Below are 72,089 nucleotides of genomic sequence, written 5' to 3'. Positions count from 1 at the left end.
TATGAATGAAAGTATATGACATGTAGGGCTGAGTGTCCATTCATGGAGCTGGTGGAATGTGTGAATAAGGGCTTTGAATGAGGTATGAATCACAGCCACCTGATTAGTCATTAAGCAGTCTTTTGACATTACCATTGTTTTTTTAAATGGAACCTATAAAGTGTGAATATTCTTTTTTGGGCATTTCCGCCTTTATTGGATAGGAAAGCTGAGCTATGAAAGGGGAGAGAGAGGGGGGAAGACATGCAGGAAAACCGTCACAGATTGAACTCAAAACCTGGACCTTCTACATCGAGGAATAAACCTCTGCATATGTGCGCCCGCTCTACCAACTGAGCTAGCCAGCCACGCCATTACCATTGTTTAAATGTGCATGGTGGAAGTGAGAGTACTGTCATCTATAAACACCCGTTCAGTCAAGTGAGGCTGATTAGAAAAGATGGATATGCAGTGTAAACTGAGAGATGCAGGAATCTTCTCAGAAAATATTATCCAGCATTTTTCCTGGTGAAACTTTGGTATCAGCAGACCAATTAAAAACATTTTGTGAAGATTATTTTGTATAAATCTTTGCAATGTTGGATGTTAGTCCCACATGGCTTTACCGTGGCTTAAATTGATTTGGACAAGAGAATCTCATATCGTTACACATCACACTGAGCCACAAGTTCAGAGTGTGTGAACAGTCACTACAGCTTTGGTGGCAGAGGCTTGCCCAGAAAGGTTAAATGTGTTTGGTTCATGTCCTGGTCTGCAGATTAATGACATTAACAAAGTTTCCATTAGTCGTGCAACTGGGAGAGACATGGGCGTCCATGCGGAAAGCCACATGACCGAGGCAGAGATAAGAGAAAATGAAATACGTCTTCGTGGAGACAGGAGGGGCCAGGAAGTGCCACTCCAAATTAGCCGCAGGCCTAGTTTGTTGTTACTTCATTAACCCAACAGCCCCGGGAAAAATAAAAAGAGGGGTCACAACCTTAAGCAATGGGGAGGCCCAGAAATTTGCAAAGAGAGGCTCCTTCAGACTTCGGCTGGATGCAACTATTGACAAAATACAGGCAAGTGTTTATTAGAGAAAGTTGTCATTTAAAGGAAATCTCACCATTGTTATATTTTAGTGTTTTACCTCAAAAAAGTATTTTTGCATTAGTACTTAAGTTTTGATTAATTCAGTTGTATTTGATACAGTACAATGCCATATACACCCTAAAAAATGCTGGGTTATTTCATCCACCCAACCGCTGGGTTATGAAATGTTTTACCCATTATGGGTTATTTATAACGAAGTTGGGTTATTTTGTGCAACTCATGCGTTGCGTCAACCCAACATACATCGGTTGACCCAGCACTTGAGTTGTTTGTGCTTCGAACGTCATCAGATCATCACCAGAGTCCACACACCAAGCGCTTGTCACAGCAGAGAACCAGTCTGGTCATCCAACGAGGCAAATAAATAATAAAAGGTTTGTGTACACTAGCTACATGTCTAATTCACATTGTCTGTGTTGCGTTACCTATTAAAGTACTATCTTTATATTGTGAGGCTAGTTGGTTAGTTTGGCTAACAACGTAGCTAGCTAACGTTAGCCATTTAGCTGTTATCATGGAAGCATGGATAGCCTACAGCTTATCCGTTTGGTCTGAATTATATTAATGAATTAATGAAACAAGTTCATAATGCCCATGGGCATATGGTCATGTTTATTGAGTTCACTAGGCTAATTTGCCAGCTAGTTTCAAGCTAGCCAGGTGATTCGCCAGTTAACAAACTATCTAGCTAGCTAGCTAGATAGTTGTTTTTGTTTTTCCTGAAGCTTTTAATGTGAAATGTGAAGGCATAACAGTGTATGACTGATTAAAGTATGTAAAAACAGTGAGATAACCTGATATGTCTGACTAAATGCATTTATGTGCATTTATTTAAGTAATGTGGTGACCCACAATAGATGAGAACAAATGCTTATTTAAAATGGCGGCCTGGCAAACGACAAGGGCCACTTGAGTTAAGGGTTAAGAAATATATAATAAAAAGTTTGGGAACCACTGCTGTACTGTTGTACTGACACTCGTGCCTTGAAGGCTATGCTTTGAGCAGCCACAAATATTCTTGTAAAAAGGTAAAAACAATTCACATGCATGCAATTTGTCATATGAATTGTATAGGTAGAGAGGGAGGATTGTGATGCTAAATAAAATGGCTGTTATCTTCACATTGGATTACATTTTGCTGTTAGTCTGCATTGCTTTTATATGGTGATATCTGAATAGTTAATACAATAGCAATTGTATCTTTGCTTAAGCTCTTTTTGTGTTTGTTTCAGATCAATGGATAGATTTGTCATTAACACTTTGACAGAGTGCCAGACCTTGTCGAAAGATTTAAAAGGTAAGAAATATGTTTTCCCATCCACAGCATATCAAGTCTGCATTGCTACTAAAGCCCTTTTCAGACATGAATTCTTATGAAATATAATTTCCTCTTTTTTTCAATAGCTTCCACGTAATATGTCAGAGTGACTCCAATAGATGAATAGAGCCGGCCACTGGATTCCTGGAGGAAAGGCTGCGGAACGTCAGGAAGCGGCTGAGATCAACCAGCAGGTCGCAGAGCACGGCACAGACACCACCACAAACGCCAGATGATGGCGCTCTTGCAAGGGCTCTCATACCAGGTAATTATTAAACTGAAAAATTATTTGATGAAGCAAAACATCCATATTTCAGTGAATGACAACTTTCTTGTTCTTTTTTACAGAATGTACCATATCAGACGAACGTGGGTCACAGCTTAAAGAATGGTTGAGAAATAATTCTCAGCCCCTCAGCCAGATAGAGAACTACATGCCAAACACAGCAGTCTAAAGGGCCAAGTGGATTAGGGACAACAATTGGACCATCGATCAGATCCTCGAAGAGTTCCCTCACCTAATGACCAAAGGCATGGTAGGTATAGGGAAATATGATCTTACATATAAGGATGCATTGTTTATAATGTTTTATTAGTGTGCCACATTGAATTGGTTTTAAAAATGTGTTTTCCATTTTATAGATTGCACAGGCTTGTCCTGCATGGGGATGCTGCATCAAAGTTGTTTGAAATTTGGTCACGTGAAATGCCAGGAGGGGAGTCTAAAATGGTAGTTTATTCAAAGTAGAATACTTGCTTGCAAGTAGAGCTAATGGCTCTTAATAGCAGCTTTTTAATAGGAATTTGAATTTGTTCACTATAGACCTGTTGAATGTTCAGCCAGTTCATTCGTAATTGTTGTTTTGCTCTGAATGTTTTCCTATCTGAGTGATATGAACTGCACCAGTTCCACTATATTGTTGATATAATAATTTTTTTTCAAAGATTCCATTATGTTGTTTTGTTTTTGTATTGTTTAAGTGTTTATTAAATAATATATGCATACATATAGCATGTATTCTGTTCTAGGTTTGTAGTTTAACAGTTTTATTGCAATTTATTTTCTTAAATTGTACTATAATGTGTTAGAATTAATCTGGCATATGGGTTAATTTTGCCCAGCATTCGGGTACACTATATAACAAATATGTAGTTGAATCAACCCAGAATTATAATTAATTTGACCCAGCATTTGGGTACACTATATAACAAATATGTAGTTGAATCAACCCAGAATTATAGATGTAGGGTAGAATATTTAACTCATCTGTTGGGTTAAAAATGACCAACCCATCTTGCTGGGTCAAATTAACTACTGTTGGTCCGGTGCAATAGTGATCCAGCGGTTGGGTTATAAAACAACCCAAGTTGGGTTATTTTTAACCCATCATTTTACCAGATTTATTTACTGCAGGTTTAATGATACACATATATTTCAATATTCAACTTTTTTGTAAGTTTTTAATTAAATTCAACATTAAATGCTACTCAATTATAGTGACCGATTTCTTTCCAATGCCCTGACAGGTTGTTGCAAAAGAGATTAACCAACCATTTAGTCAGTCTCTTATCTCAGTCTGATATTTTACTTCTTTCAAAAATGTTAAATGTTAAAAAATGTAAATGTCAATAACCCAAAAGCATTGTAGTGTACCAAATGACACTATCCAATCTGTCTGTGAGTAAAGGTTAATAGAATGATTCAGATCTGACAGCATATGGAGGTAAAGGTTCACACAGTTACTGTCATTCTTAGTCAATGAACCTGCTTTTAGTGCATGAATCACACCAAAACACTGTCTGCTAGTGCTAAGAAACATGAAAGTACCCAACACTAGACAGTAGCATCAATAATATAAATTAATTGTTAGCTGTTATACAAATAAGAATAATATAGGGTATTACTGGATCATCAATATTAGATAATGTGCATTGTGCTGTGTTTGTTGCTCTCGAACATTTGGTAGTGTACTTCAAACAAGAGCTGAGTTGTATCATGCTGTCGTTGTAATGTGAGCTGTGCAGTGGCTCTTTATTTGCAGGCAGTGACTTTTTCAGAGTCTTTGGTTACAGACTCTTGGAAGGAGGGCTATGTTATTCTCACCCCTTCTCTGGCAAACATACCTCTGCTGTTCTCTTCCTTTGTACACTCCCCATAACAAACAGGCCTGATGGATTCTGGGGAGTGTGAGTAGAAATCTGAAGTTATTGGTATTACTTTGAGTTATTATTTTATTCATTAAAAAGGAGGTGTATTAAATCTCACAAATGTGTTGCCTTAGATTTGTATTCCATGTTTATTTCTTAAAAAGTCAACTAAATTAATTATTTTGTATCTAGTTTTGTTTCTCCCTCTCTCTCTCTCTCTCTCTCTCTCTCTCTCTCTCTCTCTTTCTCCATCTCTCTCACACACACACACACACACACACACACACACACACACACACACACACACACACACACACACACACACACACACACACATACCTACTCAGCAACATGGATCAGCAGCAGCTGACTTGGCAAGAACCTCTGTGGGACAGGTAGACAGAAGCAGGGTCCAGCGAGTGTCTACTGAGGCTGCAGACACATCTGCCTGCTTGATTTCACCTGGTAACTGAGCATGTAGTATTTACTTCTCGGCTAAAATGCAATCAGGAGCTGGTAGCTGGCAAGGAAGCAATGAGCCTGCGATTAGGTGCAGTTTTTTCCCCTTTCTCAAGAAGTAAGGAAGAGTTAGAGTTGAAGAAGTGGCATGGAAAAAATGTATTCTTCTAGTTTGGCAACTCAAGCAAAACAGGGGGACATTTTTTTATTCATAAACTTATGATACATATAACATAAAACCCCTTGATATGTAACCAATAAAAATTGTAAAATCAAATAATGAACTTCACTCTCAAGCCTTAAGTATTTTCAAGTCATATCCAATTTGTCCGTGTTTTCCTAGAATTACTTTCTAAAGTTCAAAATTTTCTTTGCATATTTTCCATGACTTTAAACCAATTTCCTACAACATTTAATACTAAAGCAGTGGTTATTATAACATTCAAGCTTAAGGTGTAGCTTAAATGTAAACTTAAACTTGTAGAATGAAATGCATTATTATGAGCTTCTTCATTGCTAACGGCCAGAGCTTTGCAAATATCTGATGATAAACGTAACAGTGACACTGCTAAGGTTCCTACGGTAGAGTGCTCACCATGTGCACGTATAAACATTTACATCCTCGAGAAAAGAGACACCTCTCTAATCTGGCTGAAGAAGCGTGTGGAGAGGCCTTTTATCTCGCCCTGCTTTAACCGGTTGCACACAGAAGAGCCATTTACCTCCACTAATGGGGAGTGAGTCTTTCACTGGGGCCTGTTTGCCTCTCAGCCCTCTAAAAGAAACTTCGCCAGAGAGGCGACATTAAGAAAACCAGTTAATCTGAAGCATTCTGTCTGTGTCTACCCAGGGAGTGGACCGAGCTCCTAGGTGCCTTCTCAAGAGGCTTCTCCTCATAGCAACTATAGGAGTGTTAGATCAGCACTTTTCTTAGTCTCCCTGATGAAGACACAGTGGTTAAACAAATAAGTGGTTAGCCTTTTTAGTGATTGTTTATTGAGTTTAAAGGCTTTAAACCATATTCTGTGTTTTGCCATAGTACCTTTCACATTTTAGAAGCGTCGAGTACTGAAGTAACATGACAAATCAGATATTTTTTAACAAGACTAAGAGTCTGCACTCTGCAGCCATGCTACTGGCTCTGTGAGGCTGTACTTAGGCACAGTGCTTTGAGTTAAATGCTAATGTCTGTGAGTATGCTAAAACCTCACAATGAATAAGATGCAGATGTTTTGCAGATCTAATGTTTACCATGTTCACTATCTTAGTTTAGTTTTGGTACATTTGGAACATTTGCTAATTAACACTAAACACAAGGTACAGCTAATGCTGATGGGAATGTCATGAAATAAGTTTTGCAGTATAGTCATAAACCTGATGATGGCGCTGCATGAAAAGTTGAGGGAGTTATTACAACTTGTCCTGAACATGAATGTACTGTACCAAATGTACCAAATGTGTGGAAAAAGTCAGAGGATCACCAACTATTTTGATAATCGATTAATCGGTTTTAGAATTAAAATTCTCTCTTGCAGCTTGTTAAATGTGAATATTTTCTAGCTTCTTCACTCCTCTGTGACAGTAAACTGAATATCTTTGAGTTGTGGACAAAACAAGACATTTGGCGACGTCATCTTGGGCTTTGGGAAACACTGATCCACATTTTTTTTTAATCATTTTCTGACATTTTCCAAACCAAATGACTAATCCATTAATCGAGAAAATAATTGACAGATTAATCAACAATAAAAATGATCGTTAGTTGTAGCCGTACTGGGGACCATAAATGTTTGTACAAAAGTTCATGGCAATCCATCCAATTGTTGTTGAGAAATTTCAGTTTGGACCAAAGGGGTCCATGGCACTAAAGTTCATTTGAGACACCAAAAGTTTGACAAGAATACACACAACACCACCATACTACACAAAACAAGCAATGAACACAACAAAATATGTCTCTTTTACCTCTATAGTGTTCAATTCTCACTCTAGCCCATTTAGGGCAAGCAAATTATTAATTTTAGAGCCCTGAGTAACTTTCTGAAGCAGGCAATGAAGACTCACAATCCCCTGAAAGGAACTTGAGGAAACAGTCCTACCAGAAGGAACAGAAGCCCTACTACAATCACAACCAAGTCACTGTTAACTTACCCTTTGTTTGTGACAGTGGAGGCTTTTAACCCCGAGACAATCAGTCTTTACTCACCGTTTATGGAGCAATCCTACTGTGACAGGAGTGCTAGAACAAGGTCATCTGTGGCTGAAACCAGAATGACCTGTCGTTAAAGATGGGACAAATAAACACAGGAGGAAATCTGGAGAATGGGGCTAATCAGGTAGGTAGCCACAATAGTAGGTGGCTGGCAGGTTAGGAAGAGCAGACAAAAAGTGTTTAGGGTGGGTGTTGGAGTTTGGATGAGGGTATAGGAAAAGCATTTGAATGAAATTCAGCATCTCTACAAGATGATTCAGCAGGCATAATCAGAAATGCACTAAAACAAAATGCATACCGTTACACACACACACACACACACACACACACACACACACACACACACACACACACACACACACACAGACAGACAGACAGACAGACAGACACACACACACACACACACACACACACACACACACACACACACAGACAGATAGACAGACAGACAGACAGACAGACAGACAAACGCTTGTGTTTCAGTGGGTACGACAGATGCCGTATGGACTGTATTCTCAGCAGTAAAGGAGGGCCCTGAGGGTCTCTGCTGTCTGACAGTACACCAGGGATCAGCTGTGACACAGTGACACCGATCCACTCATGTCACACACAATGCTGTCCTAACACCAATGTGTGTGTGTGTGTGTGTGTGTGTGTGTGTGAGTGAGTATGTATGTGTGTTGTGGGATTTCATCATGTCAAATGCACTACAGCAGATTTATTCATGTCAGTAGTATGACATTGCCTTGTCTGCTTTTATGTAGCTTCCCAGTGTATATCACACTAATATCCCTTTTTTTCCATTGCTTCAGTTTTGATAAATAAAATGCATCAAAAGTATTATAGTTTTTATAATTTGCAAGCTTTCATACTGCCTGGACAGTGTATGTACAAACAGAAGGAAAGCTGGGATGTGCTGTGGGGTGTACTGCTCATGTTTGGCCAGTTGAGGCCATGCTTTCCTCAGGGTAAGCAGAGTCTGACTCCAGCCTCAACATATACCATTACACTTCTTTCCTCGTATATATGGGTCATGCAGTTACAAGCATTTACACAATCATCTTGCATTCTATACCTGTTTGGCAGCAGTGGAAAGTAAGAAAAAGTGTGTATATATATATATATATATATATATATATATATATATATATATATATATATATATATATATATATATATATATATATATAAATATATATATATGTATATATATATATACATATATATATATAAATATATATATATATATATATATATATATATATATATATATATATATATATATGTAAAGTTTGAATATATTGAATGAACCTTATATATTGAATGAAAGTCTGAATATATTTAATGAAAGTCCGAATATATTGAATGAAAATGAAAGTCTGAATATATGGAATGAAAGTCTGAATATATTGAATGAAAGTAAACACTGGTAACGGTAACCGTATCCGGTACCCTTCTCCCAATGAAGAAGTTTATTAACTTTTTCATCGTGGAAGACTGAATGAAAGGAACCTCTTTGGTCAGGCAGGTCCCTTTCACCAGGCTAATGTCAACACACCTTTCATTCAATATATTCAGACTTTCATTCAATATATTCAATGTTCTTTCAATATATTCAAGGTTCATTCAATATATTCAAGGTTCATTTAAAATATTCAGACTTTCATTCAATATATTCAAACTTTACATGTATATATAATAATTTCCTAAACAGCATGCCATAATGCACATACTGTACTTGAAAATTTCATACAGAATTTGAGCAAATACTTATTTTTGTATCTAAGTTTATTGGTACTGCTTTGTAGAATGTTTTTTATCTGCAAAACATATTCTAGGGTGGGCTCAGAAAATAAGATGCTTTACACCCTCAAATGCTTTTTGCAGGTCAACGTGTTGATAATTTAAAGATCATATGAGACCATTCTTCATTCTTAAATGTGTACGTTTACTTACATTTTACTGCAAATATGTTTACACTTTTCCTTAAGTTAAATGTTGGAGTGTTCCTTTTATTGTTTGTTAATTTGACTTGGGTTCAGGATTCATGCATGGTTATCACCGCTGTCCTTTCATAAGTGAAGAAGTCATTACAACAAACAATAAGTTGTGAGCAAATTACCTTTAAAAGATGCTTACAAATCTGAACAATCTCCACATTTAAACCCAAACTGCACAGTTTTTGTTCATTTTTTTCTTCTTCTTAGAATTCAGTCTTTAGCACTGATTTTAAGATCATGGCCATTTATAGTTAGTATGCTAACATATCACATATATAACAAAGCATGTTGGGTTAGAAAGTATTAACCAAATAAATAGGTTAACACCACAAACATGACATATTTGCACATGACATGCATAAGACTACCTATGAGACTGATACTGAGTCTGCTTTCTGCCTCTCCCCCAACATGTGCTGTGCTGGTCAGCCTCTTTCCAGGTGCAGACCTTCTACACTGAAAACCACCATGAGCCTGTCAAATAAGTAAAGGCAGGGAGATGTGTGGCCTGTGAAAGGGATATGCTCACCCTGCTAGTGGGCGCAGAGACGTTCCTTTGTTTCCTGGCATGTCTCACATACTTTCAGAGCCCAGATAAGCCCCAGCACCATGAAACACTGCTTTATGTTTGGCCTCAGTAACGTACCAGAGAGGGCAGCGTGGACTCAGAGGAGAGACCAGTCAGTGAGCAGGTAATATGTCCTCAGTGTCGCACCTTATTAAAAGGCCAGATACATATAAGAGCCCTGGTTATGTAGTCCTGAAGCATTTAAGTATCTGCTGAAAAATAATAACCAAACTTCCTGTTTAAATATTCCTCCCTCCAACTCCTTCACTGTCACTCATTTTTCAGTTATTTCCTTCCCTCTCTGAGGAGAAGGGGTAAGCTGGAATGGTGAAAGGCAAGGGGGGGTTGGAGGGTAGGGAGGTGGGGGCTTGGCTGTTTCCTGAAATCGGATTAACAGCTACTCTACACTTTGATTGCAGGGACTGGGGCTTTAGTTTAGCCCAGCTCAAGACCACCCAACAGGTAAACAGGTACATTACTGTGGAGCAAAGAGGAAAGTGAATGGTGAGGGGATAGAGGATAAAAATACTCATGAGAGATAGATACACAGTGAATGAAACAAATACGAGACTAGCTGGCAGACTGGTGAAAGTGGATTCCTTAGTGCAGTTAATCTGAATATAATTCCAAAAAACAGCTTGAAGTGGTGGAAATTTTACAAATTGCAATGAAACAAACATGCCAAACCTAACTTTTGAAATTTATTCTGAACTACCAATTTGTGAACTTCTTCTTTTTTTGAACCAACTCTCTGGACCTTCACAAAAGACCTTCATATCTCACTCCCAGCCCTCCCCGCTCACCAAGATATCTAAACCTCACACTGTCATGCTGCTTCCACTGCATCCCACAGAACCTCCTGAAAATTAGTTTTTGGCAACCGGCTCGCAAACACACTCTCCTGTCTGCTGCAAGCCACCAAGGCTTTGTTAGGCAGGCCTGCTCTGAGCCCAGAACCTTCAAGACCCCATTATGCAGCAGGACTCAGCGGGGCAGAAAGAGCAGGAGTGTTTTCGCCAGTCATGTGGGCACACAGGCATTATACACTCTTCAGTGGCACTGTAGATATTTTGTGAGTCTTACAAACAGAGGGGAGGCCTGCAAAGGCTGCAAGAAGTTTTGATAATTGGGAGTTATATAAGTTCTCAAATCCTCACAGGAGGATTTTAAGTTTTCCCCCTTCCTTTTCCCCTATTGTATGTTTTGAAAAGCTGTGTGTGAAGGTCCCACTACGAAGGCGACAAATCCTTTGACATAAATCATTGTGTAAAGGTTAAAGGAGTACAGTCAAGTGCGCAAGAAGAAGAGCCTCTAATTGCCTGCTTTGCTCTAGCTTTGCCGAGCAGTGTTTTACAAATTAAACAACAGCTCCTGCGCAGTGCAGAGCATTTGTCTGTGTGTGCACGCACCACACGCACGTGTGTTTGTGCGTCTTTGTTTACATGTGCCTTTGTGTGTGTCCACTTATGTCTTATTGTTAAAATTAGCTTGTTCAGAGCTTGTGTCAAAATCCGCAGATGCACATATCAGCTGCAGCTGGGCAAGAAGAGCTGGATATTTACTAATCAGTGATGGACAAACCCAGGGATCCCTGCATCTCAAACATCACTGCTTCTGTCAGGGGCCCCGAGTGCAGAGCAGGCGGGCTGAGCAGCTCTGATCAGCAGTGTTGTGTTATTTTTTTTCTCCCACTGAATCACACTGGGGAACGTGTGTGTGTTTGAGATGCAGGGATGCATGGTGCTAACCCTCCCCTGAGTAGTAATGCATGAACTGTTAGCAAAACATTGTTGCTGCTGCTGTTGCCTTCTATGGTAATAAGACGTGGATTGGGGTGCGGGTATGGGGGGTACACAGATGTAATTCAAGGTTGACATCACAGGATTCGTAATGCACCTATAGTGAGGGATATTATTATATACTTAGGCAAAGTTTCAAAGTCAAAACAGAAGACACCTCTGCAGTCACTCACATTAGGCAGATCGGATAAATGACAAAATTATTTAAATTAGATATTTAAATTTTATTCTCAAACATGGTATATTGGAAATCAGTCTTTTGATAAAATACATATATTCAATAATATTTTGAAACAGAAAGCCCCTGCAGCTCATTACAAACCCCCTGTATTTATATCGCTGTGCCTTTTATGCAGCATTCCAAGCTGTCAAGCCGCTCGCTTCCGTGACCCCTTATGTGTTGTAGAGAGAAGAGTTCAGGATGTGTAAATGTATTTATGAATGCATGATTTTGTGAAAGTGTGTATTTGGCTCTCTCCTCTTGCTGTCTAATAACTGGTAACCCCAGCTGTGAGTGTGTGTGTATTTGTCTGCCTGTGTAAAGCTGAGGCTCGCCGGGGCACTGAGGCGAAACTTGGCCCCAGTCAGGCCAGTGCGCACAGGGCAGAGACCAAAAAGCCTCCAGCCGAGCTCTCTCTTTCTCTCTCTCTCTCTTTCTCTCTCTCTCTCTCTCTCTCTCTCTCTCTCCCTCCCTTTCCCTTTCCCTCTTCCACTGGGATTTAGAAATAGGTAGCTTGGAAGATGTAACATGTATTTATTTTGTACACAACACTCAGGGATTTTTTTGCCCTTTTGTAAATGAACACACAGTACATTTTAGTGACTGTGCAGCTTTGTGGATGATTTGATAAAATTTGTCAATTTTACAATACTGAAGCAGACTTCAAATCAAACGGCAAAATGCATTGTTTGTAGCTGCACTTACAATGACACTGAAGCTTTTTCTGATTTTTAGATACATACCTGCAGGATGATGTCATTTGTCTGTGCCTTCCAAAATAGCTGCAAATCCCTGCAGCAAAAAGACAACTGTTATTTGGTTATAGGACCATATACTATGGTTGAGGTTTGGTCAGGTTTATGTAGCCTCCAAAAACAACTTGGTTAGCATTATGATAGTCATGGTTTGGTTTATAATTACCACTTTGGTTACAACAATAACCACTTGTTTAAAGCCAGGGAACAATTGTAGTCATAGTTAATAGAAAGCAACATTGACTATATGGAGGAAACGGCAAGCAAACAGTTTAAAGTCCAAAGTTTTCTTGACCATCATCAACCCTCACCACCACCCTCTGCGGCTCTATAACTACATTTCGCTATTTCCTCCTTTGTTCCTGACGAACAAGAGTCATAATACCTACAGCCTCTAGAAGGCAATGTAAAATACATAAATTATTTCTGGTTATTGCATGGACTGATGCTGTTTCATTTGAAGTCAGTCTCCTTTTCTTGCATCTTTTCACTGTGTCGCCTTCTCACCGCCTTCCTCTCTCACAGGACCCTTCAGTAGCCTGAAGAGGAAAAACCGCATGGAGCCAGGGCCACTGGTTAAGCATTTTCATGCTGGATTTGAAATCAGATTATATGTGGGCCTGCTCAATTGACTTAATGGATTTGAAGAGACTAGATCCTATTAATAAAGGAATAAAAGAGATGGAGGAAAGTAGAAAAGGGGTGACTGTGGCCCACCAGTGGGACTAGAGGGCTAATCTGCCATGCAAATTAAATCCTGCCTCTATGCACTGGGCCCTCTAATGTCCTCCATTACACACCTTTTATTTGTTGTGGTCTAATATTGCAAACAGATATGGTTCCAGCGACAGTCAGGGAATCACACTGGTATGGGAGTGATTACTGGGGAAGATGGAATTTGCATCATTTCTCATCCCGGCAAAGTGCTAGTTGCCTCGGAGGAACAAGCAATGGGAATATTCCAAGATGGTCTTCAGATTGGGACTGACACTCGCTTGGTATCACCTTTTTTCACCTCTTAAAGAACCCACCTCCATGAGTTCCTGGCAGGATTATGATGCAGTTGAGACTGAGAGGTTTAATCAGTGAGAGTGGCAGTATTTGGGCCATAACAGAGCTTACCTCACCGTTTTCTCTTTTGTCTTAATGAGGTTGTACTTTGCTTCATTCCTTGGAAGTCTACCTCTCACACTCTGTTCTTGTCGGGCTGTCAAAAGTAGCTGTAAAAACACACATATGTCACATAATGCTAATCCGATTTGCTCAGGGATCATGACAAGGATTATACTGTACGTACAGTAGCCATAAAGCTGTGAAACTTTTAGTTCTTATTGTGTTTTCCAGCAGCAAAGTTCATCTGAGTCTGGCAAGTTTGCAGGGCAGACAATTTCTCTCTGATTAGGAATTAAAGCTACAGTACAGTAAACAAGGCTAGGAGAAGAAAAATCCTAAGAACTCTTTCATAAGTAGCTTTCATGGCTTTTTCTTTGACTAATCGCCGCAAATGAGTAGATGAAATACTGGCTCAAGTGTTTGTTTGTGCATTGCCTAGTTGGTGGGAAAGTTTGCTTTCTTAGCTTGAAACTGATTTCTTCTGTGTCAGGCAATCAGTTCAAAGGTAGATAAAAAGAACACAGGTGCACATAAATACAAATTAATACCTACATCAAACTCCTTCATATAAAACAACATTTTATTAAACTGGCACCCAAATGCACATTAACCTATGTTCCAAAATAAATGCATGTGTCCTCACAGATGTTTCATTATTGCAAAGTGTACAAAATATTAGGATAATAGAAATGATCTCCAAATAATGCATGATGATGCTAATTTATCAGTGTAGGAGGAGCATTATTTCTGTCCAATCACAACCGGGAAAAACACAGAATTGAAACCGAACGCTAGTGTTCTTCAGCCTTTTATATGTGTTTGACTGTTTGACCAATCACTGCAAGAGAAACTGCTTCTGCAGGATAAACATAAACTAAATATAGAATATATCCTGTGTCTTTGATATCAACATCCTGCCAAATAAAAATGAATATCCACCTTTCAAACAAAGGTATGCCTGGGAGTGTGGACCTCATTTCAAGCACAATTAACTTGAAATGGAGTGCTGCAAGATCAATAGTCCCCAGTTGATCCAGAGGGAGCTGTCAGTCTATGGAAATGGCACACATATGGTAATATCCCCAGCTTAACAACAACTTAGAGGATTTACTGTTGCTGTTTTCAGACCCACATGAATAACAAACAGTGGGCCACCCCCTGGGAACCATTTTGTTTTATCCCAGCTTCAATTAATCTTTAAGGAGGAGGATACCATTTGGGATAAATGGCAGGGGGGAAATGAAGAGGGCGTCTGTAGATGTGGAAGGTATACTGCTAATTATGAAAATAACAAATAGACGATCCACTCATGCAAATTCATTGATGTGTGTGTTCCATTGTTCTTTTCACCTAACTGGCTTTTCATCATCTCTTTATCTCTCCCTCTGTCACACACACACACACACACACACACACACACACACACACACACACACACACACACACACACACACACACACACAGACAGATAAAGTGTGTTTGCACTTTCATTTTCTAATTAGGACACTTTTGTCTCAGTGAGAGCTGCTATTGACAGGCACGCAGACATTAGCAGGATTATATGAGTTCTTACACTGATGAGTGTGATGAGATCTCAGGAGATGTGTATGGATTTTATCTCCTGCTGACTGCACTTCTCTGCTCTTAGCCTTGGGGCCAGAAACCTGTGGCATAACAGACTCTCTGAGAAGAAATGAGAGTTAGGATAGCTGGCAAGCACAGTAGTTATACGGTCCAGTGTGATGTCATTAAATCAGATTCGTTTAGCAGAGTCAGGTGCAGACAGCCAGCATGTATAGACAATGCAGTGTCACCTGAGAGAGCGCTGGGGCTTAGGTCAATTCGAAATTGATTTACCTCAACTCTGCGATTGATGAAGTCCGTTCAGGTTAAACTGCAGAGTTCTCGATTGGGCATGCACTCGATTGGGAGTCACTATTGGAATTTACTTCTGTGTGTCGCCCCTTAGCTCAAGCCAGGTGGGAAATTGAGTTACAAAGCACAGTCTGAGAGGGATAGATGACCTCTGTGACAGTTATACAGTTTGTGTCTGTCTTTCATAACTCCAGCTGGAGAAAGTCTGTTGATTGAACTGAAAAGGAGACTAAGGTAAAAATCCATATTACTCTTTTCATACTCTTGTAATCTTGTGGCAGGTTGAGTCCTCTTGAGAAAGAGCACTAGAGGAATGGCGGCATTCCGACATGGGAAGCCCTGCTATTGGCAAATCACAACCTGCTGGGGCAGCCAGAGGTATGTAAAACACTCTCTCTCCTCTTTCAGGAAGGCGAGATGTAGGTGGAGACACATGACAGGCACAGAGGCAATTCCCTGTCCTGTTTTCCAGGGAGTGTGTTAAACTAAATTTAAATTGCTACTATGATTTTCGTCACTCGCCTCTGATGAAGGAGAAGTGATGTTGGTAAAGAAATGAATAAATGAAAAAAAAGCACCACAGCTCGGGGCCTGTGGCTCTTCCTGACTCCATCTTTTATCATGTAAATAAGGTGAATGGGACTGGGTTAGGGGGACAATTCCCCAGTTGCCACTGGAGCCAAATACAACTTTCCTGCGCTTTAGGCCCACAATGAGAAATGTATTTGGATGCCTCAGTTTTAATTTAACTGGAGTGGCAGCTGAGGGGGCACCAGGGACCTCATCTCATGGCTGCTACGATCGCTCGGGTGAAAGGAGGGGAAACCTCAACCTGGTGCCATACATTTCAATGTGCAAGATCTTTTCCACAGCTCCATCACTGTTTGTGTGTGTGTGTGCATGTGTGTGTTTATGCGTGTGTTTGTGTGTTGCATCTGACTGTTGCACCCGCTCTGTAACACTTCTTTGGTTTCCCAGGGAGGAAACACGCTTCTTGCTCCACTGTAACATTTGATTCATTATGATCTGCAACAGCACATCAGTTCACTTATTATGTCTTAAAAAATCCTCCCAGCCTCCCAAAGAGCAAGGGGGAAAAATCCACCAAAGAGGCACTGCCTTGCAATTGACAGCTGTTATTGTGCTGTGCCATCTGGTGCATTTGCCAGGGAACAGAAAAGGGTTAATATTCTATGATGTGTGGTAGCAGTGGCACAGGCTCTTTTGCACAGCCAGAGTGAAATACCGGGTGCCAGGAGTCTGTGCACCCGATGGAGAGAAACCCTCAACATTAGCATGGCACCACATCAACCAATGTGGCTAATTTAATGGGTCAAATACGGTTGGTAGGGTGCCAAAATAACAGACGTACCGGGCAGAATCTCTAACAGGGTGGAGAATCACAAAGAAGAGTTACAGCTCCGCTTGGCATTATGCAGCTTTTAATCATAATTCTCCACAGATAAAGCATAGCAACCCCGGAAATTTTATTTTCCTTTTTTGTTAACCCTACATTTTGGAAATCTGTGTTCAGCTTGTGTCTATTCATGTCCCTGTGCATTTGTGTGCAAGTATGTGTTTTGCTGTGTTGGAGCTGTCATTATTCATTGACCACAGATGTAAATGGATCTAAACAATGGGACGCGCGTGCTGTGGGTAGCTATCGCCCCTGGAGAGGACAGGGCCTGCTGAAATTAATAGGCCTCCCGTGGCTAAATAAGCAATGTCAAAATAAGCCTAAATGTCCCCCAATCGCATGACAGACAGGGCCCAAGAATCCGAACAGCAGGTAGTTATTATATGAATTGCTGGAGAGGGACATATTGCAGACCCAACATGCCACATCAAAACCATCACACTGAACTGGATTTGAATCATTATGTGTGAAGTGAAGAAAAAAAGCTCATTTGCTGCACAATGTTTCCTGCTATTTTTGTTTTTAAATAAATTATTTGGCAGCATATAAGCCTTATGTGGAAAGCCAAGCCTTATTTTCCATTATAAGATTGTTGTTAAACTTTTTTTTTTTTGAAGAGGGAACAGAGGCAAATCATGAAAAATCAACCATTACAATGTCTTTCACATATGTGCACTCATATGCTCAAAGCCCTAATGTTGAAAAAACACACACGAATATGGGTATAAATATGCTCCTTAGCTGGAAGACACAACTATTTGAGCCATCGGCTCATTTCTAATTCTGAGTGCTGGTTCACAAAATGGTCCAACATTTAAAGCGACTGGCAGGGGGTAAATTAGTGCTCCGAGATGAATTATCATACAATTAAGGACCCCAGAATGTGCCAAAATACAAAACACACAATATGGAGGAAAGACCTACTTTCCCCCTAATTCATCAGAGACCGACCGATGTCCCATCCGCTATTAAAGGAACAGGCATTGGCTTTCAAGCCCATTTACACTCGTACTTGTTTGCTCTTCTTGTGTTCAGCATTCCAGAGATTTATATTAATTCTAACAAGCAGTCTAATTTGACCATATGTGGTAAGATTTTTTTCTTCTTATTATTAATTGATATTGTGATTCCTAAAGACACAATAATCAACCTGCATATAATATTACACTGACACTTCATTTTAAAGTATCAGCTTTTCATTAATCATAACACGTGTTCCTCCTACTGTTGCTCTCTGTCTTTTCTTCAAGCTTCTGTGTGGCGATAAAGGCGGCTGTATTGGGGATCTGAGCTGTGTGGAGTGATGAGACTGCTGAGGTGGTCAATAATCTATTACGGCACACAGCCCTCACCAGAGTGACAAATGTCTGTCAGAGAAATGGGCCCAGAGAGGTCAGAGCTGGGCTACTGACCTCCGCCCCCCTCTCAGCCACCGCACACAGATACTGTAGAGCAGGCTGAGGCAGACTACAGTGGCAGGTGTCTGTTTTTGTTTCCACCCACCTTTATCAAAACATACCAACCAACTTAATTTACCTTTACAGTGATGTCAGTAAACCTCCACATCCAGCTCATCATGACTGCACGCTTGAATAAATCTTGCAATCTTGTTTAGTGCCATGTAAAATGAGGCTTTAAAATTCATGAACTGGCTTTCTTTTTTTGGGGAGGGGGACTTGAATCTCCTTCCTATTTAGAATCATCCATCACAGGAGAAATCAGACACTCTTTCACTGTGAGGAACTATCTTAACCTTAACCTTTCATACCGGAATAGTTTAAGAATCAAATTAAGTACAAAAGCAACCTGAGGCATCAGGGTTTCTCAGTCTACTAATCTGCAAGGATACATTTTACATTCTTATGACAGCATAAATTTGGTAATTACTTTAGTTTGTGTTGATGTGGGTTGGGCTACAGTACACATGTGGACACAGAGTGCATTTTTGTTATAATCAGGTATAAGTATTTCGGTTATATGTTGCGCATCATATCCTGGTTCCTAAAACGTGAATAAGCCCTTATCACAATTTTCCAGTAGAAACTGGGGTACTTTAATCACCCTATCCAGGTTTTGTGATCACTGTCTGACATGTTTGTAGGCCATCAATCCAAGTTACGTAGTAATAAATCAGTAAAACAAAACAAAGACACTGATGAGTAACAATGTAATGATAATCAACACACTGAAATGAAAGTGAAAGTCTGACTTTAGCAATGTAGAGCATACATTGTATTATAGCTCTTGTCTTTTTTTTTTAAGATTATTTTTTGGGCATTTTAAGGTGTTTATTCGACAACAAAGCTTAAGACAGGAATGGGGAGAGAGAGGGGGAATGACATGCAGCAAAGTGCCACAGGTCGGAATCGAAACCGTGGTCGCTGCGGTAAAGACTGAGCCTTTGTACATGGGGTGCATGCTCAATCAGGCGAACTACCAGGGCACACATTAGCTCCTGTCTTTAATTACAAGTGATCAGATGCTAAATCAGAGAAGCTAAATCCAACCGAGAGGTAAATGCAGCAGAGTTCAGACAGAAACAAACCAAACTGTGTTCATCCTGTGGCTGAGATGTTGAGGACAAACCTGCATGCAGACGATCAATCAGAAACATGAATACAGAGTTATGAATAACCAGGTTTCTCATCTCATTTTCCATGTAAACATTATAGCCTGATCAAAGCTGGGATAGGAGTCAAAAGCGGGCTACTTATACCATTCATGTAAATGTAAATGTATGAAATGATAACATTGTAAGTTCCATGGCTATAGAACAGATCAAATCATAATCCAGAGGTAATTCTCTTCAAAGTTGAATATACTTGGCATATGTACTTGCGTCCTCATAGAAATATTTGCAAGAAGTCCTTTTGGTCAAGTAAAAATTAAAGCTAAGATCTAAATGTATGTACAGTATGATTTAGATTTTTAGGCCTGTGTTCCAGTCCTATAGTTTTTCTGCCTCTTGCACATTTTTACACAATATTTTGTATGTGTGTGTTGTATTGGTTTGCATGGTAAACATGTTTGTTTTGCTTTGATTTCTCAGTAAGCGGAAGATTTTCTAAGCTTTTTAAAGAGAAAATTAAGGTAGGCCAAAACCATTCTGTTTCATATCGTATTGTATTGTATTTGAAGAAGGGCAGGCATATGTGACTTAGCAAAGTGAGATTCTCAGAATTAATTTGTAGCTGAGTATATAAAAACTCCCTTACAGCTTTCTGGAGTCACCCTGAGAGGAGTCAGTGGTCTTTGTGTATTGGCAGCCGTGCTTCCATGTTATAATGATAGGAATGGACGTAGACCATTTCAGTATCAAATCAATAGCAAATTAAATTTTTTAGCAGTGCAAGCTACACTCAGAATCACCTGTAATTATCCTTGACAGACTTTGGTTACGCTGCTCTCGTGTCACTTTGCTTCCAATGCACACACTGCTTAGACATACAGCAGTTGCTGATTATAATTAATATCTAATTAAAATAGTGCAATTTCTAATATTTTCCGTACCATCTGTGCTTCATATATGTTCTTTATGAGTGCAGACAAATGGCACATGTATTCAAAACACTACCTGAACACCTGAAGTAGGTTAAGCAGAAACACATGCGTCTAGCCTGGTGGTGTGGTTTGGAAAATGGGCTGGGACCTGATTTGGATAAAAACACGATGACCCACAGGCACTCTTATAATGAACAGTGTGTCCTCTGAGCCTTTCGTTTTCCTCCAGCTTACTACATTTATCATCTTCATATGAATAAACAGTCCTGTTTAATCTCTCTGTCCTTTCATGGGATTTTGTGGCACATATACGCTAACAGCAGGCTATGTGCAGCCTACAAACATGCTTGTTTTGTCCTCTTTCCATTGAATGGTTTTCAACAAAATCTACATTGCAAATGAACTGCAGAGAGATGCAGTACCGATCCGTCATTCTCTGAATTTATGTGGAAACTTGTGACAGTGTTTGGAATTAGATCAGACCTCTGCACGTGATCAGATAGATAGTTGTTGTAACATAAACCTCAGCAACAGCAGTAGCATAGAAAGGCCTTAAAGGTTCACCTTAGGCTGCTGAGAGGCAGGGATATGGGAGATGTGTTGATGCTGACCTGTCTGTCTCCCTGTGCCCACTTCTGCAACACATCTACTGTTGATCAAGTGGAAATTAACTGCACCTGAATGACATGCCATGCTGGGGATCTGCACATTGGCTCTGCCTTTTTAATAGACTTACACCTCATTTGGCCTCTAAAGCCTGTGAAGCCTCCCATGGGAAGGCCTGAGGCAAAGACACACACATACACACACACACACACACACACACACACACACACACACACCCCACATACACAATACATGCACATACAGAAAACCAGAAGGAGGTATGTGTACACGAGAGGGATAGACTTAGAAAGATGTGGCGAGAGAAAAACAAGGAAAAAAGGTAGAGGCAGAAAGAAAGAAAGATTGCTTGCAGGAGAAAGATTGGAGGGGAGAAAGAGAGAGACAGAACTGGAGACAGGAGCAGACAAAGAGACAATGGTAGATAAAGGAGAAAACACAGAATGAGCTTGTGCTGTCTATGTTCGGCAGCAGCGACAAAGCCTGATTAGGCCATCCCTGCGCAGTTAGGGAGGGAGCGAGGGCTGAACAATGCAGCCCTTCCCCTTCATAACAACAGACCTTCCTGTCTGAGCCCCTGACCTCTGTCACCGGCAATACATGTCACAGCCGCGACGACACCCTGTCAGACCCACCCCTCCCTCCCTCTCTCCATAACCCACCTCATTCCCTCCCTCCAACCTCAAGTCCGTCAGTCCAACCTTGTCAGCTGATGAAGCCCAAATTATTCACTTTTTGAACAGCAGTTGTGATAAAGGGGGATCTTAAGGTCTTACATTTCACTTACACTTTTAAAATGTTGCTCTGAAGCTCCACAGTGTTGGTAGAGGGAATAAGTTAGGATTCAACCCTCCACTCTAAAGTACAGAGGGGTTTCAAGTTTTCTCATTGCTATGACCAGTATTTCTATTTTTGCTTCACAATGCCTTTTTTAAGGTTTGGTAGCTAATTTGAATTCAAGAATGAGCTGGAGAGAAATATCAGTTTTAGAGTTCTTACTTTGTGTCTCTGAAACACACATGAAACAACTAATTATAACATTGTTAGAGCTGAAAGAAGAGAGAGAAAATTAATTAGCAGCTATTTTGTTAATCAGCAAATATACCAAACTGGTTCCAGGTTCTCAAATGTGAGCTTTTGCTTTGAGTTATAGCGTCTTATATTTAATATGTTTTGTGTCCCTAAACATTATGACCCAATATATTCACTGACTCTGTCCTATAGTATCTTTAATTTGCTCTGTGGTACTACATTCACCAAGTCCCCTTTGACAAAAAATGTACGAGATAAAGTGCTTTTATGACTCAAATTAGAACATAGAAGGCATTTAATTTGTACAACTTTATGTATTTTTTTTTATATTTTGTCATTTAGTCATTCGCTGATTCTCAATATGTATTGTTATATAATACGATATGCTTTTATAAGTGTATGACTTTAGTGAATAGTCCACTGGTGTCCGTGGTGGTACAGATGTATTTACTGATATATTTACTGGGTATATGAAACTCAGGATGGTGGAGAACTGGGTTCCTAAATCCTGTGTGCGGTTAGGTTTAGGCAACAAAAGCACATTGGTTCACTTTAAAAAATAACATGGTTAAACGTTAATAAGCAAACAGGTCCTTTCTCATCCTTCAAGTCCCTTTTAACTTTTTAAAAATTGAACCAAGACCATGACCTTTCCCTATTTAACCAAGGGTTTTGAGTACATAAACATAACCAAATGTAAAAACAAATAAAATATGTCGTCACTGAACTATAAGTTGTCACTGAAAGTTTTGCAGATGCATGCATTAAAAACATTGTGCATTATGTTGACAAAAACGTAAAAAGTAATTTGGACCCCATTACGTATCACTCAAAACATAAATAAGTGTAATTTCTGAATACCATGGTTGCAACTGCATAAAGTCCTTTTTTTTTTTTAAAGATAACATACTGCTTGCCACCGGTATGTTTTCTATTCATTCTGTGTATAATGTATTTCTAGCAGATGGTTACAGCAGAGTTAAAAATCTGCTGCAAAATGGCATCCCTCTATCAGAAGTTAACAGTTAACGATTAAAGCGATTCTCCAGTTAAACCAGATCTAATTAGCTTTTGCCAACTTCCCCCCTCTCGTACCCCTAAACACTCCATCTGCTGTATTGGAGCTTCTGATAGTGAACTCCACTTCTAGGAAGAGGAGCCGCTGTAAAGCTCTCTCTCTCTCTCTCTCTCTCTCTCAGTTTTTTTTTCAGGGGCTGGTTAGAAGTCATCTTTTGTCTGATGGGCGGGGAGGGAGGGGGTTATTGTCTACATATTAAGTGAGGTTCTGTACGGGTTTCAGCAACATCTTGACTCCCCTAAGCTGAGGAGCAGCTGAGGTTAAGTGGTCTCCTTGCTCATGGCACCCATCTTCTTCTTCACCGTGACAGCTGGGGACCAGACCGTTGCCATAGATACACTCTCCACCCCCAGTTGACTGCTCATTTGAAGTGAACACACACACACACACACACACACACACACACACACACACACACACACACATATGTACTGTATCAGTTAAAAGTGATTGATCTTTGCTTTTCTTCTGGCCTTTTGATCAATTCCACGTGTTCTTCTTCTCTTTATGTTCTCGTCCAGAAGCAACTAAACTAAAAAGTGAACACTGAACAACGTGAATGGTGAATCTGAAGCGAAAACCGTTTTTCTTTCCTTCACTCTAAGGTCTAATTGTTATCTATTAGAACTGATTATGAAAAATGGAAAGTCAGTTTTTGGAACAGTAAAAATAAATTTCAGTCATTGTACTTGACTGCATTTCTGTTTGTTTTGCTCAAATTGCAGAACTTTTCACTGAAGGTGGAAGAATTCCAAGAGATAAACCAGTGATCAGGAAAATAATTTCAAATATTATTTTCCAATAACACACTTCACAGGGCAACTTCTTGTGTGCCAGGCTACAAAAGACACAGGTCTTGTTCACTGATTTAACAAACTGGAAGTTGCTCTGTTTGTAGGAACATCCCTGAGTGATAAATTCTATGTTTGGAAATATGAATACTATAGTATAATTTATTTCCGAAGCCAACATGATTTATGTTTGTTTTCAACTGAGGATGCAAACAAATCTTTAAGAATAAATACGTACTTGGGGAGGGGCCTCAATATTTTATGGTAATAATGGAGCATTTGTTTGTTTCTTTCATTTAGAAACTTATGAGGACCAAAGGCCTATAATACCTCAGACTCTCAGACTCAATATGCAATATGGGCATAAAATATAATTCTCATAAAAAGTCACAAATAACTGTTCATGTATTTATTGACAGATTTAGCTCAGAGCATAATATTTATGTTGTGAATGTTATTAAGATCACACAATCCTTTCTTTGAAAAAACATTTGTTATATTTTCTTAAAAAACAAACAAAAGAACAAACTTTTACCGACGTCATTAACTTAATAGGGTAATAATGTGCTAGACCAATGAAGGCCTGTAACGTCAGTGTACATTAGCCTTTACATCAGGGGTGTGAAACTCAATTTCACTAAGGGCCACAATGGAAAAAAAGAATCGCACCAAGGGCCAGCCATGTACAGTTTATTGACATGCTTTTATTTCATCGAAAAAGTAAAATATCTTTGACTAAAGCCCTGAAAAAGTGAGCAAAAAAGTTCCAACGCCATTCTAGAATTTAGCAAATCGAGCAAAACAATGATTACATTTTCAAAGTAGGCTACCACACAGCTGACGCACAACAAGCTCTTTCACAGCCGGAATATGAAAACTCTCTGCTTCTGTGGGAATTTCTGAGTTTCAAAGTCTGCATATTTGCCAAATTCTGCTTTGAGTGTCGCGTAATTGCAAGTTGAAAAACAGTTACCCACATTTTTGGTTTGGCGCACAACTAGGTGGGCCAAAACGTATTGTGAACTTAAATTGATATGCAGGCTGGATCAGAATGTGCGAGGGGCCGGATTTGGCCCGCGGGCCTTGAGTTTGACACATGTGCTTTACATAGTCTCGCTGCTGTGTCAGCTAATGGCTTGTATCCAGTTTTGTACACAAAAGTTAACATTATTGTATCATATTTCAGTCTTCACTGAACCTGCCAGACTAAGCAGCTTAATATAAACTTTTCTCAACATTTTGATTTAGAGTTTAGCTACAATTCTCAATTTCTGTTTTTACAAAGCCAGCTTCAAGTGATCCATCAAAATAATTAACATGGACTTAGCATGTTAATGATAAATGATAAATTACCTGGAGATTTATGAAGAGATGTCAATATTTGCTTAACCTGCATGCATCTCTTTGCCAGGGTGAATGTAGACACAAAAACCCACTGTTACATTTTTTTGAAGTCTGAAGGCTGTATATGTAATTCCTGTAAATGCCATGTGGAAATGCACTGTATTTCTAAGAACAGTAAGCGTTGCCAGAGCAGTGAACGTCATCTACGACAATGGACACTTTGTGAGGTATTATGATAAGTAAAAGATAGAAATCTGTAAATGCCCTCTTCAAAATGTATGCAAAAGACAGCAATTCTACATTTCTTCACAAAACATATGATTTTCCTATATCTATGAACTTTCTTACTATAAAAATTTGACAGATTAATTACAGAATGTAGTATAAAAGTCAGCAACCTGTCTAAAAGGATTTGCAATTTCGATGAAACAATACTCCTATGCTTTCTAAGATCTGTAATGTCATGTGAACAAGTGCAATGTTTTACTGCTGTTAAATAATTTGGCATAAAGTTATTCTAATTATTCATTAAAATATAATTCAAGTCAACAATTCATATATATATATATATATATATAGATAGATAGTAGATCATTAACACCCCATTACTGCTGGTCAGTAAAGACGGTCCCATCCAGATGGAGCTGCTGTATTCTGATGCTACTGTGACACCTCTAGGTGTCCTGTGACCACCATCTAGGGTCAGACATTAAAAGCAAAAAGGCAAAATGTTGGGATGTGACAACGAGCAGGCCCCACCCAGGACCCCAGACCAGCAGGCTGAGATTAGAGGACATTTGTTCCACAATATTGCTGCCTCCTGGTTTCCTAAGGCTGGTGCGTCTGCACAGAAGGTGCAGGCAGATATTTGGGCAGCGGCCAAAGCCTTTCCTCGCTAGCGGGCCACCTCGCTAGAGCTGCAGGTGCTGAGAAGGACTCCCCGCTGCTTCCTAGTGTGGTTTGCGACCCTACAGGCTGATGGAACAAATGCTGGTCTAGGGAAAATAAACTTATCTCATTTGGATGACAACACATAGCCTCAGGTTACTGTGTTGTGTTGCACCAGTTTTGAGAAACAAGTCTGATGGGGTCAGTGGCTCATCTGAAGCAGAGAGAGCTGTTTTGCTGTACAAGTGATAGTGAAGGATTCAGTTTCTCTCAGGATTTGCTCATCGTATTAATATCTGAACTTCTTTTGAAAAATCAATATACTGTTACTGATTGCTAATGCAACAATCAAATGGGAAATAGTAATGATTTTACTTTGCTCGAGCCTTTGGTAGGTAGCTGGGACTGTTGGAGGTATTCTCTGTGGAGGGGATCTCTTCTGGCTGACCTGGTCCTGACCTCTGAGGTGAACCCCATCACACAGAGGTGTTAGCACGCCACCCAGCGTGATGGATCACCCCTCAGATCCCTGTGATCTAACAATCGTGGCCAATCATAAGGACTCTCGCTGTTACTATAATGATCGGCAATGATTCGGGCCTGGAGTATTCAGATGATGGATGGAGGCTTGTGCCGGGTCCTGAGAGAGGGCGAGTCAGGCTGGATAGAGCCAGGACTGAATGTCTATTGACAGCGTTTGGTAGGTTAGGTAGTTGTTCACATCTTTATCATAATGAAGTGGAGATACTTAACCCTGGAGTACGTGGGGGTCTCTTGGTGCTATAACACTGATGTTTAAGGTGACCCCCTCAGGGAGACGCCCACACATTGGCTAACCCCTTTTAACCAGATGATATGCAAATTTTTGTGACCTTAAATTGAGCTGGGTTACTCCCACTTCTGCTGAAAAAAGAGGATGATGAGCTCAGAATGACATATAAGGGATTGAGATTTTTTTTTTTATTACACTTCTTTAACATGAATGTCGATGTTGGTTTCAGTTGTTTGAGTCATTAAGCAGACACAAATCATCCTGCACTGTAACTGAAATCCATGCAATGATTTTGTAGTACAATCCTTTCTAATATATACAGAAGATCAAAGTAATACAACACTAATGTATACAGCATGAGCTCCATTTGTGTGGAGAAAAAAAGCATTTCTGCTGCAATAAAATGTTTGAAGCTGGGTTCTGTACTGTATCTCTATATAATACATGCAGCCTCTATGTCTGGCCTTGGATTTGGGTAAAGGCTGTCACAAGCTCACATGAGTGCATGCATCACGGAGCAAGGGTACTCATCCAAACCCCACCCAAAAACCCACTCCCCCGGTGCGGGGAATTACTGGGCCTCTCCCAGCTTCTGGTAACCCCTTCATTATCCACACACCAATGGGTCCGGATCAGATTCAGCCTTTCTGCAGGGGGGAAAGAAATGGAAATTGGGAGGCAGGGGCTGCAGTCCATGCATCTGAACAATGCCTCTATGTTTAAGAAATGGCCTCATGGATGGGAAGTGATAGGGTTCAGTTGTGTTTAGTCTGGACCAGGCAAACTTGTTTTCATTTGGTCATTTGTGAGAATCTGCTTAAATGGTTCCTCTGGATCTTTGGCTATTTAATTATCACATGCGTAATTAGAAGCATTGCTTCACAGTGAACTACATTTTTAATATTATATTTTGCTTTTCCCATGAACTGTGTGGTCTGTAGTCAACCCTTTCTGTGTCCCCATCTCCTTTTCTCTTTCTATGTCCTCTATTTATTTTTAAATTAACCTCCAAATAGACCTCATCTGTCCAGAGAGAGCGTATTAACTAAAGCCCTACTCTCATCCAGGATGACTGCCACGAGGGCTGCAGACTCCACCCACACAAACCTGTCCCTTACTGCCCATCAACTGAACAGCCTCACACATCAGGAAACAAAAATCAAATGTGGAGAAGAGGTAACAAAAGGATTTCATTATATATAATTAATTACCTACTGGCCCTTTCCGAACCGAAGAATTAGAGGGCTTTAATTGCTTTATCACCTGGGCCTTGTGAGCGCAGCAACTCAGCAATCAGCCTGATTTGTTTTAAATGAGCTGCCATGGGATGGGGTGGAAGCTTGATGCTCTCTATCTGCCCTCCAGCACCTTTAGGTGAATTGCTGGACTGAAGGTATGTAGAGTGAAGCTCCTGACTGGTAAATTGAATGTCTGTAAATGAATGGAAATCAACAGTGTCAATCCTTGAAGCTCCTAAACATTTTCTGCTGGAAACATTCTATAAGAAACAGTAGGCTATGTCAAAGGGGCCCCTTTTTTTGAACGGAGGTTTTAAAACCCCAACACACAAACTCCCTCAGGATGTGGCGGTAGCCTTCGGGATTTGAACACCAGTGTTACTGAAGCAATTAGCATATTCCTGTATTAAAGGAGGGGAGCGTGACAGTGTTTTCCAGGATGTCAGTATGTATCATTAAAAGGCATATTTTAATTAGGGACATGTTAGTTCGTTACACTAAATGGATTAACATTGCTTGTCAAGGGTAGAGATATGTTTTACATTTAAGTCCACTGGGGAACAAGGTCTCAATTTAACAAGACATCTTTAGTTGAGATGGGTCTTGTTAGTGGGGATTCAGAAAATGGCACTTAGACAGTTTCATATTTTGAATATGTGTGAAAATGCCGTAGTGCTGGGCGGCTGTTTTTGTGTAACTGGGTGTAAGAAGTCAATTATTACATTTCAAAAGTCTGCAGGCTGTGATCTGGAAACAATACGCTCAAAGGGCAGACAGCTTGCTATCATTTGCAAGTATATATTATTACCAAAAGACAGACTTCAACTCAAATTGGTTTAGTTTTACATTATGATTTGTAAAACAAACGATTTCAAAGCATGTTTGTCCCTTTTAAAGTTTATGAGGAGGGATTCAAAAAAGCGAGGAGCTTGACAGTACACTTTCTGACGATGCAGCGAGTACAGGTTCTGCATGACCGTTTGGATCAAAGAGTGGTTATCTCTCCTATTGAGCTGTTCTCACCTCTGTCTTCTTTCATTATGGGGTGGACAACAAGAATTTCCCTCCATTAATCAGAACCCAATTCCCGGGTCAGCCATCACAGAACTCCTAACAAGCCAAAATGCAAAAAGAAGTGTGGAAATAAGTAAAATAAAAACAAGACAAGCATCTCCTGAATGTCATAGATGCCCGAGAATTGATTTCTTCCCTGTTAGTGGGGAAAAAATGGGCAAGAAACTATTGCTTAGCCAGAGGTTCTACTAAATTAGATTCACTTTGTGTGTGCAGTCAGCAATCAGTCAGCAAAGTCAACTTGAACTGGTTGTGAAGTAAGCACATATTCATATAAATTGGCTTTTTTTCTGCAGTGAATGAAATAATCCCCTACCTGACCACAGTGGATTGCTCTGCATACATATAGACAAGTTGTTTCCATCCATATATGAATAATGGCTTGTGTTAGAGAATGTCTTTCCAGGGTATCCACAAAGAGTGCGTCAAAGGATTTTGAGACTATCAGGATAGTTATTGGGATGTGAACCCTGCAGCTGTGTTTTTACATTTCTTTCACATCTGCTGTGCTTACAACACCTCTGCAAGGATTATATCCAGAGGATTTGCAGGCAAGAGGCGTAAAAAACATAAGAAAAAGTGCCTGAATTCTTGATATGTGCTGTACACGTTCAAAAAATTGCCCACTAAAAGATGGGATGAATTAAGACTTGTGCAAATGACGGCAGATTCATTCTGGCGAATGCTGACAAACATGGAGCATTTCTAACTCAGATTAATAACAAAATATATGCATCCAGAACTTACAAACCTCTCTGTGCTGTGCCATTTTCCATGAGTAAAAGATGATCTTTAGTAGAATGTCATCACTCCCCTCTTCTGACTGTCACTTAGCCTTGTCTAGGTATAATGTCTTGCCCTACTTTGCCAGTTCTTGATTAAAATGTTGACTTTTTGCTGGGTAATAACCTGATTAATGTAATTGAATGTAAAAGGGCGTAGCTCAGCAGCATTGCTGATCACTGGAGATGGATTAGGAGAGAAGGCTTTCAAATTGAATACAGTTCTCCCTCCTCAGCTTGTTAATTGTGCCGTTTACCACTACCTGAGTCAGTGACCACTGCTATTTAGTCTCTCTAATGATGATGCACAGTCCGACCCAACCACAGATAATTAAAAAAGCCTTCCCCTCACCAACCCCCCCATCTCTCTCTGTCTTGAGTTTGGTGTTGCATTGACAAGCCGCACTAAAGCTAGATATTGAGCTGTCCGCTTCGCAGTCTTTGAGTCTTGGCTGCAGGACCATGTAGCCTTCTAAATGCTGTTGTGTTGTGTGTTTTCTATAGTGAGAAAGTTAGGTATAGATCCTTGGTGTTTGGCTGTGATTGATGGCAGAAAAGTCTGAGGTTTCATCATGTTCTTCCTGTTGCAATGGTTTCCCCTCCTTTATATCACCCAAGCTAAAACAACTGCTTTTGTGCTATCATTATTTCTAACATCAAAAAGAAAAGAATTCTCCTTTAGTTAAGCTTTAGAAATCATTGCTTTCCAGTTGGACGTCTTTCTGTTTTTTTTAAATCCCCCTAATCCAATGCCATGTTTGTAATCTGTATTTGGGTAAATTGTGAAAAATTTGTTTTGCTGTGCGGTGCAGGAGCTCGCACTTAAACCTGACAATAAGTTGCGTTATAGGAATTCCAAGCAGCATCCTGACATGTTTTTCTAGTTGGCAGGGACAGGTGACATTTTTATTTGTGGCACTGTGCAAAGAAGTACTTTACCTCATTGTCACGACCAGGCAGTGAGAGCAAGTACAAGCTCTTTTCATCTCTGCATAGTGTTGGTGCTTTTACTTCTTCTCTCGGAACAAAGACGGTGGTGAAGAAAATGAACAACCCTAAATGCTCGTCCTACAGTATGTAATCTTTCTAACTAGCTACACCATTTGTGACTTTATAAATAAATATTATTTTCATTCTTAATTAATGTACAGATTATCTTTTGCATTTTATCGATTAATCATTCCGTCTATGAAATCTCAAAAATAGGGAAAAAAATCCTGATTACAATTTCTTCACGAGTCCAAGGTGATGTCTTCTTTAGTCCAACCAAAAGTTCCAAATCCAAAGAGATTTGATTTACAATTATATTAAATGCAGAGAAACACATTTGAAAAGCTGGCACAAGCAGATATGTTTTCATTGAAATAGCTGCTGATTAATATTTTGTCAATCAACTAATTGTTTCAGCTCTACTTCGTTGTATCCTCAGTTGGATAAAACACAAATTATTGTATAATTTTATATAAACAGTAGATTCATAACAATAATACAACTTAATTGTTTTGGCACGTAACAATAAGATTACTGCAACATCTACTTAGCTTTTGCACAGGGGTCAATTCTAGTCTAAAAAATTAAGAAATGGGTAAGGACGTTTTTCACTCTCACTGTTTGCAGTGTTTGTATGTAAATGTAAAATAACGTCTTGATCTGCGCAGTGATGAATACAAAGGCCTTTTAAAAAATGTCCCCTTCATCAGGTTCTAAATAAAAGATGCCTTCTGTGTCTTTTGTCCACATTCAGTTTGATTATCAAAATAACTATAGAAACGTATTCAGTGTATTCTAGTTGAAAGTATTTATCCCTACAACAAATGTTGATTTTTTTCCCAATAACTGTCTACCATATCAAATTTAAATGAATCCTTTTGAACGTACCCTGTTGAAGCAGCTCTAGAATGAGGAGCTTTAAAGGAACACGCCGACTTATTGGGAATTTAGCTTATTCACCGTAACCCCCAGAGTAAGACAAGTCGATACATACCCTTCTCATCTCCGTGCGTGCTGTAGCGCTGCCTGGCGGTTCCAGCATTAACAGCCCAGCACAGATCCTGCAGGTAACTGGTTCCAACTAGCCTACTGCTCCAAATTGTGACAAAAGTGACAAAATAACGCAACATGTTCCTATTTACATGTTGTGATTTGTATAGTCTGGCGTGTACAAAAAACAACGTAACATGAGACACAGCCATCTTCTGACAGTAAACAAACCGGGAACTATATTCTCAGACAGGCTTGCTGCGAGCCTATCACTCCACCCAAGTACTATATTCTTCCGCCTGAGAATATAGTTCCCGGTTTGTTTACAGTTAGAAGATGGCTGTGTCTCATGTTACGTTGTTTTTTGTACAAGCTGTGACTCTATAAATCACAACATGTAAATAGGAACATGTTGGCGTTATTTTGTCACTTATTCGGAGCAGTAGGATTAGGAACCATTACCTGCATGTTCTGTGCTGGCCTGATGCTGCTGGAGCCGTCAGACAGCCTTACAGCACGCACGGAGATGAGAAAGATATATATCCACTTGTCTAACTCTGGGGGTTACGGTGAATAAGCTAAATTCCCAATAAGTCGGCGTGTTCCTTTAAAAGAGGTCTGAGAGAAAGAAATTCAGTCTGTGAATTTACACTGCTTGCAGTCTGGAGCAAGTTCTGAAATAATTAGGGGAGAGAAATCTGTGGCTTGTGCAAACTTCTTTCCACCATTGCAGAACAAAATAATAAAGAGAATGTGTGCTAGACAAAGGCAAGAGACCCCCACGGTGCCTGGGTCTCTGCTTCCTGTCAGGAGTATTCCTGCGGGGTTTCACATGACAAAACGCAGAAAGTTGTTTTGTCCCCGTGCCTGTCACGATACACCCTCATAACTGCAGCTGTGTGTTTGTGTGCATATGTGTATGTGTGTTTGGTTGTGCACTTGCACACGTGTGTCTGTGTGTGTGTGTGTGTGTGGCTGGCTGTGCTTTTCTTTTTTTTGTACTGGCATGTTGTCTCGCTGTCTTCCCTGTCAGCTCATAGCCTGGCACCTGCTCTCATGTTCCTAATTAGTCTCATTTAATTAATTATATTCTACAGCACATCTCCTCTCTGTTTATATGCAGTGTCTTTCTTTAGGTCTCACTCCTGTCCTTCTACACTTCTAATTCGTAACACCTTATGTGCAGAGAACATAAGAGTCTTTCTATTTTGTCTATTTCGAAGTAAATGGGAGTTTGACGAGAGGCAGAGGAGGTTGTGTTAAAGCTAAAGTAGCAGGTGTCTTCTGGTTGAATCCAGCACTCTTTAAATACTAAACATGATATCCTTTTCAGTTAATTGGAAAAAAATACTTCCTTTAGTTGACCGTGCTATCATGCTCTCAAAACCTGCAATTGGTGCACTTTTTTCACCTTAGAAATGTGATGCTAAATGATCGTTTTTGCCGGTGAGACACGCTGACAGCCAGCTGACTCACAGACAGAGTCTCCTCAGTAAGCTGCAGGAAAACAAGTCAAGTTTCAAGCATGGTGAGTAAACAGAAATCAGGAAAGCACTTTACCTGTGACAGTTGGCCTAAGCACCTCTTTCTTCTCTGTTAGCTTTTCTGTTCCATTTGTCAGGTTCACTTGGCTTGTATGCCAGTGTTGTCTATTAGGTGTATTTTCACTGTGGTTAGCACTACAGTAAAGGACTGAATTGAGAGGAATGAGAGAGAGAGAGAGAGAAAGAGAAATAGAAAGAAAGAGAGAGAGAGAAAGAGAGAGAGAGAGAGAGAGAGAGAGAGAGAGAGAGAGAGAGAGAGAGAGAGAGAGAGAGAGAGAGAGAAAATTGAGTTTATTAGCCCCCGGAGTCCCTGGATCTTACAACAACTGTAAGATTAATGTAACAATTAAGGCATATTTATAGTTTGAATGATTGTCAAGATTTAAATACACATATATAACACTAAAACACCTTTAGTAAAAATTACCTTTATGTTGCATAAGGTGTGATAATTCCTAAGGTGACACTAAGAAGGGGGCATCCAAGGTACACAAGCCCATCAATGAACAACAGTGGAAACAGCGTTGAATTTCACTTCCTGATGTCAGAGAAGAGGGGCAGCCAGTCGCAGGCAGCCTCCCGGCTGCCCCTCATCCCGTGTTTTCCACCAGAGGATCCTGGGCTTACAGAAAAGATGCCGTTAATAATTCAGAGTCTTGATGAACACCACCCAACACCGCCACAAAAGACAAGATCAAACTTTTGGCAAAGCCAGCGCCGCAGAGGGCTGATAGTGTTTCCCTGTGTAGCACGCTGTACGTTGACCATATGGACATCATAATCACCCGCGGGATGAATCAGCAGATTCTTGATCTGGAGCCCAAAATCACACGACACCTTAATTAGCTGGTGTTGATATCGCCCTTCACAGTACTAATTTGTCATCGCCAACAAAACAGCTTCTGGCAAGCACGGTTCTGTTGAATTTTGTCGACACTGCTAAGGAAACAGAGATGGAGCATTTAAGGTAACACACATTTGTGAGTGAAATCCCCCCCCGACAGGTAGCCCTACTTTGCAAAGCATTTCTTTCATCAACAAAGATTTCATATTTAATCGTGTTACATATCAACAGCCAATTATGAGGAAATAAGCATGAGTTTGTCTCTGTTATATCCTGAATAACAATATGCAGCCATCATTAAATTATTTGGAACTGTGTTTATTCCAAATGACATGCGGTTCCCAATAAGGTGTAAATAATTGCTGCCCTCCTTGGGAGGCGTAGCCACCAGGAAGCAGTGAGTTGAAAAGGTCAGACGTGTTCTGCACGCCAGCTCTAAAGTGGTTTATTAGCATCCCAACGACATATTTAGGAGATCGTCTGAGACATAATTACCTGGATAAGGTACAGATGAATACTGTATTTGAGGGAGAAGGCAAGGTTGGTTGGATATTGGCTTTGTCTCCATTAACCTGGAGCGTGGTGTTAAAGGATCTGTTTGTGGAGAGAAAATGACAGGGAGTCGAGCTGACGGGGCTGGACTGAGACAGTTAAAGGCCCCTCGCTGCATAGGATAATTAATAAATAAAATACCAGGGGAGCCCCTGCCATGCCTTCGTCTATGACAGGGGCTGTCTCCAGTGCGCTAAAGCATTAAATGACCAATTTCTGTCAGACTAACTTCCACCACGCTCTCTCTCCCTCTCCTTTTCTTTCTCCCTCTCTCTTTTACTTGCCCTCTCATCTCCACTACACTCACCCCTCTCTCCCTCGTTCCCTCCCTCGCTTCCTCGTTTCCTGAAGTAGGGCTACTTTGCTCTCTTTGCACTGAGTTTTTCAGCGACTGATGGCTCTAGTTCATTTCTGCTGAATTAATTGGTCCCTGAATGAATTCTGTTGACAGGGCAATTCATCATGAGTTTGGCCTGACAGTGACTGGGTGTTGGGTAGGGGAGGGGGGGTGGTGTCAGAGAGTGTGTGTGTGTGTGTGTGTGTGTGTGTGTGTGTGTGTGTGTGTGTGGGGGGTGAAGCGGTGTGGGGAGCCAGTCAGAGGTGGTGGGGGTTGGTGATTCTGGCCTCCCACTTTTCTTTCTCCCCTCTTTGCCTTGTCTCTTCTTCTTGCTCTGTCCTACTGCAGTTGCAGAAAGCTGGATGCTCTTGTTGTGATGTTTTACCAAAACAGTTAGGACTCAAACAAATTGACCCCCAACCCTACCCACCAGGCTGAGGTACTGTCAGACAGAAGACCCTCTCTCAGCTTGAAGGGGGCACACAGGTCAGTGCTACCCCATTTTACACATTTTGGCCTTTTGTTACACCCCCACACACTTCCTCCCCAACTTCAAATCCCTCCCCACCACTTGATGTGCACACACAAACACCAACTCTCACCCCACAGCTCCTCAGCCCTTTCGGAGAGTGACATAATCAGGTAGCGAGGCATATTTAGTGCATAATTACACAATGTGTCACACAATGGCCATTCAAAACGATAATTTAGCTCCTGAAGGGAAATGGCTTTGCACTGCTGACTGATTTAACTGGGATGGGAATGGTATAATAGCATATAGTTGGCAGATGAGGCCTGGGTTGAGAAACGTAGCAATTGCATTTCTCCAGACAGCTCTTGAGCTGTTCATTATTCTAATTGCGAAACTATGCTACAGTACCAGATACACACAGAGCCCGAACATCCTTTGAGCTTGAACATGGAGGAAACCTCTTTAGGCTGTGTTGAGTCAATCAATGCTCACTCATTACAAACATCACAAAGTCATGTTCTTGTCGCCTGGATGGTCTCACCCGCCGACAGTGAAAATAACCTCATAATCATCATTCTGTCAGGATCGGGATCATCAGAGACCAGGCTTGAACTCTCTGACTCCCCCTGCCATGCTGAAATAATCTTAGTATGAAATGATTTATTTCCCCATGACATTTTCACAAACCTTTATTTTAATGTTTAAAGCCGTTCATCCTTGGACCAAGATGATAAACATGCAGTTGCATCTTCAGGGACATTTCAAGACTATTAAAGACATATTCACTTTCAAGATATAACCAACTTAAGAAAAAACTCTTTCACTTTTAACACAAGTAGCTTCAGATTAAACCTCTGGGCCGCTGTAGTGCTGCCTCTTTTCAACCCAAATCCATTTGGGATTAACAGAGTTAACGAAGGCGGCATTGTGAACAATACTGCACCCGTGCAGCCACTAATTAAAGCCTCTTCTAATGAGGGCTCGTTGATTGACACAGCAGGGTTGGCCTCTCCCCTCACCAGCATCAACTATGACAGCCACATGATGAGGCTGATGACAGGCTCCCATGCAGGCAGATGACAGGACGTCACTGCTAGACCACCACCGCTCTCTGAACAATACCGCGCTCGTGTCACACCTTGGGATTCACAGAGTCTCGCTCTCTGGTCATCTCGTGGATGTTAACACAAAGAAAAATCAGTATATATTGAATTCTAGGTGTTTTCACTTTACTTTGTCACTGTTTATTCTGTTCAGAGGAAACACCCTGTCGACCACTGGTGGGAATTGTAATTCAACATTTTAGAAACACTCCATTACAAATACAAGTACCCCAAATAAGTACATAAGAATTATCAGCAAAATGTACTTAAGTATCAAAAGTAAAAGGCCCCTGTGGCTGATAAAGGATCATATATCACATTATTGATTGTTATTATTAATGCATCAATGCTACCAGCATTTTACTGTTGTAGCTCGTCCAGATGCCGCTATTTTTAACTGCTTTATAAACGGTTTGATTTAGTCCAGTGGTTGGGTTACAAGACAAATCTGGGAAAGAAGAGCAATCAAATTTCTGCTACACAAATTTATATTAATTTTGGGATTTTTTTGTATAATATTGGATAATTTGGATAATTTGACCTCTTTGGGTCTTGAGTTATTTAAATGAAAACATCTTAGAAGGTTAAGGGAAAATGTCTCTTTGGTTTGACTGCTAACAACTCATAGACATCTAAAACCTGTGGCAAGGGGCCCTGCGTTTTTGTAACAGGTTTTACATTTGTTTTACAGGCCTGTCATATGTTTTTTAATCGAAACTCTGAATGAAAAAAAAATAGTCACAACAGCTATCAGAAAAATGTAGTAGAGTATGAAGCAGTGGAGTAGGATGTAAGTAGCATAAAAGGGAAATACTCAAGTAGAGCATGAGTACCTCAAAATTGTACTTAAGATGAGTAATTGTACTTTCCACCACTGATGCCGACCATCAATCTTATTTCAGATGCTTAAAAATAATTGAATTAAAAAATAAATTTTATATATATATATATATATATATATATATATATATATATTCAATGCAATAAGTTGATGTCTGCACTGCATAAAACTTTCAGACTGTGTTCATCTACCAGCTTTACAATGGGCTTATTTCCCTGTATATATTATCAGTGACAGACATGAATCATGCCAAAGAGGCCTAGCTGTAGGGCATCACCAAGCCAAGTTGACAATGAGGGTGAAGTGTTTGAGTAAATCTTGCGCGAGGCCCATTGGCCCCCGTGGCAGGGCCTCTCTGTGCAGGGTTTGAGAAGCCCTGAGGATGACAGGTGCTTTTCGTAATGCCTAACTGATGAGAGCCAATAAGCGTGCCCCATTCTGCTGGTGTGTGTCTCTTCTCCTGTTGTTGTCATCTGGCCCGCTAAAGTAAAGATGAGCTTGACTGACAGATGCATCCGGGTTCACAGTTTATTGGTTTCTACGAGAGAGCCAGATATGCCAATTTAGACAGGGTAGTGACAAAAAAGTTCCCATCTAAATGGAATAATTTTACCACTGGGAATTCTCAGCTGGGAGAAGAAGGAGTGTTAGTGTGTGTGTATGTGTGTGTATGTGTGTTTTATCTTTTAACAAGCCCTGAATGACAAACACATAGGACAGTTAGGGGGCTGACAGAAACAGCAGCTTTTGATGCTTCACAGGGGATCCATGAAATAAACAATAGGCAGAGGAAGCAGGGAAATTGAATTACAACAATTGTGTGTTTGAGAGTAGAGAGTGCAGAGAGGAGGTGAGGCAGCAGCAGTGTGGTATGGCAGGATGAAACTGATGCATCATTAAATATACTGGAGTCAGAAGCCGGGGCAACGCTTTCCTGCCTTCCCAACTGTCCTGCTTCTTTGTTTTACCCTCTTCTCTCTCCCTGTCTTTTTTTATTTCTCTTTCTCCCTCTGTTCTGCACACACACACACACACACACACACACACACACACACACACACACACACACACACACACACACACACACACACACACACACACACACACACACACGTTAACATAATGCAATTGTTTCTTTTATTGTAGGCTAATTTCAACAGGATCATCATTATCATCATAATGTATATGATTTCTTCCGACATACACTAATACACACAAACAACATGCTCTGCATCTATCATGTCTTTTATATTTGAGAGCTGTAACCCGTATGAGTGCCTTCTGTAGTCCTGACTGTTCATAAAACCAAACATCAATATACCAGCAGCAGGAACGCTCCCCGGGAACCTTGAACTCTGAATCATTTTCTTATGGGGTTAATAATGAGGGGACACCGAGTCAACGACTGACATATAAAAGAATTTATTTCTCATGTGCACAAAAATAATTGGAACAGAACTGAAACAGAACAATGATTGAGGCCACAAGGCTTTCCGTATAGATTTTCACCAGAAATCCTTTTTATGTCCATGACACATCTCCTGTATCATCTTTACAACAGCAGAAGACCCATTCCTTCAGAGGTGCTCCGCTTCCTAAAGCAAAGACTCCACCTGAATGACGGTGGCTTGCACTGCCAGTGTTTCATTTTCAGATATGTCGAACTACACATAGACAGAAATAGGCAAATCCCAAGTGCAATATGTAGAGGATAGCTTCTCCAGAAGAGTAGAAACACAGTCTGTTTCTACGTTATCCGGTGCCCTCAGCAACAACAGCTAAATTTCATCTCGGATGCCCTGCCCTAAAGAGTTGTGTTGGTAGAGTGAGTGGAGGGAGGGAGGAGAGATGGATGATGGTAATAAGTGTGGATGTGTTTCTATACATGGAGGCACAGATTACTGTAATTTGGATTAACATAATGATCACAACATCTACTAACAGCAAACAGGACAATATCTTTGATTGTTGCCAAGGACTTCAGTTTGATCGCATCTTTATTTAAGGGAATTGGTGGAGCAAAAGTGAAATGAGAAAGAAACCATTTCACACCGGAGGTCTTTTTACTTGTTAACTTTTATGCTGTTCTCCATGGGGATTACTTAATCTGAGCCCAACAACAAAAGATGTTACAGAAAGCCATTTAACTCATTGCATAGTGACATAAAACATTATCATGACATTATCATGAAAACAAAATAAAATGACAAAGACAACCTATGTGATGTTAGCATCTGAAACCTGCTACTACAGTATATGTAGCCACAGGTTATATAGTGGTTGTGCTTTTCCTCATAGCACAACATTACATTAACACACAAATGTAATGCATGTTTTTTTTTCAGTCTGTATATCTACAAAGGGAGCCAGTACATTAGTATGATCCTGGAATGGTGTGTGTGATAATATTTACAGAGAAGAATTGTCTTCACGTTATTCACAAATCATTCTACAAAGCAGCATTTTGTTGCAACTGATGGAGTATTGAGTCATTGAATTTCACCTTTTTCATTACAGTCATATGCATCATGTTGTTCGCCTGTTGAGTTACGACATACATGTTCAGTGTTGACTACTTATTTAAAAGATAATACTGATTTATTTATGCATACATATACTGTAAATAAAATATTAAATATCAAACTAAGTCTTTGGCAAATGTAGTTAAAAGTACATTCACAAAATATTTTTTCCAAAAAGCAAACTGAATCAGTATTTCTTTTCAGTCCCAATGGAGAGTAGAACATAAATCAAGGAGGGAGGTGAATATGTGTTTGCAAAGGCAATTAATTTTGTTGAACAGGCATGAATTTACATTTAAAAAAAACAGGTTTGTAAGGCAATTGTTGAAGCTAATTTACAGTTGGTTCGCTCAACTGCATACAGCTTTCTAAACTGTGTAGGCATCTAGTGGTATGACTAAGTAGCTGAATGGATTATAACCCAGGAGAATTGAATTTGTTCATGTAGCCATAGGGCTATGGCTTACAAACTCCTCAGAAACTCGAAAGCATCGCTTTTACTCAGAAAAGGATGTTTTCACAAAAACATGTCTGTCTGTCTGTCTGTCTGTCTGTCTGTCTGTCTGTCTGCCTGCTTTGTGTTTTTAACGCCTACACTTTCCAACATAAAGTATCAACTTATGTCTAAAATTGGTAGGTTAATTCAAATTAATTTTAAGTGAATGTACCAAATAAATTAACAAAGCTGCGGTTATAGTGCAAAAAAAGAGCAAAGGATGATCATGCATGGACATGGACATGACTGGGAAATTAGGGAAATGTGACAACTACTCTGAAAGAATCTTTGATAACCTTTTTACATTAAAAAATAGTGACGAAAAAAAATAATTTAAAGTATTTAAAATTCTGGCGAGGCCATTTTGTGGTCACCATGTTTTTAATACTTTGCAAAATGATTTACATTTTTACATCTGATTGTTTGCCACAGGGAGTGTGATGTTGCCATTGGTTTATGTAGGGTCAGTAAACGTTGTAGGACATGCTGTGTTTATCTGATAATGTACGTGGGACAAGAGAAATGGGAGCAGAAGATGTAGTCAAAGCACCAGAGCAAAGCCCTCCCTACAGTGTGGAGCCACAAGTGTCAAAGATGCCTAGCAACACTGGTTCAAGTCGCTGCATCATCAAGCTATGGGACCATTGTCATCTCCCCTGGACCTTATCTCTCTAGAGCAGAACAATACTGCAGTTCATCACAAAAAAGCAATGTGAGGATCCATGAATAAAATAACAACAACAACAGCAACAAAAAAACAAAAATAAAAACCCACAACATTGTTTTCCACATGGTATTCTTCACACTGTTTTTCTTCAATTTATATTTTATAATATATATATATATATATATATATATATATTTATATAATCTCTTAAAGTCATTCTGGAAATGTTCGGGCCTGTGAGAGATTGAGGGCATGATGGGTGAGTTCTGAACGCCCACGAGCCCTTTTGACCCAAAGTTTGTGACGCTGAAGCTGGGCTAGATGCACCGGCGTCGACCTCGCCGATCCTTCCTCCACATCACGTAACATCACAGGGTTTCCTTTAGGATTCCCCCTTGCTTCCCTTTGACCTCAGTGTTTCTTAGACGGGGACAATATGGAGGCCGAAGCCCTGGCCCTGCAGTTTGAACTGGTCTCCATAGTAACTAGTGGCGGTCGTAGGCAGTGGCAGCAGTGGGAGGTGCGGAGCCACGGGATGCGGCACTATAATAATAAGGGGAACCTGAAAGTTAACAGAAGAACGAGCCGTTGGAAACCACGAAGTCAAACATCATGTAAGACGTGTGTAAAACTCCAAAGACTTTTTATTATTATTATTATTATTATTATTATTATTATTATTATTATTATTATTATTATTATTATTATATTATTATTATTATTATTAATGTTACAGTATGTTTAAAACTTTTTGATATATAAGAGAAAGTTGCTTACTTAGTAATGCTGGATTGCTGAACCGCCATGCTTCGTTGTAAGTGGTGTACTGTGGATGAGAGTAAGGGTTTCCAGAAAAGTCCCCTCCTAGAGAACAAATCAATAAAAACAAACATTAGCAAAGAGCTAACAAACTGAAATGACTGACATTTTTTTTATATAAAAATTACCTTTACCACAAACATACATTGCAGTTACATTACAATCTTGTCTCAAAATAATGTTTCTGCTGTTTATCCTGGCTGCTTGTATAGATTGTCTCCACAGTCCCTTCAGGTGAATTGATTGTTTTATTAATCCTCTGTTAGTCTTTAGGATTTTCTCTATTCTTTCCTTTAGTTAGGGCTTCTGTGCTTTCCCCCTACTGCTTTTAAGCGATGATGCTTCACTTTAAAACTCCCTATAAGGTTCTCTGAGACTCTCATTCGCTCTTTGTCCTCTCTGTGCAGGTCGTGGTGGAAAGGACAGGACGCTGAGGGGATGTCAGAGAGCGATGCTGTGGGTCCACAGGTTTCCTTCTTTTACGAGACTATAAAGGCTGGGTTTTATATGAAGCTGCTGAAGAATGGCCTTTGCTTTAACAGTGTTTGGGGCCAGTCACTAAATCTTTCACTACCAGATGACAAAAACTACAACCTCTGGATTAAAAAGGTAGCTGTGCTTTTGTGCTTGTATGAGTATATCCATAGACACTCTCCAGTGGCATATAAACCAGTAATGCATAAGTAATTTTCTTAATTTCAGATATCAGCTTTTACCTCCCATGTACATGTTAAAATGTTACCCTCATGCACACTGAGCTCACTTGTAAATACTGCACGCCTGCTTTGATTATTGGTCAGTGTGAAAGGAACATGTCTCAGAGCAATAAAGGGAATTGTGTTTTCAGTTGTTTGGAAGAGAGATCTACACATGCTGGCAGCTATAGCATCCCCACTGCTGGTCGTGTAACTCGAGCTCATCCCTGAGAGAGATAGTGATTTAAATATTTACAGGCCCTCCACGCCTCTGTGTTTTGACCCTTAACTGTTTGCTGTGAACCTGAACTGCAGGTTAAGTAGAGGGGAAAGAGATACGGTCTACAGCCCTGGGTGTCCGGGGAGGCGAGGAGAGGAGCAAAAGCAGTGTTTATTGACGAGGCTGGTGAGAGTGCGCTGTGTGGACACGGCGAGGGTAATGAGCGCTGGGAGCTGGAGTGTAACTGAGAGGAACTGTCCTATCACACGGCCACTGATTGTGGTGATCGCCTATCGAGTTCATCTAATGTCCTCGTCCGCAGATGCTAACCACGCGCTAACCGCAATCTAACAAAGCTTTAACAAGCTCGCTTCAATCCTTTGAGTCAAGAGCAATGCTTTAAAGTTTCTTCAGTATCTCAAATGTGTTTTTGTATGTGTTACATGCATACTGTTAAAGACATCACAGAAAAGCATTACCACTTGTTTAACTTAAAGTGACCTCAACAAGATCAACTGAAGGGGACTACCTGCTGAAAATTAAACCTGTAAAAGTCAAATTAATGGCATCGTAAAAAGGGAGTAGTGCCACCTACCAGGAACCATTCCAGCGAGTGTGGAGGTGGGGTAGCTGCCTTGTCCTGTGGGGGGGACATGAGGCGGGTAGCCAGGTAAAGTGGTACTGGCCATGTCTCGACCTGCAGATACACAGGAGGAAAATTATTACATGGATGCTTGAACACAGAAAAGTTGAAAATGAATGTATATTTTAAAAGCTTTAATTGCTGGTAAAGCATAAAAACATAAGTTTTCTTTTTTATGGGTAAAAATAATTTTTCCCTAAATGCTGCAATCATGATATTCATATCATGAACAAGAAACATAGTTCACAAATGCTTAAAATGACCACAAACATGTAAAATGTTGCAGCATGTTACATGAAGTTGCTTGTTGTCTATCCATTGGTGTCTATCTGAACTGCTAATACAGTCTGGGGTTGCAAGGGGTTGGAGCATGCATTGGGTGAAAGGTGCAACCCTGGGCAAGTCACCAGTCTTTATCACAGGGTAATTTGAATGTTAATTTGAGGAAAGTTACTTAAATTGTTTTTTATTAAATGCTCCAATCAGAGACTGACAGAGCTGTAAGATTAATATACCAAAGTCCTAAGCAGCTTTTATAACTGACAGGAGCATCGGGCCAATGAGAGCTCTGTCTGCTCCACATTCAGTCCTGTAATTAACAGTGGCAGCATCAGGTCTGGCTGGATGAATTGGCACACAGGACAGGGACATAAACAGCATCAGCCCTACGTCTCTGCCTCTGCCTCTGCACCCCCCCTCTTTAAGCCTCCTCTGGCCCTTCAGACCTTGGGCCTGTCATGAGGCTGGAGGGACCTGGAGGCCTTTTGTTAACCCGAGAGACGAGCAAGGGGTCAGAGCTGGAGAAAAGCAGGGTGGAGTGGGGGAGAGAGCAGTCACTGTTAATGAGCAGTAAACAGTTAGTGCTTCTGTATGCATAACAGAAGGGTCACAAAGCATGATGGGATTGATGGCTTTGCAACGTGAAAGGCAGACGCTTTAATTTGGTGTATGTTTAAGTTATTAAAAATGAACACAGAGGTAAATCGACTGAAAAGAGTGAGCTTGATTGGGGTTTGATCTGGCTACAGGGCCTTATGGGTAAAGTTGTACCTGCTATAAAGGGCTGGCTGGCATACTGGCTGTAGCAGTGGCCGTGGGCATGGGCAGGGTAGCTGGGAGTAGAGGCATCTACAGAGAGGCTGGACTGGTGGGACAAGATGTCAGCTAGAGTAGAGTCTTCAACAGAGGAGGGGGTGAAGGGGGCAAAGGATGCCTCATGGGGCTCTCGCTTTACACACATGGAAGGTGGATATGATGGGTGAGAGTCTGCCAGGTAGAAAGAAAAGAAAAAGAAAAAAACTAGATATAATGTAAACATGCAACCCCACACATACAGCATACATTCACTTCAGTCACTCAGATGTATGGAGGGATGAATGTATAGCTTTCTTAATGCCCAAATAACCAAAAGGAAAATTTTAGTGCAGAGGGCAAAACAAATCAAAAGCGTCACAGCAGAAGTTTGTAGATTTGTCATGCATATAGCTGACACTACCACAGGGAAATAAATCAAACAGAGACAGGACTCCAAATCCTTAACAGATTTATGGTATGAATTAGAGGAAGCCTAAAGGATGAGTAACACTACAAGAAGTGCAATTGCTTTTACAGTATACATTTACTTCCTATCTTTTACCAACTCAAGACCAGACATTTTGTATGACTTCTGAATAGATAAGCAGTCTTAAGCAGTTGATTTGTTTTTTTGCATAGCATATAATAATAATAATCTCATATGCACCCAGCAGTAATTCATTCAACTAAGTGGAAACACCAGTGAAATGTTGCAACAACACATTGCGCCTGATCAATCAAGCTCAAATACGTAAAAAATTTCCCCAAGGTTTTGGAGAAAACAAACAACATAATCTCACGGCTGCTTTCTCACAACAAAATCACTCCCACAAATAACCAAACAATCGACTCGCAAACAGTTCAAAACTCTACACTTTGATCTAATTTGGCTGATGAGTCTTGGCATCTTTCATTTCACCGGCTCTGCCTCTTGAACCTATGCAATCAATGTGAGCTCTGTCTTCGGCCTCTCCACGTCTGCCGCAGAGCCTGTTCTGTTCACTGGGGCCTGTAGGGAGAGATGGCTCTTTCCCGACACCATGATAGCCTCATTAGCTGCTTCCCCCATCATTGTTACTTTACAACAGGACTGTGTGTTGCGATTCCTCATTAAGATAAGGGCTGTTCTATGAAAGGGGGATGCAACCCTGTCAGCCCTATGAACCTAATGCCAGGGAACGGAACTGACTGCTTTCCCACTGAAATCTAAAGCAGGTTCTACAAATCTCTTTGTCTTTGTGACAGCTTTAAATGTGGATTTAAACTGAGGTACTGCAATTACACAGAATACTTTCCTCTTATTGAGACAAATAGCATTGTTACGGAGGGAACAGCACAATGTTTAACAATGTACATTTTTAACTTGTGATCAAATCATTAAAAAGATGGTTGCCACGAATCCCTGGAATGACCAGACATATTCTAATGAGTGGGCTTTGCATTTAATTGGATGGACCCTAAAGTTTGTCACAAGCACTGCACAAGTATGTCATGAATTTATTGGAAACAAGTTCCACATATAGGGATGATTGCAAATGGCTAGCACTCAGTTCTGTACTTCAGTTAATTATATCCAACATGCACTCTGTTCAAGTCTTTAAAGTTAAAACAGCTTCAAAAGTCAAGTTACCCTGAGGTTGATTTGAGTGCATAATAATCCCAATCCACCCCTAGAAAAAAGGCATTCATTAATATAAGACAATACAGCAGATACTTTTAGGAGTTAGCCAAAAAGCTCTATATTCAACTTACACCTTAATCAGCTGCATTACAGTTTTTACCCACGTTCACGATCACAGTGAGCCTAACCCATGACAAAAAAAAAAACATGTCGTACAAAGACATAGTCAACAAGAGTTGGCCTTAATAAAAGATAAACCAGTCACTGTGACACAATTAAGAAAAGTGAATTGTGTGAAGCTGCATGGCCCACCTTTAGTAAAAGACTGAGGGTGACAAACATGAAGCCCAGGCCAAGTCTGTTTACACTGTATCTGAGACTTCCTGCATACTACTGTAGGCTTTGGTTTTCTCAGCGCTTGAGCAACCGTTGTCAAATAGACAGTAGTTACGACGCAACAACAACCGATACAAATGCTGCGTTCAAGACCACTGAACTTTGAAACTAATCAGACATGGTGTTGCTTATTGTCCTGGAGATGAGGCAGAGTCTGGCTAAAGGGAGCCTGTCATATCACAGGCCCTGATGATGGAGATGGAAGATAAACTCAGGGTCCTTAGGGACTCTTCTCCCCAGCAAACACATCTCTGAGAGAGTGGAGATGCTATAGAGTTCTCCAACATCTGTCTCTGCTCCACCACTGATACCACATCTACAGACCCCATCAACCATAGAAATGGACTGTTAAGAACCTACAACGTCCCTCAGAGTGATGCGTCCAGATATAGCTACAACAGCCTTCTCTCAATTGAGCATTTCATTTTTAAACGTACACCGAGGAACTTTGGTGCGCAAACCATTTACTGGCAGAACTGTTTTTAAAGGCTGACACTCAATCTACAGAGAACTTTTTTTATTCCTACAGTATGTTCAAGATCACAGCAAAACTTCTATCTTGTGTAGGTAGGGCAAAGTCCTCTGGAGAGGAGTCCACAGAGAATGTAATGTTAAATTTACCTTGACAGGGACACATTCGTGTTTCGCTTCAAGTACAGCCTTCCCTCTCCTGCATTGTAGAGGTGGTCATTTATAACCACTCACACCAGAAAGGAACAAAAGAATGATTGTAAAAGGCTTCCTCCAGTTGTGAGTAAAGAATATTTGCAGGGCCAAATAGCTTGAATTCCCCATCCACATGGTTTAAAGTCATTCATTATCCAATGTGTGCTCAAAGGTTAGTGTGCTATTGTGGGGGGTGATATAAACATTAATTTCCGAGCTTGCCGCTTCTGAGCTGAGACACGCCGTTTGTCACCAGGCCACACACCAGGCACCGCAGGTTAGGTGGCTGCTTGTTGTATGCCACCCAGCAGAGAATGGCTGGTACTGCCAAGTCATAAAAACGGCTCAGTGTGGTGTACATTTCAGCTGAAATTAATCTGAAATAAAGCTATGTTTTTTCACCTCATTAATACAGTTGAGGTGCAGGAGAAAGAGAAATAGATAGGAGAGAAGGTAGATAGATATAATGAGAGATGGAAAAACATGGGATCTTCGCATCTGCTCGAGTTGAAGAAGGTCAGAGGGGTGTCCATTTACACCCCAGCCTACCCACATGCGCTAGTGAGAGTGATAATGGAGCCCCACCTTCACAGAGACTGCTGTACTCTCATTTGGTGTAACTCTATTTAACTGCTGATAAGTAGCTACAACATTATACAATAATTTGTCTCCCATATGAAGTCTCAGGATTAGGATAACTAAATTTAAGATGCACCAGATCTTCAGGATACTTCATGTTCCTTACTCTGTTCAGGTATCAATAAAAAACTGTGCAGACACATACATGCTGGACCAGAGCCAGAGACGAGGGGTTAATCATGACATTTTGTTCCATCCATGGATGCAGTGAACAGTTCACAGTGTTGTTTCACTGGACACAACCAGTCGCATATGCACAATACTACTGTAAACATGGTAAAAAGTAAATATGTGACATTTAATATAATCTCCAAATTAGCAAGCAGCTTCATTTATTATGGTTCTCTAAAGAAAAAATAATAGAATAATTTCCTTTCAAAGTTTGAAAAAACTAATTTGTAAATGATTGGTGTTTCTTACTAAATTCCAGCGGTGCGTTTCATTGCCCTAAATCTCTCTGATTTGGCGGCCAACCTCCTTCCTAGGTAACCGTCTCTTTCACACATCAGGGTAAACAGAGGACACAAAAGATGGGCGACATTGCTTTCGCTCGCGCCCTTGGAACGCAAAACTGAGCACTTCATTAATCATTCATCTTTAATAGATTATGCAAATTTCAGGACATAAAAATCAACAAGATCAATAACTGTGTGAATTTTAATTGGGAGCAGAAAGCATTTAAAGAATGAATATAATCTCGTAGCTCCATCCAGTATGAGAGCATAATGTATTGATAATTGGATCCCAGCCTAAGTGTGGAAGGTAATTTAGCATTTTTCAGCCTTGGCATACATTCCTATTTACAGGGTTTGCTAATGGCAGAAAAAATAATATTATGCAGTAACAACCTACACCCAATCAAATGCTTCATGCATTACTTTGCATAGACATTAAAATTAAATAATAAAAGCTTACTGGATATTACTTCCGACTTTAATTGCTCAAAATATTCAGACGCATTTTCTAATGCTTGTGCTAAAGTATGTTGTTGTCATATTCCACTCTAAGAAAAGTTTTCTTAGTTTGCATCCTCATTGTGCAATCTGTGGCCCTCACATGTATAGCTTTAGGAGGCCCCCTGGCCCCCAGGTGGCTTGAAGGCCACCTGCTATGAGTGTGCTCCCCAGAGCGAGACCGCTTTCATAGGAGGAGCCCAGCATAAAAGACAAAAACACACCTTTCTTCTCTTGAGGCCCAACTTTCTGGGGCAAATCTACCTCCCACATATTCAGGAATAAAAAAGGGGTCTTTCTTTTCCAATAGCTCTGTGTCTGGGTCCGTGCTGGACTGTAGGGATCATTTGAGAAGGGCCACTGCAGTTTTCAATCATGCTGTCCTCTTTACTTACTCTCTCTCTCTCTCTCTCTCTCTCTCTCTCTCTCTCTCACACACACACACACACACACACACACACACACACACACACACACACACACAGTGGACTCATTGACTTTGATGCCCACTGCATTATTATGGGTGTTTAATTAAAAGACGGCATATTACTCTGGAGTCAGTGTGGCCATCAGTAAACCTAACCTCTCCTGGGAAAGAGCCTCAGCAGCCACAATGAAACATTTCAATTAACCAGGCGGCCATCAACCTCGACAGCAGAGAAAAAGAAGCCATAGTGCAATACAGGGTGGGTGAGTGTGGGTAACATGATACAGATAGTTAATATTACGCACCTGCCATTACCTGTTGGTTCTCAGTGGAAGTTACTATTGAAAACAGCAGCAGTTGGAAAAAACCTGTACTATCAGTGTTTCTTTCACTGTCTCATCTGGGTCGCTCTCTCCACAGCATGAGGCAGCCAGGCAGCCACTGTGCTATTCCAGCCGCTGTCAATCAACAGGCTATCATAGCCTTTGATGACAACGTTGTGTCGCGGCGAGAACAGCAGCTGTCTCTTATGAGAAATGCTCCCAGTCAATCTGTTAGCGGGCCAATCTGGGCTAACACAATAGCCAGTTAGGAGCAGCGTGTGAAAGGCCTGTAGGATTTAATGGGCTCAGATGATATATCACCTTGCGCTGTCCCTCAGAAATAAATACACAGTGCTTCAAAAAGTGGCTCAAGAGAGCTTTTTCATCTGGTGATAAGAATTTAATATTGCTGGAAAATGTGCCCGCCATCAGGAAGCGACAGTCAAAATCTTGATTACTCGATGATGACACAATATCCAGATGATTTTTTACAATGCGCCGTCGAAGTTGATCAAAGAACGTTTTAAAAAGTTAATTTTTACATTTCAAGAAAACAGCTTAGAAGTGAAGGCACAAACAACTGACTTATGATTATCAGTATTATCAATTAGTATTATTAAGTGTCATAAAGTGTAATCTGGGTGTAAAATGACAGCATAAGGGATATTCAGTAAATTCAGGTGCAGTATAGTCTTCTTTGTCAGCTGCTCCCATCTTTAACAGCTGCTATAGTGTGCATATATGTGTAGTGTATATATGTGACCTCTGGTGATTATGGGATTGATTGATTAGACTGATTTGCTTTATATCAGGAGGATGAGGATGAAGATCAATTTGGAAAACAGTGCGTCACATTCACTGGTGAGAGGGGGTGGATGGGAATTTAGAAAATGGGATACGATATGCTTGGTGTTACTAAAAAACATTTAGAGAACAGTTAGGAAGAGGCCATGAAACAATATGGAAAGACGTTGCAGCAGAGCTAGATACACTATGTTTGTGTTCTCAGTACTGAGTCGACCACCTTGCTGCAGATGTTTTCGACCTGCTGCGGCTGTGTGTATTCTTTTAGGGATCAATGTAGCGTGAGTCAGATTGTACCTGTCACAACAGAGTAGCTCTGGGAGACACTGGAGGCGAGGTCGGAGCTGGCGCTGGTGGAAAGGCTTGGCTTCACATCATCCAGGCCTGCGTTCAGGGATGGGAGTGAGTACTCATTCGCCTGCAGACAAATAACAAATGCAAAAATATCTCAGTGGAAGAATACACGTGTGAGTAAAGGTGGCAATCAAAAAGAGCAATTCACACAATTTATACACAATTTTACATGAAATAATTTCACATTCCACCAGATTGTGCCATGATCTGGGTAATATCGCTCATGCACTGCATGCAAGCCCACTTTGTGTGCGAGATTTAGAGCAGCTTTTCCAGTTATATATGAAATATGTCTGAAGGAAACCCCTAGTGTACTGAGGAAGCTGTCTGTGATCCGCTTACTGTGTTTTCTTCTGAATATTTCCTGTATGTTCTGTGTCCCCCCCCCCCGGCCTTGCCAACGTGTCCCAACCCCGCTCCCCATGCTTTAACAAGACCTATGATGTATGCATGCATTAGGGCTTGTCTGAGGGAAAGGCAGAAAGGGAGAGAGGGATGAGAGAGGGATTGGGAGAGGAGTGAAAGGACGGGGTGTCAGCTGGCTCTTTGTGCTCCACTGCAGTCATCCCTGTGACCAGTCAAGGGAGGAGACATTCAGGGCTTTGTTACAGGAGAGACATGTGGTGTGGTTTTTTAAAGGGGAGTACAACCTCAAAATGTTGTTTTGCCTCTAGGATGAACACATAAAATAGGGTTGATAAAATGATAAAATAGTGTGTATTGTTTTTTACGCCTTTCATACTTTTAGTAGTATTTTTAACTTTATATTGGAGGTTTTCATTGAATATCTTTTCAACTGTGATAAAACATACTGTACAACTGCAGCCATCTTTCATGTTTTACAATTTTTGCAACACTCTGCTGCACTGCACCAGAAAACTTCATGTAAGGATCAACCAACAACAAGTCTCTAAGTCTTTATTCACTTTAATCTCAGGTTAAGACTCTGCTAGCAGCTGTGGTATGACTCCTATTTGATAATGAGATGACACTTCCTGACCTGACTCTTCTTCTTGAAAAGGATAAGTGTGTTTGCACACCTTTGTGTCTGCAAGTGTTTGTGTCGGAGTGCGTGTGTGCATCTGTTTGTCTCAATGGGACAGGGATCCCACAGGGGTGAGCTAGTGACCCCAGTCTTGTCTGCCTCTATCTCAGATAAACTCTAATTGTCTGCTTACAACTGTTCCCTGGCACTAGGCTGGATGTTCCTCTCTATTCCGCTGGGCCTCAGCGGCACAAGAGCCATTTTGTCATGCAGATGGGCTGTGGGCAGGGCCGGGCAGGGCTGGGCGGAGGGCGAGTGGCAAGCACAGAGAGGCCTGAATGACCTGACCACATGGCTGCCAGAAGTGTGGGAGGGATGAGGCCTATTCAGCCTGGCCTCTTCAAAATGGCTTTTTAATGCCCTGACGCAGACACCAGACAAGCCCCTAATAGCCTAATATCCCACCTTTTCACCAGTTTAAGAAAAGGAGGGGGTGTTGGAAACAGGGAGAAAAAAGGAGGTGCACAGAAAGAGTGGAAAGCGGCCTGATTAATATTACATTAAATTAAAAGTGATTTTTCTGGACCATTCTGATGCCGTTTTTCTCACCCCTCCTCCACCTTTCTCTCGCCTTTTTAATACCTTCTCCTCCACTCTTTGTGATTGCAAGTCATTTCCAATTCGTTTTGGTATTGATCTTGCTGTAGAAATCACTTTGGTAATTAGCTGCATTAGGGGCTGTATAGCAGGCTGAGGGGCTGTCCCTCTGATTTATCGCCGCTGTAATTCTTCGCGATCGCGCAGAGATGAAAATGAACTCAATTAGGGCACTGCTAAGGCTGCATGGGCAACCACATAGAGTTCCAATGGAAAAATTAATAGTCTCTTGTTGTTTAACAGTCTAATGAATGTAAATAAAGGTTATTTGCTATAATAGGCTGAAGGCTTGTAGGTTGCTTTGAGCAAGAAGTTGTTTAGAGCTTTTTGTCACTTGTGTCAGTATGTGTACCAGTTTATTCTCTCTAAAATGTAAAACAAAATCTATGTAAATTATTTTACTACAACTAAAAGAGAAGAAAGAAACCAGGAGGTCAGTGCAGGGCTATAAATGTCAATGTGTAAAAAGAAATCTGTATGGCCAACCTGTTCAGGTTTGATGTGTTCTGAAGTGGGGAAGACATCAGGGTAAGAAGGACGTTCAAACACACGGTCCAGGGCCTCCAGCTGCTGCTGGGTGAAGGCATCTGCTCGCAGGTGCTTCCTTAAACTCTCCACGCTGCCCTGAGAGTCGCTGCCCGGGCCTGAGCCATCTGAGCCATCTAAAGAAAGAGGGAGAGGAAGAAGGGAAGGGGATGACAACATTCTGCATCAGGGCATAGCTCCAGTCTTTTTTTACCTGATTTACCTATTCTAGCAGGCTAGCAATGTGACATAAGCATAAGGAGATTTTTTTTGTTTGTTTGATCTCGACGTGTGTGAGAGCGATAGCATGAGGAGCAGCAGTAAATTCAGGGAGAACCACCAGCATGTCTGCCTTTTATCTCCCTCTCTGTTGTTCACTGTCTCCATATCTTCCTCTCAACACACATACACTCGGTCAGGCAGCTCTCTGCCTCCCCCCACCTCTCCTCGTGGCCACCATCAGCATGGTCATCATGTGATAGGTCTATGGTAATTGATGGATTACCTTCAGTGCAAATATATACTTGTAAGGGAGAGCGTGTATTTCAGGAGGAGAAAGTAGGGCTGACGATTACATACAGAGCCTCTCATTCTGCCAGCAGGAAATGGAGGGCCATTATTTAACTGTACTATTTTCCTCCTGAACATATTACCCTTCCCTCTCTCTGTCTCTCTTTCTCTCCCTCCATCCCCCACATATTGCCTGTCTTCGGGAAAACAGAATGGAGTGGGGACGGTACTCAGGGCCGAATGAGGACGGGGCGTCGAGGGCAAGCGTATGCATTTCCTCACTCGGTCGCACTCTATATAAACAAATGAGCCTATGCTTCCGTCGTTCCCCTGATCTCTGACCCTATCAACTTGGCCAGGGAGCTCGCCGCTACCGCTGCAGCTCTCCCTCTGCTCACTCATCAAGTCCTGAACACTGAAAGAAAAGAAAAAAATCTGCAACTAAAACCTCCAGCCAGCATCCCAGGAACCTCCACTCCACTGCCTGCCTCCCGCCACCCTCCCTTCCTCCCTTCCTCCTTATACTCCGCCACCAACAGCGGATGAGGGCTTTAGCTCGCATACAAATCTGTCATTCTAAATTTGCAGCAGATTATGTTCTCTCCTGGGCGAGCCAGCGGTGATATATGATATGCAAGGCCGCTATTGATTGCCTGATCCGCCAGCAGAGGAGGGAGGTGAAATGAACTTGGAATGAACATCATGCCTCAACTCATTGTGCGTATAATACTCTACTTAATCCCACATTTTTCTGTGCTATGGAATTCAATTGATCAATCATGTTCCACTGATGGTACCATTTCAGGGGCGTTATTGCCATTCTGCTCGGCTGCTTGACCTTTTTTCAATGGCTGAGGCCAGAGGATGAACCCGACTCGCACCAAGAAATAGATCCATGGAGAGAATGGAATAGAGGACTGTGATTGGGTATGAGTGTGTGTATGTTTAGATGGGAGAGTGTGTGTGTATATGTGTGTTTCTCTGCTAAAATATACTGACTTTAGCTTTGTGTAACATTTATGAAGGAATCAGTTTTTCCTACCATCAGTTAACCGAATATTTTAGCACATGCTTTATTTTCAAACAGCTCCCTTGGGTGAAGGGTTGGGGTTGCATCATTAGTGTTGCTGTAAGAAACTCAATTGTTGTTTGTGGTACAGAAGAAAATGGAGTAATTAATTACCTCGTATCAGCTGGTCTGAGAAAAGAGGCAAGCTTGATCAATAGTGTTTGTCATTCACCGTAGAGGAGCATGCTTATACTCAGCACTGCTCACACACTTAATCAGGCCTTCTGAACTGGCTGCAAAACGATGTAGATTCCCATTATAGGACACTTTTCGATGCACTTTCTGTGATCTTAGCATAAAGAAAAGCATCACTAGCTATATTAAAAACCCAATTATGGAACCCACTAATTGATTGACAGGCATTTTAACACAAGGACTAACAATAAACAACTAAATCTATATTAGCAACACTATGAGGTTTGTTTACACCAGTAATGGTTTAGAAATGGGAGTAAAACAGGCCTGAATTTAATCATGGTTTCACTATTTGCATTTATGTACGTAAATATATTTCAAATGTATGCGGTCAAAGTATTTCTGATTTGGCCTTTTAATAGAAATAATACTAAATAATTTATTTTCAGAAATTGCCATTAGAGGTTCATGTTTGACATACATCACAAGATAGCTGCAATAAATCAGATTCATCCTTTGACAGTCAGCGTGTCAAGTGGAGTGTGAAGCCCGACTGTCAGACCGTGTGTGTGCGTGTGTTTATGTGTGTGTGTCTGTGTGTGTGTGTGTGTGTGTGTGTGTGTGTGTGTGTGTGTCTCATTGACTGGCTTCATTTTCTCAGTGTTTCTTCAACCCCTTTGGGTGTCTCAGCAGGTATTCTCTTATCACTCCCACATCACCAGCTGACTGCATCTCTTCGTTTTAACACCAAAGTGTTAGGAGATAAACCGAGATAAAAACAAGACTCTCCAACGGTGACATTCACACATCTACCCTAAAGCAATGTGCTTTCTGGTAAATACTTTCTTTTATCACCTTGAAAAGACGGACGGTGTTTGACCCTGTGTCTAAAAGTTTTATATTTCACAATGATTTATTCAAACATTTTAAGTGGACTTTGTACCAAGTCAATGTCCCAAAATTGCAACTCTACTTGTTTAACAATACTGTAAAAAAAATTGTTTTCTAACTAATATTCACACTCATTTCAGTCATTTGTACACACATATATACAGCATTAACCAATGGCAGTAGCTACTGTGAGACAGACCACAATGGTACCAAAAGCTGTTGTGCTTTGCTTTGTCTCTAAGGGGGATGTTAACGTCCTGCGGTGGCATGGTGGCACTTTATGTCCTTCTTTCATCTCCCCTGTCTCTCTGATAAGATAACTCAGCGGAGAGCAGAGGTAGGGGCTTGTTTGAAAGGCAAATTAATTCCTGCACACTGCCTGGCTCTCTCCGTAAATCAATGACACAGGGTTTCCTAGATCAGAGGCTGCGAGTCCTCTGCTGATAGGTGAAATGATGCTATCGCAAATTGTGGTATAATTTGTTGATGTTTTAAAAAATGCAGTTATGCTTGATAAAAAAAAGAGAGCACAAACAAACTGGTATACCCAGAGGGTGAACACTCCTTCCCTGTAAGCTAGCTATATTTATGAAACCTCTGAAGCGGAAAGGAGAGAGGTGGGGTGGGGGAGAGAGAGCGAGAGAGGCAGCAACACTGCCATGGCTGTTAAGATCCTGTTATGTTGTGGCGTGTTTAAGAGCTTTATTAATTCGATTTAGCACCACCAACCAGTGTACTGACTGTCAGCAGGCACAGTGATGCTTATTTGATATTTACCCTCACTGCCATCACTGAGGCTGCGTCGATAGTATTTTTGAAGCACTCTAGTTATTTTATTTACTTTCATTTAAAGTCGTAGATCCGGGCCAAAGCATTAAGTTTATAATAAATAAGTAAAACTATTTGGATACAGTTTGTGAGTTTATAACATAATTAAGAGGGTGGCTGTAGATCAGGTGGGAGAGAGACAGAGGGAGTCGGTCTTTAACTGTAAGCAGAGACAAGTGTAAAGCAGATTGCTGCACCACAAACTAGGAAAATGAAACTATTTGGTTTGCATTGGAAATAAGTTAATTAAATTATAATGTATTCCACTTGACAAAAATGACTTGATAGAAGAGATATGTTTCCTTTTTTAGCATGACTTCATTCCCATCTCTTGTTTTTCTTTGTCCTCATCTGCTTTCATGTCTACCCTCCTCTGGACCAGTCTGCCGTTTAGCGTTGCCACCCTGTGTGGCGAGTATTTGTGGAAATGCAATTAACGTATCCCCTCTTTTCTCTTGCCTTTTCTCCCTCCTCAAGCTGAGTAATGCATCGCTCCATTAATTCTCGGCATCGCTGCCCGTAATTGACTTTTCTCTGACATGATTCCTCTTCATTGAGTGAATTCCCTCTCCTTATATTTTTTTGTGACGGATTTCATTGTATATTGTTTACAACTAAACATTGGTTCTCATGCTAACGCAGCCATGTTGCTGAATGCAAATGGTTAACCTGCAAGACTCGGGAAAGAAGAGGGGGACGATAAGAGGAGAGATGAAATGTTGAAGAGAAAGAACGACAGAGAAAGCGGAGAACGAGGGGGAGAAATGCAATGTAGACCCTTTTGTTTCCTCCTCTACTGTCGGGGCCCTAACAGCTTCTTGTCTCTATGTTACGCTCTGTGGCCCCTCTCAAACCTGGGCTTTTCTCTCACACACACACCCCATCAGGGCCATCATGGTGCTCATGATTCCATTTATTTCTGTCTCGCTCTGGATGCATTTATTTTCTAAAGTGATCCTCTATTGACTCATTGTCATGGACTGGCTTGACTAGCCAACCAGTGTGAGCTGGGGTTCAAATCCATAAACTAACTGATTCAAACTCCACAAATGGGTCATATGTGTTAAAAGATACACACTGGACAATCTCCAAAAGGGACAAATATCAAATTTGAACAAATCAAAACAGTGACTGTATTCAGTTTTTCCTCAAGCTATTGAACAAGGTGGATATGACTCTGGCTGCTGGGTCGATTGTTTTTTTTATGTCAAGAATGAACAACCTGCAGGGCCATATTTTTTTCTCCACGCTCACACTCTCATCAGCTCCTTTTACACTCATCCCACACCCACGCTACAATCACAAGTTATGACCTTTGCTTTCTTCATCTAATTTATCACTGTAGCTCCCTGCCTGTCCTCCCCAGAGCTCCGCTTGGCTCCATCCAGGACGTGGTTAACCAGCGATGAGAGAAACATACAGTTAGGTCACATCAACCTGCCTGCATACAGCAGCAAGGTCAGGAGTAACCTGTCATTGTTTGCTATACTAGTAAAACACTGAATTTACATAAAGCTGCAGCTCAACTCAATCTCCTTTAAAAAATTGGAGCAGGTGTGTCTCAGAAAAACAAAAAAATTGTTCAAAATCATCTTCGAGAAATGACTGGAAAGCCCAAGCTTTAGCACTATAATACAAATTTGACAGCAGTTGTCACCCAACCCTCTCTGTCTTTTCTTGGCTTTTACTTCCACCATAGGTTTAAATGACTGAGAGCATGCTGTACAACAGGCTAATTTCCCTACTTCACTATTAATGCATTTGGCAGGAACAACATTCCATTTCCTGTAATGAGATACACAAATAAATCTGGCTATGGATAGATTCGGGCTGGGGTGGTGGTGGTGATGGTGGTGGGAGTAGGGGGAGGGGGGGGGGCAAGGAGGGGTGCACTGACACGCATTCTCCCAGCACTGGCATAATTGGTATCGCTGCTTGCAGACATGCAAACCAATCTCTCCACAGATAGGGCTGAGACTCTCTCTTTTCCCCCCCTTAAGGCTATTTCTTTTGTCTTTTCGATAGCTTGCACATCCAAGATAGAGGGAGGGAGGGGAGGGGAGATGTTAATTTGTGAATTAATAGCTTTTCTCTGCAGAATTGCAAATTCTTTTAAATGTCACTATGCTCACTGTGTGAGGAGCATCTGAAGCCACGGAGTTACAAACAGACATGTAACAAACATTTCCATGCATAGGTGTGTATATATGCATGCACAAATCCTAAAACTAATTCTTGCTCAACTCTCATTGAGGCTGCCAGGACCTCCTTCTTCCCTCCTCAGCTCGTAAAAGCCTGTTTTTTTTCTCTCATTCCGCTGCTCCTCTATCTCTCTTTCACCTCCTCCCATCTTCACTCGAAGCCGTCCAGTGTAACATGCTACTTTTAATTTGCAATAACACATGACAAGGACAGATTAATGGCTCTTATGGCGCCTATGTCCCTGAAGCTCGTCTTACGGGGACCCAGTGTACATAACGCGTGTCACACTACATTATCTCTACAGCCCTCCAGTAATGGGGACCTTTTTCTTCCTCAAAGGGCAAACGCTGACTTCAGCCACACCGGGATCACACGTCACCAGCATCAAAACACCAGCGGTAGGACTGTGCAATGCTTTTTTTCATGTTCACCTTGGACAAGTTAACACAATCAAGCTTAAAATCTTTGATTGGTTTACAGACATGTAACAAAGTCCAGTGAGTCATTTGTTGAATATTCTAAACCACATGACAACTTCTTGCTGCATTAGGTCTCCCCATCTTTTAATGTATTTACTTATCTATTTACGCATTTATGTATTTACTGAGTTATGTTAACATTTTAGCAGGTAACTTTTTGCTAGATGGGCCACTAGCAGCTTTTTTTTGTAAAATAACAAGAAAAATGTGGGCAATTGAAAATTAACATAAATAACTAATCACAAGGGCTGCAGTGGATCTCTTGACAAATTAATGGGAAATGCTAAGTTCAGAATTATTAAAAACTTATTTTTTAGTTTACAATAAACTGCATATTGTTGTTGAAAGGCTACAGCTATCTTTGCCTAAAGGTTCTAAATAAGCTAGCCTGTACATTACTGTATATTGAACTGCATGCCATTACATGGAAAACGTGATTTTCCACAGTCACTTTAGCTTAATTCATTTTAATTTCTTGGGAGATTATTTATTGGAAAAATCTCCCCGTCCCCATAAACTCGTAACCCTGGAAGAGCAAAAACAGTAATTGAGAGGAAAATAGTGTGATCTGATTGACCAAAGCAAAAGAGAAGGTTGTCTAACTTCAACTTACAATGTCCTATTTTCCTTCCATCCAAGTGGTTGCCACTCCAGAGAACTAAAGAGACAGAAACATAAAAGAAGGAAGTGGCCTGTTTTGATGAGTGCTCTTTGAGATCATTTTCAACCATTTCATCCCATCAGCCACCTCAATGCAGTACCACATAATCACACACACACACACACACACACACACACACACACACACACACACACACACACACACACACACACACAGGCACACGCGCACACACGCAGCCCCCTCCCTGCCTCCACCGGTCTGTTCCTACACCTGTTCGGGCCTCCACCGGGGACATGTTAATTCATAGGCATTAAAAAAGCCAATTGTTTGCAAAACCGATAATCTATTAGCCCTCAGGCCGTGTGTGTCCATTCTATTGCCTTGCCTAGGAATGTGAAATTCTGTCTTGGACCGTATAGGCTTCAATTTAATCTTTGAGCATATCTAGGTCTATTTTCTTTCCCTGGTAGTGTAGTATACAGTCTTACCAAAATATTTCATTTTTGATTGTTTTAATGCTGTTCAGAATAAAATATAATTCAGTAAAAAAATGCATCTATGCATCTTAACAGTGCAGAATATTAAATGGCTGGTATGTAACTGATAGTATCAAGGCCAAGATTCACAACAGAGCTTCTCTTTCTGCCTTTTGTTAAGTTACAGAGGAGCAGCAGCCCTGATGCCTTGCCAAGGGGGATTAGAGTTGTATGACAGCTATATGGGATATCTACAGTACGTCTGAACATGGTTTAAAATTGAGATGCAGCTCTGTAGGCGTATGGTAAAACGCAGGGCATCAAAAAGCTGATTGAATCGCAACTCTCTCTCAACACTCACCCTGCCTGATATACAACATAACAAGTCACTGGAGACAGCACACAGAAACACACTTGGCTGCAGCGCTGTCATAAATGCCATCTTCTTCACACACAGAGAAAAAAGTAGGAGACGATTGATGGAGAGAATTACTGCAAAAGGATGGAAAACAAAGGGATCTTGTGTCTCCCTTACCATCGTCTCGTTTCCTCTTCTCGCCGTTGGAGCGGGGGATACCCAGAATGCCGTTGATGGAGTAGGATCCTACGGGATCGTTGGAGGCGCTGGTCACAGGGGGCGAGGCGGTGCTGGGCACTGATGGAAAAAAGCTGAGTTAGTGTGTTGGTAAACTAAGTGTGTTTATTCAGGTGCATGTATATGTAAAAATGCATGTAAGTGTTCATGTTTAGGTGTTTTTCTTCTGTTTCAGCAGCCCTGTTCGGCTCATTTGACTGTGCTGTAATCTGTGTGTAGCCTTATTCACGCTTACCTATGGTGTGGCCGGGCGTGGAGAGCGGTGTAACAGATCCGTCAGGGGACGGGTGGAATTGCTGCTGGACTTTGGTGCGAATAATCCTGGTGAAGTGAACAACAGACACGGATCAATCAATACTGTTTCCAGAGCATGGAGATTTCACACCAGCCTGGCCGCCCCGGGACACTTAAACACGGCACATCACGTCCACTTACGCCTGTGCATGTACAAGTGCTCCATCGTTTGGGGCGCTTGTATCCTGATGTTCAGGCCCCTGTCACAAATAGCCAATCTCAGGGCTTTAGGGGCAATCTCTCTGCTCCTGTGTGAGGCTGAATAGGGGCTGCCCCCTGAGATTGTGGATTCAATCTAGCTGGATTCTGAGGTTAGAAATATGATAAAGTCCCCATACCAGTAAGATGTGATGTGGCGGGAAAGTCTTCATTGCACTTTGGTCTGAATGATCTTGCAAACAAAGCATGAAATCACATCAATTCACCTCAATGATCAGCTTCACTGGCTCTACCTGGCCAACTCTAATAATCTCCCTCTCCTGCTCCCCACTCCCTCTTTTCTCCTCGCTCTCCCTTTACTCTCTCCATTTCTCAAACTTGATCTTTCACTCCTCTCCCTCCCAACCTCATCCCCTTTTCTCATTTCTACTCCACTGTCCAATGTGCTCTCCGTTTTACTGTACTTTACAGTGCCTGTCTTTTAAACCCCTCTTCTCTTTCTTTCCTTTTTTCTATCTTCACTCTTCTCTATATAATTTCTTTATTCCTCCCTGTATTCTCTGTCACCGCTCCGGTGTCTGTTGTAGTTTTTGGTCTTTTTGTTGCTCATTGTAGCAAACAGGAATTCTCCAGGCTCACTGAGGATCAGAGCTATTGATTGGGACTCAGGGATAGAAAAGTTGACAACGAATGGCGGAGAGGAACAGCAAATGCAAATGGTGATCTATAAATTATATGTGACAGGAAAGCAATAGTGTCTCATTGGCCCAACCAGAGACCACTGCCACATCGATGTATTTTAATCTGTGGTGCACTTTGAAATAAATAAGCATAAAATAAAAGAAAGCATCACAATAATCTGAAAACTTTAAAGATGACAAAAATATGAGGCCTTAGAAATAATGTTACATTTGTAAAATTGAGGATTTTTGGAAAGGTACAGTGGGTTTTACACAAGCTCAGCTTTAGCTCTTATGGGACATGATCCCATTACATTAAACCATGACTATGGTAATCTTTTGATTGACAGATGAATGTGAGATCATTGAATAACAGGCAGCGTTGTGTACAGACAGAAATCCCACATGGAAGCCATCTTACTCGAGAGGTGTGACAAAAACAGACTTTTACAGACTGCAGATGAGGCGAACGACATTCACATGTGCATGCAGTATACAGCAATGAGCTATCAATTCTGAATCAAGGCGGCTATGGGGTTAACTTCCTTGGGGGCGAAAATGTACATCATGCTCTTTTCATTCCCCTCACTATCTCATGTGTCCTCCATACTCTCTCCTTCAGGCAGGGCAACAAAGGCTAGCCTCCTCCAGAAAACACACATCAATATTTTATTTGAATTTCTAACATCTCACCACAACAGTTATCTGACCTCATGACTCGAGGGAGCCTCATAAATTCAAGGACTTTGTTTCAAGTCTAGGTTGTTGATATTGAATAAGCAATTTGGATGGGTAAATTAATGACTTTGGTGTTTGGGTGTTGTAAAAAAAAAAATCCCCAAACAAAGATTAAAATGTGGATCAATATGATTGAAAGCCGCTTAGGACCTGATGGTTATGCCTCTGTCCACTGGGCATGTTGCAGCGGGGAGAAACTCCTTTCTGCGGCAACAAAACAAAGTGCAACCCAGTCTCTGTGTAATCTTTAATAATTCATGCAGGAAAAATGTGTTTAAAGCCAGGACATCCTCTTTAGAGCAGAGGTCATCCCCTTAACCACAGAGACCACCAGAGGTCCACTGTGTCTTTCTCTCCCCCGGCCTGCCTCTTATACTTCTCTTCCTCACTTTCTCCCTCCTCCACATATTTCCCAATCCTCCCCTTAAGAACAACAGTGAAAAACAAAGACAACCTTACACATTCAAAATAGCCTGTAATGTGAACATTAGAGTAAACTATTACTCAAGTTAAGGTTAGATTTCAAAATACTCATGTGCATTTTTTTTTTTTTTTAAATATGCTGTAAAATAAAAATCAACCAACCTTTCTTAAACGTCAATATACATTTTGGGGAATACAATTCAAGAGAGGAACTACCTGACTTTTATGTTGTAATTTGTATAGTTTTGTAACTGTTTTAAAAACAAAAAAATGCAGTTTTGTACATTGCCACACACTCTGATGTTAATTATTAATGTGCATGCCAATTTTGTTTCAAAGGACAACGTAACACATAAAACATTGCCTCCACACACCCTTAAATACATTTCCTTTTGGTTTTCGGAACAACAGGTGAAAACAGAGAACGGCGCCAAAAGACTTGTTGAAACCATAATTTCCATATCTGATTTTAGATTTTTTTTTTTCTCTCTCTTTCTTTTTTGGTAAAGATTCACCCATCTCCTGCATTTAGCTGGATGTGTTATGAGACTCTCTTCAGCTCATTAAAATGTAATGCTGATGACCAGCTCTCTGGAACAGTGCCTCCTAACCAAAGTTGATCACTCGCAGGCACTATGGGGCTTTTTTTTCACTTTGCGCACATGCACTGGGGCTTTTCACCATAGTCCTCTGTCTAAAGATACTTTGTCCACTGCTGTCCCGCTTCATGTGGTAAGGTGAAGGTGTAGGGTGTCTGCTGCTTTAGCTGCTTCAGTGGAACAGAAACTCTTTTAAAGTCCATTTACCCCTAAATCAACACTGCTTTAGGACAGGGATTTTCTAGGGTCTATACTTTTCTAGATTCATTCCACTGTAATTAAAACAAATAACAATTATTAATATTATAATAATAATTTATATTATTATAATATCATAATATCATAATTATTATAATGTGTGTTTAAAACCGGAATAATTTATAATATAGGCCTACATTATTTAGAATTGTCCAAGACTAAATGTGTGATCTGTTGTCGCTCCACATTCACCTTGGTGTTGGAAAACAGAGCAATTGGTTGGCAATAAAGAGGCTGCTGCCGCCTCTGTTGCAGTGTGGTCCGCGTATTGAACGACTTTGTTGGGTATTTCCCTCCGCCTCTGGATCTGGTTACGCGGTATTGATCGGTTTTTATCGAGACAGATGTGATTCTTCGTGGCCCCATCCTCAGCTCCCGTGCTGGCTGTGTTGTGGAGGGCCGCACAGGAGATTGAATTGCACTTGTGAGACCACCAACGGATAGGCTCGGCTGGGACTGACTATAGTTCAGCCTTGTATGTGAAAATGAAATAGCGATCTGCTTATTTCAGAGCTGATTTATCCCATTTACGCATGGGGGTTTTCCCCCTTGTTTCTCATCGGATTTTCTTTTTGTATTTGGCTCACTCGAACATTTTCTCTTACGTGTATGCACACATTTAGAAATACACAACCAAGCTCTGTTTCAGAGAGAATTTACGCACATTGGGGCGATTCGACATAGGCCTACTTTTAATGATACAATGAAATTATTTTCACCTACCTGTTGATGGATGAAACGCTGGGGACAGTGTCGTTGTCGCAGACGCCCTCAGCCAGTAGTCGGTCCCTTATCTCCCAAGCGAACATGGTTGGATTCTGGCGCTTATAGTCAGCAATTTTATCCACCACTTTCGGAGTTGCAACCTTTGGTTTGGAGCCACCAATGACTCCGGGTTTAATACTGCCGGTTTCGTAGTACCTGCATGGGGACAGAGTGAATGTTCCTGAATGGATCCCTCCTTACAGTAATTCAATAATCCAGTCTGATTGATGGGAAGGTGGCTTAAATATCGTTTGTGTGGAAATAAATCTCCGCCGAGCTTCTGCAGTTATATTGGGCAAAAATAAATAATTAATAAAAACCTACAAATATGATGGCGGCTTTAATCTATTAATTGGTGTGGAAGTGTGCTATTATATGGGCCTAATTGAGTGTCAGCTGGAAGGTGAACAGAGCGGATTTTCAACGAAAAGCAGTGTAATTAAAATCACACAATATAAGCAGTGAGACGGACAGAACAAAGAACAGTTTAGCTGTAAAAAGCACAGTTTAGACCTCATTTCCAGTTCCCATGAGCTTAGCATGCACGACATGCCACCATGACCTATTGGTAAATGTTGGTGACAAACATTCAGTGTGTGTGAAATGAAATACCTCTGAAATGCCTTCTGATAGCTGAAAAAAATATATTTCAAAATATTATCTCACAGCATTTGTGCTCTGAAGTAAAATAATGTAGACCTAATTTTTCGGGCTTAAAGTAGCTTTTACACTGATGGAAAAATATAGGAACGTAACGTGTGTATTTATGGTATTTTTTTTCCAAAGGATTATAAAACTTAAAGGTGAGTTTATAATGACCGTAGACTGTGTTGTTTTTCTTAATCTGCTAGTAATATTTCACCATGTGTCTGTAGACCTGAAAAGTCAGTTTTCAAGTGATCTCATGCTACTTTGTACACTTTCTTTATCACCTGTCTCCTATAATATTAATACAGCCTCATATTCCTCCGATATATTTTTTATCCTTAATGCTTAGCTGTTAACTCTCCTCCGAAAATTTATTTCATGATTATGATGCTTTTTTCTTGCAAGGCTGCAGGTGATGGATAGAAAATCTCGGACGCAGAACTGCTGTGTTCAAGCAAAAAGAAAGAAAGAAAGAATTTTAAAAAATGGCCTGCCTATATAACCGATGACTGAGGCTGAAATAAAGCTGGGTGCGCATATAGCTACGAGCTATAGAAGATTGATGTTTGACACACATAGGGCTCTGTTGCTAGTGGATCCCCTCTTTTACCTGCCGAGGATTTTGCTGACACAGCCGTGACTGACCCGTAGCTGTCTGGAGATGTCGCAGGGCCGGACGCCCTGGTGGGCCAGCTCCACGATCCGCTGCCTCACCACGTCCGGGAGGGGTCTGCCGTTCACAAACACCCCGCCGAGCTGGTTCACACCGCCGTGCCCTGCGTGGGACACAACAGCAGCACAGGGGAGCATAACATTACATACCTGCAGAAGACACGCCGTCTCTTCATGTGGATTCATTTCGCTTTCTTCATTCTTTGTTTTCTTGTTTCAGTTTTAGCGTTAAAGGTTGAATCACATTAACATACACACAGTATAATGTGCATGTGTATATAAACACACACACACACACGCACACACACACGCACGCACGCACGCACGCACGCATGCACATTTTAATTGTCAGCCTTTGTTGCTGCATGAATTCTGAAATATCTTTAAACAGTAGTGGGGTTTTAAATAAAAATAACCATAATAATAATAGTAGTAGTCTAATAATGGGCCTAATAGTTAACAATAATAATGGTAGAAATTGAAGCAGCCAAAGAGTAAAATTCAGGTGGTGCTGTGTTACTTTTAAATACAAAACATATAAAAACTAAATAAAACAAAGCACATTCAATTTAAAAAATATATAGAAATATACCTCACTGGCTCTTTTTGATACCACAAAAAAAAGTAAACTCCTTTCTCCTTATACATTGGTAATAGGCAATATTTTCCAAGAGCACCTCCTCCACTGCAGCCTAACACATGTCGCAGATATTATGTTTCAACCTGTTTAATTTCCCTCGCACAATTGTTGTAAATAATTAAAATGAGCTTTGATAACTCATATTACAAACGCGGATGGTGCGAATGAGGAGGAATAAATAATTTACACGCAGTCCGGGTCTTCTTTACCCATATCGTATGGAGAAGAAAACATGAAGAAAATGAACAGTTAGAGCAGCTGCGTCAGTTTAATTCCTGAATAAAGTGAGAGATAAATAAAGTGACACGTTTATTCATTTACACACAGCGTGTCCTTGTCTCTCTCTCGAACTGTCATTTCACAGGTAATAAAAGCTTTGTATTTAAATTCGGGAGTTTCTATTTCGTCTCTCTGTCTCTTATTAGTAAATGCAACTCAAACCAGCCCACATTTTTTTCATTTTGATTAACCTCTGAGTCAATAAAGCTTTACACAACAAATAAACTAAATAAAAACAAAACTCCTCAGTGACCACGTGCTCTTAAAAATAAGCCAGACATGTTCCTGTTTTAAAACATTTAGTAGCCACTTATCATGGTTCCTCTGCCTCTAATTCTCATTTTTATTATTACCAAAAATGAACGTAGGCTATTAATCTATTTTTAATTTAGGCTACTATTCTGGCGAAACTTTTCCAATGTTTTTTTTTAAGGGTTTTGGAAAAATTACTAAAGATAGGCTACTTACATATTTTAATATTTGAGAGCTATGTTCATCTTAAGTACAGTAGGGATACATTGGCAAACAACAAACCTTAATGGACTTAAAAGGAAAAAAATAAATATATATAGGCTATATCAAAGGACCTTTAAACATATCTAACTGGATGTTTTCTAAATTAGACCGCAATCATTGCAAACATCTTCGATCTTGCAGGAATTAAAGTCACAACACAGAAATGTAAACTAATTCAGTATACTCACGGTGCATCGCCGAGAAGGGGTCCGCTTTGCAGTGAATATCCATGGGATAGCAAAGGAAAGAAAGGTAATCGACTGAGGTCGCCGTTTCGCCTCGGTGATGGAGCTTTGAAGCGGTAAAAAAAAAAACAAGGATAGCCTATATAATTTGGTGTACAACAGTCCGTGTGCGAAGAGTCCGCAGCAGTGGACAACTTCTTGGGGCGATGCTAAGTTTTCCTCCTGTTCAAGTCTAAACTCAAAAGTCTTGCAGAAGGGCTGTCAGGTGCAGAGCATGACCCACGCGTGTGCAGAGCGCACTAGTCGCAGTAACATTGACTCAAACCGGGTCACTGTTTGTGTTTAAAGGACATCATGAGGAAAACAAAAGTTTAGCTGAGTCTCCACGGGTCCGCTCGGGAATCTGCGGCCGGAAAATCCCTCTCCTCTGACGGCGTGGAGCACAGGCGGGCTCTGTAGTTTAATCAGATAGGGGCGGAGATGACAACAACATGGACACGGCGAAGTACAGAGCAGTGCGTCCCCCTCTCCTCCAGAATGGGCTGTGCCTGAGCGAAGCTTTGGGCTGAGAATGAAGCCCCTCTCCTTGTGTGTCTGTTTCTAAAAGCTGCAGTCCCACAGATCACCCCCCCCCCCCACCCCCCCTACTACCTCCATCCCACAGATCCCCTCGCATAGAGATGGATGACTTGTCAGACAAAGGCAATAGATTCCAACACTTTGTGATTCGCCCACATAAAAACCTGCAGCTCAAATGAGGAGGTCCCTGCATCCGACAGCCAGGAAGGGGAGGGAGACGAAATGGGAAATGATGAGGCTTTGGGGTGAAGAATCAAGGAAATTAAAGGCAGGGGGTAGAAGAGAGGTAAAGAACTGTCAGCCTGGTGTATGTTGTTTAAAGCATACGCTTCTCAAATATTTCTTATATGAAGGACACCCAATAGAAACACAATGATGAGACTGGGACCCACATGGGAAGATTTTTTATTGTTGGCACTACATTTTTAAAGTGATATTGAAGAGCCTAAACAAGATATTTTAAACAATCTTAATTTGAAATTCTCCCAATTTTCTTATAGTTTAAATAATAATGAAATTGAAATATAGGCTTATTTTTGCAAACGCCTCTGGCGGCCCAGTAAGTGAGCCTCTGGTGGAAAGTGTAAAGCCTCAAATATCACAACTTTGTTGTTTTTTCATGAAAAAAAATAAAATCTCTTTGGAAAATGTTTTTTTTTTTTCTCTCTCGTTGCATTCTTTTTTTTAGCGCCCTGTTCATAAATCAATAACAAACACTCTTTAATAAAGAAGTCTTTGCATCTTCTGAGTTGAGCATGATGATGCAAAACCAATGTTCCGCTACTAAAAAAGCTGCTGTGCTTCATGTCTTGACTGCACTTATCCGTGTGTGGTCAGGATGTGTGCAAGGTGAGCTCGCAGCCTGCAGAGAGAGAGTCAGTCAGTAGGCCATCATCATCATCATCATCATCACCACTATCATTTTCACCAACTCCTCGCCTGTGTGCAGCATCGCTCTGTAGATGGCGCTCATACAGTAGGTTACACAGCCCGCTGTGCTAATGCAGGCAGGCAGGCAGGTAGGCTGATGCTGCTGGAGCTGGCCGGGTCAAAGGTTGGAGGTAAACCTACTGTAGCTGTATTATGCGCTCTTAATCTCTTCCGGTAGACCTCAATCCGAAAGGAAACAAAGAAAAAAACACCCAATCAAAGACCATAAAGGCTCCCTTTAATAGAATGAGTTTATAGCCTACATTAACTTCTGCATAACTGACTGCTGTTTAGCCAAAGTAGCTGCAGCTTTTCCAGCATAATATATAGGCCTATATGTTTGCATTCATAAGCACCGATGATATCAACAGTGTTTGTGTTTGAGTGTTTTGATAAAGTCATCCAACGTGATGTATTCATTTACTACAATGTATGTATTTGTGGAAATACAATAATAATAATAATAATAATAATAATAATAATAATAATAATAATAATAATAATAATAATAATAATAATAATAATATGTTATTTAAAGGATTTGTGGACTTCATGGCACAGGACTCCGTGTTGCGTCCAGCTGCCCTTTGGACAAGTTTGAGGACGATACATCTTTTTATTTCTGCTTTTTTTGGGGAGTGAGCTTCTGGTACAATATGTAGCACCATGGGCTGTAATTTCACACGTCAGTGCACTTTTGCCCTAAAGCTGCTGCTATTTCCCCCACAACACCCCGATTTGCCCCCCCACCTCTCTGCACTGCTAGGATGACGTCCCCGTGTCATAGGACTACAGCAAAACAAACGGCGTGATAATTAAGAAACTGTTAGTCCTGACTTCACTCCCTTTATGATTTCTTTTGTTGGCCTGCGCTATACAATAAAGAGCCTCGGCATAGTTGCCACACATTATAAAACAGTTGATTTTAATATATTTCAGACACTTAAAATAATTACAACAACGTTCCAGCTTTCTAAACATAGTGTTGTTGTTGTTGTTGTTGGTGTTTTTTTTTAAATCAGCAGAGGTTACCTTTTAGGCCTGTTCTGATTGATGTTTCCTTTAATGAAACACTATCCCCATTGTAGCCAAAGCACAAATAAATAAGTAGGCTAATACAAAGTAGGCTAACTAATAGCCTAAAAAAGAATCAGTTGTTTTGGGTATTTAATAAGAACATTGAGGTGGAAGACAGCAGCGGAAGGGGCGGATGATGAATTTCCTCAGAGGACGAAACAAATCCTTTTCTTCCGTTTTGTGAAACATATGGCCTGTAATGCGCGTTCACGTTAACGATCGATATTTCTGTTTTTCAGCTTCCTGTTGTGATTTTACTGCTTGTTTGCGACGATGCAGGGGTTCCCACATATTTTCATGTCAGGGCCACCTACTTTAACTGATTTAAAAAAGAATTTGATATGTTTTTATCTGAGTGCAAGTAGGCTATATAGGCTATGTTTGTAGAGGTTAGAGTTGTTAGAGAGTTAGATATAATATGAATAGAATCTTAACAATTTTAAAAAAAAACATTTTGCTTGAATTGCAATATTTCTGAGGACCCCTAATGGTCCCCTGACCCCAGTTTGGGAGCCACTGCAAGTTCAAAGTTGGACTGAACAGCTTGTTAACTTACGTTGTACTTCTGTCCTGTGCAAGCATTTGCGTATAAACCTTGTATTGAGGTGAGAGTTTAATGATAGATTTATTTATTTTCACCAGTAGCCTTTTAGAAATGTAAGCAATTTCAATCTGTACTAGCCTACTTAGCTGTATAGAAGCCATTAAAAAAATCACCTGCAATAGGTGTGATGCATCTAATACTTCCACTCTCCACTCTTGTATTTAAGAGCTAATTTTACCAAACTAATTCTGAACACATTTCCTTTGGATCTATTTTTCCCTACTAGTCAAAACATCCGCATCATATGTGGAGTCACTTGTAATACCCCACAATGATTTGGTGTCTCCTGACACCAAAAGCCATATGGATAGTCTATGCCAAACTGCAGGATATCAGCTGCGTCCTTAGATTGCTTATTCATGCGCTTTATAACGGGAGCAGATGGATATCAATTTGACTCTATCCTCGACACCATCACAGATTGATTTTGTACTTGCTTTTAATTTTGCCATAATTAATTAGATCATTACAACTGTTTTCCATTGATCTTCCCATCTAAACCCAAAATTGAGAGGTGAATTAGATTGTGATCTATGTTTTTCAATTACAGCCTGCAAGCTTAGATGATATTAATAGGCTATTAAGAAAGCATGTGCAACAACGACAATAATAATAATAATAATAATAATAATAATAATAATAATAATAATAATAATAATAATACATAATATCAAAATATAATTTCTTGACCTTAATTTCTGACATCAATAACGAAGTGTAAATGTATGAAACCACTGCACAATATGAAAGAAAAAGCACAAAAAGCACAGAAAAAGCAGATTTTTTTCTTTTTTTTAACACCAAAATAAAAAAAATATATAAAATAAAAATCCAGACATATAAGCAGGAAGCCTCCTCACAGTTTTGCCCCACACGGTGCAACCAACATACCTGCAAACAAACACTGACATTAGTATGAGGCAGAGGGAGAAATCCTTACCTGGTCGACCAGCGCTGTGAGCCATGGCTCTCTCCTT

The 72,089-nt window shown here is 40.6% G+C and overlaps 1 protein-coding gene across 4 annotated transcripts; it reads right to left on the bottom strand.

The window, feature by feature from the left end:
* Positions 1 to 39,212: 39,212 nt before the first annotated feature.
* On the bottom strand, positions 39,213 to 68,506 carry pax2a (paired box 2a). Of its 4 annotated transcripts, none has more exons than XM_028603750.1 (12): positions 67,926 to 68,506; positions 66,241 to 66,406; positions 64,941 to 65,138; positions 61,302 to 61,387; positions 61,007 to 61,126; positions 59,987 to 60,031; positions 53,221 to 53,396; positions 51,036 to 51,156; positions 44,886 to 45,101; positions 43,788 to 43,889; positions 42,236 to 42,322; positions 39,213 to 42,020 (listed from the first exon to the last, which is right to left on the bottom strand). In XM_028603750.1, exons 1-12 carry the CDS (start codon positions 67,966 to 67,968, stop codon positions 41,944 to 41,946), a joined length of 1,437 nt encoding a protein of 478 aa, XP_028459551.1. In that variant the 5' UTR covers positions 67,969 to 68,506; the 3' UTR covers positions 39,213 to 41,943. The 4 variants fall into 4 exon arrangements, with proteins under 4 accessions (XP_028459551.1, XP_028459550.1, XP_028459553.1 ...); XM_028603749.1 differs by having other exon boundaries at positions 39,213 to 42,001; XM_028603752.1 differs by lacking the exon at positions 44,886 to 45,101.
* Between the last annotated feature and the right edge of the window lie 3,583 nt (positions 68,507 to 72,089).

The sequence above is a fragment of the Perca flavescens genome, chromosome 17 (genome assembly GCF_004354835.1).
Source record: "Perca flavescens isolate YP-PL-M2 chromosome 17, PFLA_1.0, whole genome shotgun sequence".
Lineage (NCBI taxonomy): Eukaryota > Metazoa > Chordata > Actinopteri > Perciformes > Percidae > Perca > Perca flavescens.
The sequence above is the reverse complement of the archived record's forward strand: the minus strand, read 5'-3'. Positions and strand labels throughout refer to the sequence as shown.

Bases quoted from the DNA above. Each gene is read 5' to 3' on its own strand.
- pax2a (XM_028603749.1), bottom strand. From the start codon at position 67,968: ATGGATATTCACTGCAAAGCGGACCCCTTCTCGGCGATGCACC. The intron at 60,032-61,006 runs GTAAGGGAGACA...CTGTCTCTTTAG, and splicing joins GAAGAGGAAACGAGACGATG to TTCTCTGGAGTGGCAACCAC. The intron at 45,102-51,035 runs GTACAATCTGAC...TCTACCTGGCAG, and splicing joins GAGCTACTCTGTTGTGACAG to ACTCTCACCCATCATATCCA.